The 72,089-nt window shown below is 37.2% G+C and overlaps 2 protein-coding genes and 1 non-coding gene across 3 annotated transcripts; 1 reads left to right on the top strand and 2 right to left on the bottom strand.

The window, feature by feature from the left end:
* The first annotated feature begins 14,530 nt into the window (after positions 1–14,530).
* LOC112738008 (transmembrane 9 superfamily member 10-like) lies at positions 14,531–18,298 on the top strand. Its single transcript, XM_025788224.3, has 7 exons — positions 14,531–14,895; positions 15,459–15,623; positions 15,723–15,832; positions 16,256–16,364; positions 16,450–16,562; positions 16,650–16,800; positions 16,872–18,298. The coding sequence occupies exons 1-7, from the start codon at positions 14,767–14,769 to the stop codon at positions 18,027–18,029; spliced, it is 1,935 nt and encodes a 644-aa protein (XP_025644009.1). The 5' UTR covers positions 14,531–14,766; the 3' UTR covers positions 18,030–18,298.
* Positions 18,299–30,468: 12,170 nt separating this feature from the next.
* On the bottom strand, positions 30,469–41,244 carry LOC112738007 (FIP1[V]-like protein). Its single transcript, XM_025788223.2, has 9 exons — positions 40,255–41,244; positions 38,946–39,193; positions 37,536–37,662; positions 37,394–37,462; positions 37,153–37,293; positions 36,830–36,931; positions 36,385–36,740; positions 32,602–34,219; positions 30,469–31,663 (listed from the first exon to the last, which is right to left on the bottom strand). The coding sequence occupies exons 1-9, from the start codon at positions 41,110–41,112 to the stop codon at positions 31,103–31,105; spliced, it is 4,080 nt and encodes a 1,359-aa protein (XP_025644008.1). The 5' UTR covers positions 41,113–41,244; the 3' UTR covers positions 30,469–31,102.
* Positions 41,245–59,991: 18,747 nt separating this feature from the next.
* On the bottom strand, positions 59,992–60,099 carry LOC112739919 (small nucleolar RNA R71). The gene has a single exon (XR_003170854.1). It is a non-coding gene; the product is annotated as a small nucleolar RNA R71 (small nucleolar RNA).
* Positions 60,100–72,089: the final 11,990 nt, after the last annotated feature.

The raw sequence follows: 72,089 nt of genomic DNA, 5'->3' as shown, positions 1-72,089 counted from the left end.
TGGAAAAATAAACAAAAAGTTCTTTTAAACCAAAGGAAGACATCTCTACTAAAAGACCACTTGAGTTGCTACACATTGATTTATTTGGTCCAACAAGAACTCAAAGCCTAGGTGGTAAACATTATAGTTTAGTGATTGTGGATGACTATACTAGGTTTGGTTGGGTTTTATTTCTTGCACACAAAAATGAAGCCTTTTCGGCCTTTGAACCTTTTTGCAAGAAAATCCAAAATAAAAAGGATTTGAAGATCTCTTCTATAAGAAGTGATCATGGAACTGAATTTGAAAACAATTTATTTGAATTCTTTTTGGAGGAATTTGGAATATCTCACAACTTCTCTTGTCCAAGGACACTACAACAAAATGGTGTGTTGGAAAGAAGAAATAGAAGCATACAAGAAATGACAAGGGCTATGCTTTGTGAGAGTAATGTTCCAAAATTCCTTTGGGCTGAAGCGGTTAACACAGCTTACCACATTTTGAATAGAACAATCATAAGAAAATTTTTGAAGAAAACCCTTTATGAACTTTGGAAAGGCTACCCACCAAACTTAGACTACTTGCATATCTTTGGATGCAAATGTTTTGTTTTAAATAACAAGAATAATTTGGGTAAATTTGATCCAAAGGCGTATGAGTGTTTGTTTGTAGGATATTCCACAACTAATAAAGCATATAGAGTTTATCATCAAGATGCTAGGATTATTGAGGAGTCCATACATGTTACTTTTTGTGATACTAACTTGGTGCAAAGCATTTTGGAAGATTGTGATGTAGGAAATCAATCTCAAAAGGACGTTGAAACTGTGCATAATCAAGAAAATGGAAATTCTGTTCAAACTGAATCAGAAACTGAAGTTGCTGAAAATTCAAGAGACAATTCCATTTTGTCTCATGAATCTGAAGAAAATCCTGAAGCCAGCAGCACCCAGAATCTATTGGTACATGAATCTACCTCCAAGTCCACCAGACCTCGTGAATGGAGATTCTTGAAGAATTAGCCTGAGAAATTTGTTATTGGGGACGTCTCTCATGGGGGTTAGAACTCGGTCTTCAACTAGAAAGGCCAATGAAGAGACAAACATTGTCCTTCTCTCTCAAATGGAGCCTTAAAATGTCAAGGAAGCCCTTGGTGACCCTTCTTGGGTTAAAGCTATGGAGGATGAGCTTCTTGAGTTTGAGAAGAACCAAGTGTGGACTTTGGTTCCAAGGCCAAGTGGAAAGAAAGTGACCGGCACCAAGTGGATATTTCGGAATAAGTTAGGAGAAGATGGCAGCATTGCAAGAAACAAAGCAAGGCTAGTGACACAAGGATATGACCAAGAATAAGGAATAGACTTTGATGAATCCTTTGCCCCTGTTGCCCGAATGGAAGCCATAAGACTTCTCTTAGCTTATGCTGCATTTTGTGGTTTTAAATTATATCAAATGGATGTGAAATATGCATTTTTGAATGGTGTGATAGATAGAGAAGTGTATGTGGAGCAGCCACCCGATTTTGAAAATAAAGAGCATTCTAACGATGTTTTCAAATTATCAAAAGCTCTCTATGGTTTAAGACAAGCTCCTAGAGTTTGGTATGAGAGACTTAGCTCTTTTCTTTTGAAAAATAGTTTTCAAAGAGGCACCACAGACACAACTCTATTTATCAAGAATTCTAATGATTCTTTTATTCTAGTCCAAATATATGTTGATGACATTATTTTTGGATCAGCTAATGAATCCCTTTGTTCTGAATTTGAAAAACTCATGACGAGTGAATTTGACATGAGTATAATGGGTGAACTTAATTTTTTCCTTGGGCTGCAAATTAAACAAACTGAAAATGGTATTTTCATTCATTAAGAAAAGTATGCCAAGGAATTAGTTAAGAAATTAGGTATGGAAAATGCCAAACCCATGGGAACTCCCATGCACCCTAATTCAAAATTAGATAAGGGAGAAACTGAGAAAGATATAGATGAGACTATGTATAGAGGAATGATTGGTTCTCTTATGTACTTAACTTCCTCTAGACCCAATATTGTGCAAAGTGTTGGATTGTGTTCAAGGTTCCAATCCAAACCTAACGAGTCGCATCTTTCAGCAGTTAAGAGGATCATTAGATATGTCCATGGCACATCCAACTTTAGTCTTTGGTATCCCAAATTGATGATTTTTCTGCAGTTGGTTATTGTGATGCAGATTTTGCTGGTGATAGAGTTGATAGAAGGAGCACTTCAGGCCTATGTTGCTTCCTTGGAAAGTCCTTAAATATTTGGTCAAGTAAGAAGCAACCAACAGTGGCCTTATCCACTGCAGAGGCTGAGTATATAGCTGCTTCTTCTTGTTGTTCTCAGCTTTTATGGTTGAAAACACAGCTTGCCGATTACAAATTAAATGCTGAAAATATTCCCTTGATGTGTGATAATATGAGTGCCATTAATATTTCTAAAAATCTAGTTTTGCACTCTAGGACTAAACATATTGAAGTAAAATTTCACTCAATAAGAGAACATGTCCAAAAGGGGGATATTAGCATTCAATTTGTTAAATCAGAAGAGCAATTAGCAGATATTTTCACAAAACCACATGCTGAGGACAGATTCTGCATGCTTAGGACTAGTCTAGGAATTTTGAGTTATGATTCTTTGTTTAAAAATTGCTGATGTATTTGCTTGAGTATTTTGTCTCATAAACAGGTATGAGACAATTCTGGGCATGTGAAGAACATTCCCTTCAATCAGCGTGTTCTGGGCTTGTTGCAAGTGAAAATTGATCTGGGCCAACCTAAAAAATCAGATCTAGAGTAGTCCAATGTGTTTCCCTAATTCAAACCACCTTTGGGCCCAATATGAATGTTATATTTTTTAATGTTTGTTTTTTTGTTAGCTAGTGTGTTTCAGATTTTTGTCCAAAAAGGCTTTTAGGTAAATTAAATTTTTAAAAAAAGGTATTTCAAAATTTAAAATTAATTTCCTGTTTTATTTTAAAATCAAATAAAATCTTTCCTTTTATGAGGTCATGTCTTTTCAAAGTCACATCAAAAGGTGATGCAGTTGCATGGTTTGTGAAAAATTCTTTTGGATACGGTTACCAACACTCCCTCTTTTCCCTCCATTAACTTCTCCTTAAGCCTTTTAGTTTCTTCCCACTACCTTTACCACTTCTCTTCTCGAAATCTGAAACCAAACCAATGAGAATAAAAACTTTGGCTAAAAGGCCTCCTAGGGAGAAAATTCACAAGCTTTCCACCAAACCATCAACTCGCTCCCAAGACCGAACCTTCACACCCTCACCATCTCCTCCTACCTCTCCTCCTCGCACTGATCCCATGGCGCGGAGCAAGACCACACCAAGATATCCTGCCTCTGCCAAACCAAGCTCCTCGAAACATAGCTCATCCAAGGGCAAGCGCCCTGCTGCTGAAGAACCTATTCCTGAGACAACAAAACTTAAGCCAAGGTCTGTTCCATTGCGTTCACAAAGAGGTAACCCTCATCTCCTTCTCAAATCTATTAGAGAACCAGACATTGATCCTTTTGCTCACAAATCTCACTTCATGACATCTCACTCTAACTATAACCCCCATCGATTCAAATCTGCCATGAATCACGATTTTTATGAAGGAGTTATTTAGTATCGTACTATGTGTCCCTTTTTTTCTTGCGGATTTACCTACTTTGAAAAAGAAAGGTTTTCCTTTTGTTGAAAATCTGGAATTTTTAGACTGGAATCACCTTTTTAAAATAAAAAAACCTGTGTATCCTCTGTTGGTCAAAGAATTTTATGCAAATATGACTTACCATGAAGGAAGTGTACATTCGTATGTTAAGAGCTGAGACATTATTTTAAATGATGAAACAATCAGTGATTCTTTGAAGTACACTGATGTTGGGCCGTGTGCTTATACGTCTGTAAAGTGGGATGAATGAGTTGGTATTTCTTACCATGATGCTTTGGCTCACATTTGTGAACATGTTTTCTTAATTGATGGCATCACACCCACTTACAAAGCCCTAGGATATGAACGTGCTCAGTTGCACCGAATTGTCAACCACATCTTACTTCCTCAAAGTGGTTCATATCAAAGGGTTTCTTACACAAACACACTTGTTTTGTATGCCTTAATCATGAAAACAGAAATTTCTTTTGCCTATTTGATGGCTAGATACATGTTTGATTCTGTTAGAAGTGAGAAAGATAAAGCACTACCTTATGGCATGTTTCTAACTTGCATCTTTGAGCATTTTGGTATTGACCTGTCAAATGAGGATTATGAAAACAGACATTCATATCTAAAAGGGGGTGGTTCAGTGAAACAGCAAAAAAGACCAACTCGATCTGAGAGAGTGGTTCTAGATGATGATGATGAAGAGTTCATTCCTGATGACTCTCCTCCTCCTTCCACCGAGGGTACCTCCATCTCTACTGGCCAAAAATCTGCTCTGCTGAATGTTGTCAAAGATGTTGTTCAGGAGTTTGTCTCCCAATCTAATCACATGATTACTATGAGCAAAGAGCAAAGGAAGCTAGTAAGCAAGCCTGAGAATTTCCTCAGGAAGTCAAGAGATGGAGTGGCTGTGTTCATGACTTTCATTGATAACCTTCAAAAGGATGAAGATCCTGCCTCTGATGCTGATAAAGAAGTTGATTTGGAGGGAAATGGTTCGGATGCCTAGGATTGCTACATGAAGATGTTGCTGCCTGCTATTTTTTGTCTCATGAATTCTATTTATTTGGCTACTTTTGGACTAGTTTTTACTGTTTTGGATGACTGTAATACTCTAAATACCGCTGCACTTAAGTTTAGATTACTTCATATTTTGGATTGTGCACTAACTCTTTCTTGCAGGGTTTAAGATGATGTTTTTTGTTGATCTTACTTCTTATCCGCCCTTGATGACAAAAGGAGGAGTAATAGTTAGTTGCTACTGAATGTTTGATTTTTTGTGAACTTTTTGATTGATGCGGCTGATAGTTTTGAACATACATTGCTACTGAACTGCTGCAGAAAATGTAGTGACATGCCTTTTGGAGCATGATTTTATATGTTGCTGATTTGCTCTTGATTAATCCTGATAATTAGCTTTGGTTGAAATGATTTGTTCAGAGTTGGGCTGATTTTGTGGTTATGATAAATGTGTGTAACTCTTTTGTGTTCTCTACAAATACAATGTAAAACAGAAACAAAAGAGGAGAGCATAAATCTAGGGGGAGCTACTCTTGAAAAGGAAAGGGGGAGCAACACTAGAGCAAGAAACATCAATCAAAGGGAAGTTTTCTAACTTTACTGAATTTCAATTCCTTTTGGTTATTGCTTAAATATATTTGTCATCAAGGGAGAGATTGTTGAGTTAAGAAATTAACTAATATGATTAATGATGACAAACATTTGATTATTGGGCTAATTACCCAATTAGTTTTAATTGTTTTGGTTAAGTGATGCAGGCCAAAATTAAATCTAGCAGCCTAAATTGGAATGAAAATAAAATAACAAGGTTGGTGGGCTGGTAAATAAACAAAGCCCAAAAGAAAACAAAGCTGAGAAATCAAAACAGGCCAAGCAAATCATATCCAGATCCAAGCCCGATTTGAATTCAGCAAGCAAACTCCTCTCATTTGCTTTACCAACTCAACGTACACTTTTTTCTCTTGGTCAGAAAACACAGAAGAGAGAGAGAGAGAGAGAGAGAAAGAGAGAGAGAGAGAGAGAGAGAGAGAAAGAGAGCTTCTTCCACACGCCATTCACAGAAAAGGAAAGAAAGAGAGATATTATGCTTGAAAGGCATATGTCAAATCAGTGAGTTTAAACCAAATCAAGCTTAAGAAAAGATTAAAGGTAACCTATTTTCTTTTACATACATCAGATATTCTTCTCTTCTTTCCAACTCTCTGCAAGACCGAGAATGGCACACAAGGGAAAGTTATTTTCTGCCCTAATCTGCTATGTATCTACGGTCACAAGTGATTCTTGGGGACCAAATAGTTTATCAATGGCTCAGATCCGTTTTACCATTGGAAGATTTTGTGGTTACTGTTTTATGGCTTTCGATCAACCTTGGAAAGTCAGAGGCAAAGTTACTACTCTGAGAATTGATAAGAAAAAGTAAGTTTGTGGGTTGGTGAAGCACAGTGCTCAAGAAGTTGACCTAGGAAGATGAACCCAGCAACATGCAAGGAGATAAAAGAAGATTTTCTATTCATTTAGTAGCAAGGAGAGATAACCCAGTATATTGAGGTGTTGTTCTGTGAAGAAATTCTCTAAAGAAGGTCTTCTACTTGGACAGTGCTCTCTTTCAAAGAAGCATTTCGCCAAAAATGAAGAACTGAATCAGAGACATGATTAACTGGTTTATCACATAGTAAAGAGGCTGTTGATGAAGTCAATCTCCTTCATGTTTTACAGATTGTAATTTACTTTTCAATATTTATCTTTCTGTAATTTCTTGAGTGAAAAGGCATATTGAGAGCTCAAGTAAAAGCCAATGAGTTGAAAAAGCTGAGTGATACACTTGAGAGAAAAGCCTAGAGTTAATTTCAGATTTCTTTAGGTATGTCTGTGTCTTGTATCTTGTACCTGTGAGGTATCCCTTTCTTAGTTAGGTTAGCACTAAGAGTGAAGAGTTAGGTATTAGCATAGCCAATGTCAAGTTAGGTCAGAACTTGAGAGAGAAAGGATTGGGTCAATCCTGTGAAATTGGTGTATGTAATACTTTTAACTATCATAGAAATTCCTCCATTGTTGTGGAGGAGACTGGATGTAGGTTGCATAGCACAAGGCAACCGAACCATGATACATACTGGTGTAAGCTTTTTTCTTCTCTGCAAGTTCTATTTTCTTATATTCATGAGACAAAAATAAATTGTCTCATAAATTTCTGCTGCTGAATTCAAACAGAATCAGAATTCAAAGTTTGCTTTAAAGGGTCATTTCGGTAACTAAAAAGAAATGCATAGATTCAACCCCCCTTCTCTAAGCCTACAACAACCTTCAAGTGGGCTACCGCATATTTGAGGGAGCACTTCATAAGAATTACATCACAATGTGAGAGAATTCATTCATTATTGAAGGACTATGTTGAGAGTAAAACCAGTCTCCTTGAATTCATGCATAAATTCAGTGAAGTATTAAGGCATTACCAAAACAATCATCTTACTGCTAACTTTGATACCTTTTATAAGTTTCCTGTTTTGACTACGTGTTTGGAAATTTTTGAAAAATAAGTTACTGAAGTTAATACTAGAAATATTTTCAAATTTGTAAAAGATGAGATAGAAGCAGCAGGTGCCTTAAATGTGACTAAGTGCCCAAATAGTGGAGATATTGTTGAGTACAACACGTGTGGGTATTTTAATCAGTAATGAAAATTTAAAGTATCTTACAATAAAGACAAGGACTTGTTTAGGTGTGAGTGCAGACTATTTGAGATTCGTGGACTACCGTGCTCCCACATCTTTGGGATCTTGAAGCATCGCAATGCATAATGCATCCCTTCATCTCTTATCCTGAAAAGATGGACAAGAGATACAAAGAGTGATTTTATATGCTCAATTGGAGAGCAAGACTCCACTGATGATATAGTGCACACACTTAGATGCGGTGCAACGGCATCAATTTGTTGGAAGTTTTATGATATTTCTTCAAAAAATTCAGTCGACTATAGAAAAATCTCAAGTGAGTTACTTAAGCTAATTTCAAAGGTGCAAAAGAAAAGTGATGCACAAGGGAGGCTTTTCCCCACGTCAACACTAATAGGTGATCCAGCTGTTGTGAAGTGAAAATGTGCTCCAAGAAAGGTTCTGAAAGGCCAAAAGAGGCAAAAATATTCACATTGTAAGCCAAGAAGGCATTTCATCAGGTGTCCATTACTCGTCAACGAGGACTCACCCGCTGAATACTCAAATACAGAAGATGAACTAATGGTATTAATATAATACTTTTTTTTATTAGTTACTTTATGCCCACCTATTATTTTAGTGTCTTTTGTAGAACTAATAAATAATGCTATATTTTGAGCAATTTTTTCTTTTTTTAGCAAGTTGAAGAATGTGACGCCAGTAAACAGACTTGCTCTCAAGACACAAAATCAGTAGAAAATCCACCCATGCACAATAACAATAATTTTAAAGTAAGCACTTATCTATGTTATACCATGTATCAAATTTATCATCATTTCAATTCAAATTTGAAATAGATTATTCTCGTAGTGCTTATACTATTTCTTCTTTTTCTGTAACAAAAATTCAAGGGTAGTGAAAGCAAGAAATTTGTATCTAAATTGACAGCGACAGCAACAAGAAGATTAGAGCAAATGGCAAAAAAGGTCTATAGAAGGTAACATTTCGCATATCTAATAATTTATATTAGGGTGTTCAAGAAGGATAATTAAAGTCTTATTTTGACTTTAGATTGTTTTAATCCAATAGCATAAGTGCAACTGAGAAATTAAGGGAGAGTGAGATTAAGACTTTGAGAAAGTCTTACTTGACTCTAGCTTGTTTTACTAGTTTTTTATTTTGAATTTTGTATCATAATTGTTTGAAAATTCTGATTTATGTTCAGACTGAAGAGATCACTCTAACTTAAGAAACATTAAAAGAAAAGACGAACACAACAGGAATAGAAGTGTCAAAAGTTGCAGGTGCAGCCACAACCAAAAAACTAGGATTGCCATAATATCATATGCATCATTATCCAGTGGTCTATCCTTATAAAACCTTATGGTGGAGTACCGTTGGGTTTACCATTAGACGTTAGCAGCATGTTTTCCGTCAGATTGACCGTCAAATTTTGTAATAAATTCATCACCTGAAATTATTACCGTCGGAACATTGTTTCCGACGGTAACGTCGACGATAATATTTGGCGGGAAGGAAAAAAGTTTCGGCGCGCTTACTACTGTTGGATTTATCGGAGGCTAGATCCGACGGTAACGTTGTTTAGTAAAACGTTACGTTTTGGGCACACGAATAATGTTACTGTCGGATTAATCCGACGGAAAATTTATGGCTAAATTCAAAATGCAAAGCCCTTCCTCCTTACTTTAGAAAGTTGTTCTCTCTCTCTCTCTCTCTCTCTCTCTCTCTCTCTCTCTCTCTCTCTCTCTCTCTCTCTCTCTCTCTCTCTCTCTCTCTCTCTCTCTCTCTTCGGCTGCTCACAGCATCTCTGCAGGCAGTTGTCAACGTTGCCACCGCCGGAGCTTGTCGCCGACGTTGCCATTGAGGAAGAAGCACTCGCTGTCCCCGCACTGCACATGCTTGGCGAATTTGCTGCTGCTGCTGTCCTCGTCTCATCTCCCACCGCGGTTGAGGATCACGTTGCCGTTGACGTTGCCACCGCCTCAGTCACCACGATATCAACGAGAGACTGCAGCCACTATCATCAGATTGGTTTGTTGGTATGATTATTATAGTTTTTTATACTATTTTGTTAGTTTAACGTTTTGCTAGGGTTAGTTATTAAATCATTGGTTAAATTTGCTTAATAAAGTATGTTATTAGGAGTTGTCGTGTTAATTTTAGGTAAGTGAAAATTAAATTTGTCATGCCTCTTGTTAGTTTTGCTGAATTAAAAATTAGGTTTTAATTAATTAGAAGAATGAATTTTACGTATTTTTTAAATTAGTTATCGAATTAGTTTCAGCTTGTGAATTTTATAAGTAATCATTTTTGTTAGAATGGTGCAATTGCCTCTGAGCTCAATAGGAGTTTCGTTCTTTTGTTGTCTGTACAGTAACATTGTATGTTAGTTTTCTGTGTCTAAATATGATTAATTATTTAAATTTTATGTTGGACTTACTTTTTCTAGGATAGAGTTTTAGGACGAAAGTGGGAGAAGGTCACGTAGTGGTGCCTTCTCAAAACTCTTGTTAGTTGAAAAATTATGAAGTTATAAGGGGTTACACACTTAGGATTTGATGTTTTACTGACTGCCTGTATGTTAATGATTTATGCCTGCAGCTGTTTTCTATGTAAAAACTGTTGTTTTTATTTGATGGATGTTGTTGAATTAAGGAGAAGGTCTAAACCAAAGGCGGTGTTCTCTCTAACGAAGGAACAGAGACAAAATATTTGTAAGTGGATTAGAGGGTTAAGGTTTCCTGATGGTTACGCCTCCAACTTGGGCAAGTGTGTAAACGTGTCATAGGGTAGGCTTACTGGATTAAAGAATCACGATTGTCACATCTTCATGGAGTATTTGCTTCCTGTCGCGTTCAGAGAACTTCCAACGAACATCTGGAAACCCCTTGCAGAAATAAGTGAGTTCTTTAGGGAGTTACGTGCTATGAAACTTAGCTTTAATGATCTCACAGTCATGGACAAGGACATTCTTATCTTACTTTGTAAGCTGGAGAGGATATTCCCGCCATCATTTTTCGATGTTATGAAATACTTAGCAGTCCACCTACCGTACAAAGCAATACTGTGTGGGTCGGTCCAATTTAGGTGGATGTACCCACTTGAGATCATGATTGGTTTCTTTAAGCGCACCGTGAAGAATAGAAATCGGATTGTGGACAGCATATGCGAAGCATTCCTAGCTAAGAAAATATCTGTATTTTACTCATTCTATTTTCAGTCTCATGTAGAGTCACGTAAAACAAGGGTTGCAAGGAACAATGAGAGGGGAGCATCCTCGTCAAGTGGAACATACCTAATCTTTTTGTTGGAAGGAGCTGCAATAAGTACGGACAGTGACTACTGGTTAGAACAGAAGGAAATCGATGCTGCACATCTGCATGTATTGCTTAATTGTGACCAACTTTCACCCTACCTCATGTGAGTTTTTTAAGTCTTGGAAAATACTGAAATCAGTAAGATAGTAACTTCTTAATTTTGTTACTAACTTCTTAATCTAATTAAAACTTCTCTATCCTCTGATGAATCATGTAGGTTATTCCAAGAGGTAAATCCTGATACCTCATTGAACAACTTTCCATGTCGGTTCATAGAATACGTCAGGGTGAAGCTAACTGACACGACAGATTCGAAACTAGCTGCACTTAGTTAGGGCCCAATGAATAAGGGCACTAGTTACCTGATGTATACTGTTAATGGATGTCAGTTCCATACATTACAATGGTCGATCGAAAAGAAAACAGATAACACTGGAGTTTGGGTTTGCAGGATTCAGGTGGGGTCATTTTGATTGGTTTGGTGTCTTGCACAATATAATTAAGTTAGAGTATTTCTGTCATACTACGTACAAAGTATGTGTATTTAAATGTAAATGATATGATCCCAGTTCGTGACAAGAAATACGAAAGCACAAGGACTATGATATCACTAAAGTTAATATAACCAGAAAATATAGGTACTACGATCCTTTTATTCTACTTCAAAATGCATGACATGTGTACTATTTACCTTATCAGGGTTCATGCAAGTCTAGTTGGGTGGTTATGATTAAGACTAAGGGAAGAAGCTACATCGAATCTGATGATATGACAGAGGGTCAACAACCTTACCAGATTAACAACCCTACTCCTACGAGAACGGTGGTTGATACCGATGAGCCCATCACCCTTAAGTCTGCTGTTATCGATGATGACATCATTGACTTTGGAGAAGATGTCGATGCACTTCCACCACAAGACGACGATCTTCAAGAAGAAGATAGGGTCGATGGCGACGAAAAAGAGTTTGATGATAATCAGGAAACTACATCAGAAGAGGAGGATGGTGAACCAAAGGAAGAAGACGATGAATCTGATTAAGGTTAACGTAAACATTGTTCTGTAATATATATTTCTTTAAAAACCTAATTGTATTTGTAATATCTATTTCAGTAACCGTAAACATATTTCTGTGATTCTAAAATAGTTAGCATTGTTTCAGATATTTCAGTTACCATATTTTAGTATTTGTAATTTATATTTTTTGTACTTCACGTCAGGTTTAAAACACTATTTCAATTGTTAATTATCAGGGTACACTATAGATTAATCGAAAAGATAATTTAAAAAAAAAAATAAAAAAGCTACCGTTGGTATTACTGTCGGATGAATCCGATGGTAATATAGCGGGAAAAGGAATGATATGGTGCCAAATGTTACCATTAGAAATTTTCGACGGTAACGCTCAACACGATTCGTTTTCGCATTCACTATATTCCATCAGAAAATCCGACGGTAATTACCGTGGAACGAAGAAAATCCAACGATAAACATTTAGCGGCGAGGTTTATACTATCTGATTATTTCTGACGGTAATTTTGACTGTAAATTGATTACCATCGGAATTATTTGATGAATCCGATAGTATATCCGATAGTACTCAACATTTTTTTTTGTAGTGTATCTTGTTGTACTTGGCAAATTTTATGATAATTAAATTTTATATTCTTTGATTACGAATATAAACAATTTTGCTATTATTGTTAGTTTACAACGGTATCATACTTATAATTTTATTATGTTTTTACTGTTTTTGTATGATATTGATGAACACTTTGTGCCAAAGATTAAGATGATTTTCAACATACTTGAAAAAACTGAAAATTTTTACAAAGTTATTCTAAACTTGTAGATTTTTTTACTAAAATAAAGAATACAAATAGAAAGAAAAACCAAATTAAAAAAAAAAAAAGAGGTCATGAAAATGACTTAAATGACATCAAAATCACTCTAATTCTTTTGTATAACCTAATTAATTAGGTCAAATTTATGTCAATGAGAACAAATCAACCTCATTTATCTCCAAATGATACTGAAATTACTTAATGACGTAAAATTTGTTCCTACTTCAGGATTTAAACTACCAAAAAAAGAAATGAACTATTAGATGAATCTATTTAGGTGCTTTATATGTAATAGGGTATTATACTTTTAGATTAATTACTTTAAAATGAATCTATTTTTTATCTTGTTTTTCTAAGTTTATATTACTTTAAAATGTTGATTTCTCATTAATTACTCTTCAAGTAGTTACTTTTGTTTTGTTTGTGTGTTTCATCAATTATGGATATTTTAAATTTCACTATATATTAATATGAATATTTTATTAATGAATTATAAAGGGTTTAGATTTGACATTTCTTATTTGAATTTCTTATAGTTTTTATTTTATATTATTGGATTCACAAATTATCAATATCTTAGATCACACATGGCAATTTTAATTTAAATGAAACACATGTGCAATTTTCATTTATTGAAAATCAAAATAGGTAAAACAATATACATTGGTTTTTCTTCAAAAAATTCTTACAATTTGAATCACATAACTATCAGATCTGGTTTTTCCGAAATATACACTATGCTAGCCTTCACAATTTTTATACTAATTTATTGCAACCAGTAAAATTCCTTCCAATTTCAAAGCCCTGACTTTTTCTTAGGATTCATTTTCAGGTATCACTCTACCTCTTGCTTCTCTTTTTTCATAGAATTCATAAGTCCAAACAAACAACCTATATCACTTCTTGTCAACACTCTATAACACATTTAATAAAGATAGAGAAAGAATCAAATATTACATGATTCAAGAAAAGAATAATCTTGCACTTACATTATAGTTTAGACACCTAAAAAAATCTCTCTGGATTCGCATCTAATTTGTTTCTAACCATCTTAAAACGGGTCGACACACACAACCACACTACTATGGAAATCACTTTTCCTTGCTTCGAATGGCTCTCTTTGAATAACTTCCATTAGAGTACTAGTTGTTAAAACTCCTAACAGATTTATTGTCATTACTCATCACGAACTTTATAAAAATGTCTTCAAACAGGGGAGTAAGAAATGAAGAAAAAAGGACTTCAAATGAAATTGAAAATTAAGAATTTAAACACTTACAAGGGACTAAATTGATGCAAAGAATTTTAATTACCACCTAATATAGCCATTAGGTGTTTAGTGTGGTATTTGACTATCCACGTCATCTCTCCAGTAATATTTTTATGATGGAAACTGTCATACGGATTAATAATGTGAATAATATTTATAAAGTTGAAATACTAAATATTGCAATTAAAATTTTAACAGTTAAATTGAGGTTCCATATAAGTTTAAGAACCAACTTAATCTTGTCTCAGTTTTATGAGGCCAATAGTACGTCCTTCAAGTTTTGACTACTATATAGCCAACAAAGTATGATTTTCTTATGTGTTGGTTCTATATTGACTACTATAAAACAGTTGATCACGTATCAGCAACATAGTAGTATATATCTAGAGTGAGTTATTAGCTTAGCGAGAAAGTGAATTGAGTCTTGAGTTAGATTTACCATAAAGTCACGAATTCAAATCATGAAATGTTTTTTTAGAAAGAGACCTTACTATTTACGATGTCAGGTTCTAAAGACTTACACTTTCGGATCTATTAAAGAAAATAAGAAGTCCAACATAATAATAGGAATGTTATATTCACTATTTCGTATTTACACGTTTTGTATATATTGTCTCTTTTAGTATATAAAGTAAAAGGAAGACAAACAAAAAATGTAAAATATTTCTCTTTTAATATTAAAAACAAAGAAGCTTATACAGTTGGGGTTAAAAGAAAAGGAAAATGATACAAATATAATTTCTCATCATAAAAAGCTTAGAAGAGGATTTCTTACCAAATAGGAAGACATAATTGAAATCCACCGTTGAAGCTGTAGGATCCAATCTCCAGCACAAATCGTCGTCCATCACATTTTTGTATGTGTCCAACAGCTAGAACATCGTCATTTCTGTAATTAACGAACAAAGTAGGAACACTAGTGGGAGGAATTAACGAGAAGAAGAGGAGAGAGAAGCGTTCTTTCCTTCATCATACGTTGTTTATAAAGAAAATCATGGCGACGAAAGGAAATCTTGCACGTCATCTATGGCTATGGATCTCTGTGTATTTCATGCTCCATGTTAATGTCCACCATGGAACTTGTTTTTACCTTCCTGGTGTTGCACCAGAGGATTTCCATAAGGTTCTTATTTTTTCATTGTCTTTTTCTTCTTTTTCACTCACCATGTTTTATTTTATTTTTTCATGTTCTTTCATTATCGTTGAGTTTCAAGTCAGATCACTAATGTGGCTTTTGTTTTCCTCTTTATACGTCTTTCTTGGAAGATCTTTGTTTTGCTTTACAATTTGGAAACGATTGTTGTGGCTTGTTAGGCACATTTTCTTTTACGTAAGAGTTGAGAGATCCGACCATTTTGCAATAATGTAGGCATGAAATCTTCCAGTTATTGTAGTCGATTGATTGCTTCAACACTTTCTTTTCCCTCTGTGGTGATCGATTTTTTCTTTAACGGAGTCTTACAGAAAATTTCAAGTTCATGTGATATAATTTAATTTATTAATGAATAACATGATTTATTCACGAGTATGGCACACTAAGTCTTAGGAACTGTTCAGACAAGTATTTTCCTTTGCATACTGTTTTTGTATTTCATTTTCTGAGATCTTATATTGAAATAAAGTTACCGTAGATTTTTCCCAGTCATGGCATAAACAAACAGCATTTATGTTGTTCATTGGTGACAGGGTGACATTTTGAGGGTTAAAGTGAACAAATTGACTTCTACAAAAACGCAACTTCCATACTCCTATTATTCACTGCCTTATTGTCGTCCAAATCAAATTGTTGATAGTGCTGAGAATCTTGGGGAAGTTCTTCGCGGTGACCGCATCGAAAACTCTCCCTATGAGGTTCGCTGAATTTTGTGCACATATTTTTTGCTTCTTCCTTTTCCTTAATGTGTTCAAAAAGTTCAGAAAATGCTGAAACAATCTGGTTCTTTGTTTCAGTTTAAAATGCGAGAGCCGCAGATGTGCACTATTGTTTGCCGTCTAACTCTTAATGCAAAAACAGCCGCAGAGTTCAAGGAAAAGATAGATGATGAATATCGTGTGAACATGTGAGTTACCAGCGACCTTAAATTTACCTCCATATCTACGTGCTAGTTTTCTTATTTTTCGGGCAAAACTCTGTGCTAGTTATAGTTATCGATGTGACAAAAAAGTTCCTATAAGTTCCAGTATTTCAATATACTCACTTATACACTTAAATGGACTAGTGATGACACAAGAGTAAAATTTAGTTAGAAATAGATGAATTATTTTAGACTTGTTTGCTTAAGCCGTGTTTGGAAGTTTTCTTTGGAATACAAATTCAGCAACAATGATCATAAACCTGTTTGTTAGCTGACAGATACAAATAATTTCTACATTTTCGAGAATAAAGAAAAAAATTCTATATTTTGTGTGTTCCTAAAGGGTGGAGACAATAGAGATAGGCCATTGACAAAAATTTATCTTGGTCTATTTTTGTGTTGTTTCAGGATTTTGGACAATCTACCTTTAGTAGTTCCTCTACGAAGGCCTGATCAGGAGTCTTCCTTAGTTTATCTGCATGGCTTCCTCATCGGTCTCAAAGGACAGTATGCTGGAGTAAGTGGCAGCTAGCTAGATGAGAATTTCATTTTACTCGTTTGGTTTAAAATTCATTTTGACATCTTTTCCACCATGTTGATAGACCAAAGACGAAAAGCACTTTATCCATAACCACTTAACCTTTGTGGTTAAGTATCACAGAGATCCAGTGACAGAGATGTCAAGAATCGTAGGCTTTGAGGTTAAACCTTTCAGGTCATTATTTGTTATGTATTAGTTTTGTGCTAATTTCTTAAATCGACGGTTCCATATGTTAAAATTGAGATACTGGTGTGAATACAGTGTGAGGCATGAATACGAAGGTAATTTTGATGAGAACACCCGCTTAACAACGTGCGATCCGCATGCAAGAAAGTTAGTTTCTGGATCTGAAGATCCTCAAGTGGTTGAAGAAAACAAGGAAATAATCTTTACTTATGATGTTGAGTTCCAGGTTAGTTGGGTAATTGGTAGTTTCATTGAGAATTGATGAGTTGTGATGCTGATTTTGTGAACATGTTGTAGGAAAGCGACGTGAAATGGGCGTCTCGCTGGGATTCGTATCTTCTGATGGCAGACGAACAAATTCACTGGTTTTCGATCATTAATTCTTTAATGATTGTACTTTTCCTTTCGGGAATGGTGGCAATGATAATGTTGAGGACGCTTTACCGCGATATCTCCAAGTACAATCAATTAGAGACACAGGAAGAAGCTCAGGAAGAGACAGGGTGGAAGCTAGTCCACGGAGATGTTTTCAGGCCTCCATCAAACTCAGACTTGCTGTGTGTGTATGTGGGAACAGGTGTTCAGTTTTTCGGAATGATTCTTGTCACAATGATATTTGCCGCACTTGGATTTCTTTCGCCGTCAAACAGAGGTGGTTTGATGACAGCAATGCTATTGCTCTGGGCCCTTATGGGGCTCTGTGGCGGATACTCGTCGGCGCGCCTTTATAAGCTGTTCAAGGGAACGGAATGGAAAAGCATAACTCTCAAGACGGCCTTCATGTTCCCAGGCATTGCCTTCGCAATATTCTTTGTGCTAAATGCTTTAATTTGGGGCCAGAAGTCGTCCGGGGCAGTTCCATTTGGAACAATGTTTGCTCTCGTCTTCTTATGGTTCGGCATCTCGGTACCACTGGTAATAGTCGGTGGTCACATCGGCTACAAGAAGACAGTGATTGAGGACCCCGTAAAGACCAACAAGATAGCGAGGCAGATACCGGAACAAGCCTGGTACATGAACCCTGCCTTCTCTATCCTAATTGGAGGCATACTACCATTTGGTGCTGTCTTCATTGAGCTTTTCTTTATCCTCACTTCTATCTGGCTACATCAATTTTACTATCTTTTTGGCTTCTTGTTCATCGTCTTTGTCATCCTCATCATCACCTGTGCTGAGATCACAATAGTTCTTTGCTACTTCCAGCTATGCAGTGAGGACTACCTCTGGTGGTGGAGGTCATATCTCACTTCTGGTTCCTCTGCACTCTACCTTTTCCTATATGCTGCATTTTATTTCTTCACAAAACTTGAGATCACTAAACCGGTATCTGGAGTCCTTTACTTCGGTTACATGCTGCTTCTTTCGTATGCTTTCTTCGTTGTGACCGGTACAATCGGTTTCTATGCATGCTTCTGGTTCGTAAGGCTAATCTACTCCTCTGTGAAAATTGACTGATCAATAAGCAAATTAGTGGATGGCTTAATCGTTACGAGAAGCTTACTATTTTAAATGGAACTGGGAATTGTGGGCATCCTTCAGTTGTCCTTTGGCTCCACTTTTGAATAGTTATTACATTGGAAATTCATAGCTGTCTTAACATAGGTCGTTTTAGAAGTATAGTCATATTTTGTACTTTCTTAAAAGAATTTTCTACTACACATTCTCATTGTTTTGTATTACACATTCGTGAGGACCATTAATCAATTATGGTGTCCTCAATCTTAGTTCATTTTTGTTAATAAGGAGAAATGCTAGAAATAATTCAAAATTCTTGCCTTAACTCCAATTATTATGATTCTCATTGATATTACTTTTAGTTAGTGATTAATACAAAACAAAAGATATATATGATCACAATAAAATATAAATATGTTTGATATACTGAAAGAAAAAAAAAAAGAAAAAGAATTTATAATAGAAATTAAATACAAAATCTATATTTGTATCTAACAAATAAAAAACAGACACTAGTATTGGTGTCTATGATTTAGTGTTTTGTTCCAACTTACATGTTACCGCAATGCTTCAAATCGGAGCCGTTAAATAGTCACCAAAAAAAAAAAAATCGGAGCCGTTAAATAAAATTAGGCCAGTATATTATTTTTATTTTTTTAAATTATTTAGGTCTAACAACATTGTACTTATAACCAATTAACTATGGTTCTGAAAATCAATCCATCGGTCGAATCGTGAATCGTGAACCGTTGAGAATTACGATTCGATGTTAAATGAAAAACGGCCAAAAAAACGGCCAACAAAAAACTAGATAAAAAAAAAAAAAAAAAACTGACCAGAAATTGGTGGATCGGACCCAACCGAAAATTGGCCAGTTTTTAAACGAACACAGAGAAATAGAAGAAGACTAAAAGGAGAAGTGGAAAACGGAGTAGATCTGTTGAAGCCGTCTATTTCGATTTCTCCTATTTCTCTGTGCATCTATCAAATTCAATGGAATGGAGAGGGGTAACAATGATGAGCAATTATAACAAGAAACTAAGCTAATATATTATATATAAAAGGCTGCTGCCTGTTCCAATTAATTAAGAGGCATATATAGCTTGCTTGCTCCATGTATATATAAGGCTGCGTTGCTTTTCTCACTAGGAGAGGAAACTGCTAGTGCTACCGGCAGATGCTTGAAGTTGTAAGGTAACAGAAAGGTTTAAATATGACTGTACTAAGTTAAAGTGGTTTAGGCTTGTGAATTATGATTAGGCCCAAAAAAAATTGTGCGCTATACTCCTACGATCTCAATCCTGGTCACATACTCACATATGATTTAAGTAAAACAACGTTAGTATAAAGTGTGATCCTACCCATTTAAATTTTTTCGAAATTAAGTTGGTTTAAATCCAATAAAAATCAGTTTTATTATTAACGCGTGTGAACATGCTATTTTTTTTATATCCGCACTTTTTTTTTTTGCGTTCTTTTTGTTTGCATTCTTCTTCTTTTTCTTTGTATTCCTTTTTACATATTTCTTTGTCATTATCGTTCTTTTAATGCTATAATTTTTTTCTTTTCTTCTTTCTCTTCTTGGTATTTTTGCAACATTATGTATGTCTTCTTTTTCTTTATTTGATTTTTTTTTCTTTTTCTTATTTTTATTCTTGTTACGAGGATAAAATAAAAGAATTATGAGAAGTTGAAACAAAAAAAAAAAGATAATGATGATAACGAAGAAAAAGAATGGGAGAAAGAATTTTAAATTATGCAGTATTTATCAGAAAATAACACGGAAATTATTTAACCATGATACAGAAATTTTTTGAGTTACACTTATTGGATTGAATTCTTGCCATAAACAAAAATGCACCGAAATTTTAAGATTTTAACGTCAAAATTTTGTTACAAAATACAGAAATCTCTTCTTTAATGTTTTTTTTTCTTCTTATTCTTCTTTCTTTCTTTCTTTTCTTTTGCTCTTACATCTCTTTTTAAAGAGTATTGCTTCTCATATTATACTTGAATGAATATGTATTGCAATCTTATTTAGTTGAATGAATGCAGATTCATATTTATTGGATTGAATTCTTGTTAGAAACAAAAATAACACCAAAATTTGTTTAAATTAACACTGAAATTTCGATGTCAAAACTAAGATATCTATATGTATTGTTAAGAAATTTCGATGTTATTTTTCTGATAAATTCTATATAAATAAAAACTCTTCTTTCTCCTCCTTATTTTCTGCTGCTTTTTTTTCTTCTTTATCTTTTTCTTTTTATTTTATTTTCTCATAATTTTTTTTGTTTCACTATCTAACGACGATGATGATGATGATGATGGAGGAGGAAAAAGAAGGCGGAAAAGAAATTCAAATGAAAAGGAAGGAGGAGGAAGAGGAGGAGGCGGCGACAATGACGACAACGACGATAACGAAAAAAAAAAAGGAGAAGAAGAAGACAAAGTAGCAACGTATGGAAGAGGAAGAAGAAAAAGTGCATGTAGATATGATAAATAGTTATACAATTTGATTGGACTTAGTTGGATAAATCACTTAGTTGTAGAGCATTTTTGATCGTTTAATAACTTCGATTTTGTGGAAAAAAAAAAAAAAAACAAGCCATCAGAACCCATTTCTCTTTTCTCTCCCTACGTTTTCCTTTTCCCTTTCCTTTGTGAAACCACCACCACCATGGTCCTTTACTGGCTCTATGACCGAAGCAGGATCATCGGAAGAAGCCCCAAATGAACAAGACCCCTTAGAGCAAGAGCGGGATCTTCTACAAAAAAATGTCAAGAAGGTGCGTAAAGGAGATAAAGGTTTTACCAGAACAAAAGCGCTTGTATCAAAGTTTGAAGACTGGATACCGCATGAAGAAAGAGGAGGAAACAACAGGAGCTATGCATATTTGGTGATAGGAAAAAACCAAGAGCTTGAAAATGATCCTTTCAGTTCTGATGAAGATGTTATGCACAGTGATGAGGAAACTGTACCTGAAACAAAGAAATTAGATAAAGATATGGAATTCGCTAACCACATTATCCTATGTATTCAAGCTCTCCTTAGGCTGTGTATCAAACTACTGCTTGGCTCTATTCCGTACAGCAAACGAAAAGAGTAACAACCGATAGACATCAGGATGGACTCTATTGGTCTTTACCGTATCACAGATTTGCAGAAAATTAGAGATAAATAGGTTTGGGTCTTTCTGCGGGAGTCTATGAAACTGACAGTTTTGTTGCGCTAAAGTAATGAGTTGAGACTTCAACTCAAAATTGTTGGCATTCACAGGTGCCACAACAATGCTACTGCTATAGAAGGTGGGATTTGGAGCAGTGTAAGAACCAAGCGTTCTTCTAGGTTACTTAGGAGCATTGGGAGCATTGGGAATGACAATATTGTTGTTGTTGTTTAGCTCCATGGTGAATTCTTCAGCTTCCTTCTTAGAATTGTTTCTGAGACTCTCAGCAGCTCTAAAAGCTCTAGCCTGCTGTTGGCGTCTTCTACCGGTCCTTTCAATCTCAGGATCAAAATCAAGAAGAAGTTCCTTGTTTCTGTTCCTACTCATAAACAAACAGAAAATAAGAAAAATAAAAATCTCTACATCAGAGTGAAGAGAATCCCAGTGAGGTAAACTGAGTAAAAGAAATAAATTAAAATATACTAGAATAAAAAGGGTAAATTTTCAGAATTAGAAGGGAAAAATTGAAGCAAAATGTTCGAAAACAAGAAAAGAAAAATGGAAAAATAAAATGAATAAAACAAAGGGAAAATACTCAGTGAAATTAAAAAATTCAAGGGAAGAAATTAAACAAATTAAAGCAAGAAAGTGTCTAATAAAGGTAATCAAATAACAGATAGTTGTCAATCACAATTAATCTCCAGCAACGGCGCCAAAAATTTGGTGTGGAATTCGAATACCACAAACTTACCGGCAAGTGCACCAGGTCGTATCAAGTAATAACTCAGGTGAGTTAGTGTCGATCCACGATGATTAGTGGATTGAGCAACAATGATTGAATGATTAGACTACTCAGACAAACCAAATTGATTGTTTTGTATTCCAAGTATCATAAAGCAATGAATCAAAGAATTCAAGAAAACAAGTAATGAACGATTGGTGAAAATAGTATGAGAAAATAGTTAAGGCTTTGGAGATGTTAAATTTTCGGATTAATAGTTCTTATCACTCACTTTAAGCATGCAAAGGTTCAATTCATGGCAAACTCTAATTGATTAAACCCCAATTCTTTAGTAATTTAATCTCTTCTAACCAAACCAACCGCCAATTCCTTAGTCACTTAATTTAATTAACGGGTTTAAGTTCTAATCCTAGTTTATAAGCCACACAAAATCATAAAAATCCAAAGACGATATGATTATATGTCACGTATCACATTAAATTCAGATAGTTAGAGAGTCATGAGAATTCAGTTCCAAGCTGTAATTCAAGTGATTTAACTTTCCAAGATTCAACAAGAATTCAATTAGAAAAAGAGTTATCTTCCAATATACTCTAATTCTTAGGATGAGGAGCGGAATCAATCCTTGAAAATAAACAAGTGCATTAATTAAGAGAAAAATGACAATAGTATTAATTCATTAAAATAACAGAGCTCCTAACCTTAACAATTGAGGTTTAGTTGCTCATGCTGCGGAGAAACCCTAGCAGAGCAAAAAGTGTAAAAGTCCAAAAGAAGAGAAGAAGAAACCCTAGGTGAAGATATCTTCTCCTTTTATATCTAATCTTAATTGATATTAAATATAATTTCTAAAAACCTAAAAGTATCTTTTCTTAATTAAAAACTAAATTAAATCCAAAGATTTGATGCTGATTCACATGAGATTTCTCCTTCTTCGCACTACTGGCACTAAACTTCAGATTGGTGGCATTTGGAGCCACGTATACAGCAATTACTCACTCATTCTGAGGTCTCTGGAGCTAAACACCGGGTTGTGGCATTTGTCGCCACCATGACAGAAGTGAATGAGGGCTTTCTGAGTTCCGGTACCAAACGCCGGTGAGGTGGCGTTTGGCGCCATCCAGGCAGCCTTGGATTTCACGTATTTTCTCCTCTCTAAACTCTGCCAAACTTATCTGAATGTTACCTGTAATAAATTAAATTATAAAATAACTCAAAGTAGCATTCATGGTGGCTTAAAACACCTAAATCTTGATCCAATTCAACAAAACCACATGCAAATCACTAAGAAAATATAAGAAAGATGCTCACGCATCACAAAACCAAGTACTTTAAGAGTAAAAGATGAACATAAAAGGCTTTATGAATAAAGACTAAGAGTGAAAGGGTCCTTAGAGAGAAGATATCATTTTAATGATTTAAATAACTAAGAGAAAAACGTCCATTAAATGTACCAAAATGCACCATGATAGATGATAAATCCCCGTGTTGCTCCAAGAAAGACCGCCTGGTAAGTGGAGGAATTACCCCATCTGGCCAGCGTCGAATGAGGTGGGAACGCCAATGGAAGAATCTATCTAGCTTACGTAGGGCTAGTCATGCATCATGCCTACATGCTGCATTTCTCTGTGAGATATTATTGGTGTGAATCAGCAATTATTGTTATTCTTTCTTCTATTGCTTTTATAATACTGCATAGTAAATCCATCGGGGTAACTTGGTAGCATAGTAATGAACTCACTAGCGCTAAATACCCAAAATTCTGACTTCCTTCTTCACACCTTGTTGGGAACCTTAGGTTCTCACCCCTGCCCCTTTTTTTCCCTGTTCTACAGATGTGCTCGGGAGTAGTATTTATTGAGTTCCCTGCATTGTGCCAATATGATGATCGCAAATGGGGCAATACTGTCATATGGAGCGAGTCGCATACGCACATGTACATCCTTCCTGGTTGACCTTTCTTACATCCTCTATTTATCCCAGAGTTCGAGCTTGACTCACATTACGATTTTCTGCTATCTGAGCTACATCCCGGAGGCACCCATCACCCCTTTTCCATCGTAGCCACTATACCAGATGGATCTGAAGCTAAAGTCTCCTACCATCTTCATCCCGAGTAGCACTAGTTTAACCCAGCGTCTGAGCCAGTAATACCAGTGGAGCCTATGCCTCACTACCAATCAATGGACTCGATGGTCAAGCAGTTTGGTCCCCTGAGAGAGGTCTTGGCCGCAGTCGTTCCCAACAGCTTCGTGTCAACTTCGTCCTAGGAGGATTTGTCGGAGGGTACCGAGGCTAAAGAGGACCACATGGTCATTAGCCTAGTCTCAAGTTCGTCATAAGGAGCTGAGATGAGTGATAGAGCGCAGGGTGATGCATGTGCATCATGATGTGTTTTCTATATTTTTTCATATAAGAAATCAATCCATAATGCTTAATTATAGAGTGTTTTGGCGCTTAAATTGGATATTGTTTTGATTGCTTAAGTTAACGAATTTGTAGAAAATGATGGAAAAAGAAACAACAAAAACAATAATAGAGGAAGTGGTGCGGAATTTAAAGTCCACAAACTAACCGGCAAGTGCACCGGGTCGTACCAAGTAATACCTCAGGTGAGTGAGGATCGATTCCACGAGGATTGATGGATCAAGCAACAATAATTGGGTGATTGGTTTAGTCAGGCAAGCAGAAAATAGTGTTGAGAGTTCAAAAGCATTAAATAGTAGATTCAGAAGATCAGAAGACAGGCAAGTAAATAAGTTGAAAATAATATATGGAGGAAGCAGTTAAGGTTTTAGGCCCAGTTTGAGTAACTAACTTAATTAAGCTCCTTTTGATAAAATAACTTAAACAATAAATGACTCTGTTAAAAGTAACTTATAAATAAGTTATTTTGTGTTTGGATTTTTAACTCTAAAAGTGCTTATTTTAAAGAAATATAATGAAAAGTAGAAGTATTATGAGAGAAGTCATTTTTTTTATCTTCTCTATAAGCTCCAAAATAGCTTCTTAGAAAGTTGCAATTTGGTTTTGAAAATTGCACCCGACATTAATACTACTACTTTTCATAAGTCAAAAGTTAAAAAAAGCTACTTCTAGAGTTTCCCAAACGGGCCCTTAGAGTTATCTATTTTCCGGATTGACTTTTCTTATTAATTTATTTTAATCATGCAAGATTTAATTCATGGCAAACTATATGTGACTAGACCCTAATTCCTTAGACCTTTCTAATCTCCTCTAATTCTCATCAACTGTCAATTCCTTGGTCAGTTAATTCCAATTAGAGGGTGAAGTTTAATTCTATTTATTATGCCACAAAAATTCTAATTACCCAAATATAAAGGGATTATATGTCACGTATCCCGTTAAGTCCAGATAATTAGAAGTTTAGGAGAAATTATTTTCAAGCTATTGTTCAAGTAAAGAGCTTTTCCAAGTTATACAAGAACTCAATTAGAAAGAGGGTCATACTTCCGTTCCACCCAAATTCATAAGATAAATAACGAAAACAATTCTTGAAATATAAATCAGCACATGAATTAAAATAGAAAAATAATAGTATCAATCCATACAAATAGACAGAGCTCCTAACCTTGACAGTGGAGGTTTAGTTGCTCATGGTTCAGAGAGAAAAATAAGGATTGTCATAAAATGTATTTTGGCTGAGGTGGAATGAAAAGTTAACTAATTCCCTCTCTCTTGGAATAACGTTGGGATCACCTTTTATATCTAATCCTAATAAATTTAAAAACTATTTTCTAAAACTAAAATAATATCTTTTCCTATTTTAAAATTTAAATTTAAATCAGAATTAATTATAGCAATTAGTAAGTCTTCAATTGATGGATGGGGACCACTTGCTTTGTAGGATCCATGCCTAACTTGGGAAGTAATGAGAAGTGTTCCCCTGAGTCCTCCATTCTGCAGCCTCTAATATGTGTTTTCTGGGCTGAAAACTGGGTCAAAAACAGCCCAGAAATCTCCCTCAACGTTTTCTGCATTTTCTGCACGTGGCGCATGTCACGCGTACGCGTCAGTCACGCGTACGCGTCGATGGTCTTCTTTGCGTGTCACGCATACGCGTCAGATACGCGCACGCGTTGCTGTGCATCTTCGCTTTTCACGCGTATGCGTCAGGTACGCGCACGCGTCGCTCCTTGCTGTCATCTTCTTTAGTTCTTGTGCTGCAGAAACTCCATCAAATCCAGCCGAATGCTACCTAAAATAAATAGAATTGCACAAAACTCAAAGTAGCATCTGTAGTGGCTAAAAGATAATTAATTCTTGATAAAACTTGACAAATTAAATACAAATTCACTAGGAAAAGATAGGAAAGATGCTCACGCATCAGGAAGCGCACTCCCATGATGGCAAAAGAGTTAGAAACAAGCTCAAGAAAAGTAAAGAAGAAGTTTTAGACATACTTAGAAGCCTTTAGACACGCTTTGAAACCTTAGGCCACGTTTTTGGAACCCTTAGCCCCTGGAAGGATCAATGTGGCACCAAATGTGGCGTTAGTAATGCCAAAAGTTCAAAAGCATTACTTCAAGCAACGCCAGCTACAAGGAACGTCGTGCATACGCATGCCTCATGCTTACGCACAACTGGCGCTATAAAGAAATTCATGCATACGCACGACACCAAGCTCACATCTCAACATTCTGAAGCGTTAAACACGCCCAAGAAGCAAAGTGTTAGTTCCACTAACGCCTTCGAAGGCTGGAGCATCAACTTTGCCATTTAACAAAGCGTTAGTAACACTAAGTTAATAAAGCATTATCCTAACTAACCCCTTATCCCTGGGAGCACCAATTTGCTTAAAAGAGAAGTGTTAGTAACGGTGAGCTTGTGAAGCGTTACCTCCAGTAACGCTATGCATCGAATAATTTCTTGAGTCACCAATTTTGGACCAAATGTCCCACTCCAAGTCCACTCCAACTCCATGCAAGTAAGCCCACAATTAACAATCAATCAAAACCACAAGAATCTTCTAAAATTAGTTAGAAAATTTACTTTTGATGTAATTTAAATTTTATTTGAATTTGTAATTTAGAATAGCTTATAAATAGGGATCAAGAGGACAGAGCTGCACACCTTGGAGGGGAGTCTTCGGACACTTTCCTCACTCTTATTCTCTTCTCCTCTTTTATTTTCTTTCATACCCATTTTGTAATTCTTAGTTATGAGTTTCTAATTCTCTTCAGTGGGGGAAAGATCTCTATTGTATTTCAATGGAGTAATATGATTTCTTCTTAATCTTCAATTCATCTTTCAATTGTTTCTTTAGAAAGAATCTTTGTTCTTCACCTCAAGGATTCAAATGTCATGGAAAAGAATTTGAATCCAACTTGAATTCTATGAGAACTTAAAAAAGAGATCATAGAATTGAGCTTAAAGATCTTTCTTCCAATTCTTGTGAATTTGGGTTTGGGATTGGTATGTGACATATAATCAATCCATAACTTGATTCATGAGATTGTGTGGCTCTAAATCAAAGACCAATCTCCATCTCTTTTCATGAGCAATTAAATTAAAGAATTGGCAATTGATTAAGTTAAGAGAGATTGAATTACCAAGGAATTGGAATTCAATCACTTATGATTTGCCAAAAGATCAATTATTGTATGATTGAAGTGGAGATGAGAGCTATTGATCCTGATAATGCAATATCTCTTAATTCTAATATTCTTTCCATCCTTTATATTCTTGCAATTTACTCTTCTTGCAATTTACTTTTCCAGTATTTATATTCTAGCAATTTAAATTCCTAGAAATTTATATTTATGTTCTTTATTTTCAAGTCATTTATTGCTTCCATTTACTTTTTATTCAAGTCATTTAAATTCTCAATTGCTCATCATTAAAAATTGAATCGTCTAACTAGAATAATTAATTAATTATTATTTGCTTAATTCATTAATTCTCATGGGATTAATACTCAGTCACTGTGAATTTATTACTTGATATAATTCCGTACACTTGTCAGTCATTCTACGGAATGTAATTTATGAATTCCACATCACTGGGACAGCCCAACGGCCATGTGTGATGGACCCGATATGCAACAGTCTCATAGATATCTGTAGGAAGTAGTTTAGTAGATAACTGCCCTCTTTGTAGATATTTTTTTGCAAGGGATATGATTTTACTTTGGTAGGCAGGTTCTAGAATAAGGACTCGTATGTTAGCCCGACCCTGGGTGTCAACTACTAAGTATGGATACTATGTATATATGCAGGGTCGAATGTACTAACTAATCTCATGTATAAAACTGTGTCCTAGTAGCTATTCATGTATAGTATATGCTTTTCTACTATATCTTGTTGTGTTTACAATTCTAAACAGCACTAAAGGCTCATAATTATAACATAATATATAAGGTCTAGAGTTCTATAGGTTGATTGAATAATAACACCTGATGATTGGCATTGGTCATAACATATTGAGAGTTAGGTTGTTACACTTTACCAGGTCGTTGCTGACTCTAGCCTTGATGAACATAAAAGAATCCTCCACGGCAACTCCATTTTTTAAATCTTTAGGGCCAAAATTCACTTGAGGTATATCGTCGTGCACTCTAGATTTGGTGTGGCAAATGCAACATGTACCTTAAGGTATTTTGTATGGAGTTTTCGAGATGGTCCTTCCAACAATGACGTTGACTTATCATAGGGTCCGTATCAGCCTCCTCCTAGATATTGATTATAATAAGGTCATGGGGTTACGCCCCTCCTGCTCGTGTGTTCAAGGGCGAAGTTACATACTCAGCAAGGGGGGCGATGGCCCCCTAATTTTAATTTTTTACATGTAAATTATATGTAAATTTCAGTTTAGTCTTCTCAAAATTTTATTTTAATATTATTTTATAAGTGTGTCCTTTCACACTCCAACCTCTTAGGTTCTTGGATGTGCTTCATGAATTCAAAAAGTTTTGTATCCCAGATGGCTTGGTCAAGGACCTCCTTTAACTCAAAAAAATCCTGTGCGATGACTCTAGCCTTTGTGGTAATCACAAAATAGGTTCCTATTTTCTGGTACTATGTTTAAGTTGCCTAGCCTTTGGGATGATTCTCTTGCTTGATATTCGCAGGTCAATCTCAGCTATAGGTGTGGTTAGAGGGGTATAACTTCCGATCTTGCCTACCTAGGGAGATTTAGTAAGAAGTGGTCCTTTAAATGTTGGATCCATGCTTGGCGCGTTATGGTTTTTGCCTCGTTGTTACCGATGTGATGTCTATTAGCCGCAACCACTTGGTTAACTTCCTTCATGATTAATGTATTCTCAAGAGACGCTTTTTTATTTCATACATACTCTAAATAGGTCTTGTGGTTTGGTGTTTTCGAAAACCTTCATTCATCAACTATTGCTCAAACAAAGACTAGCCATGGTGTCTGTTACATTGTCAATTTCCAAGCAAAAACACCACTAAATCAATCAAGGTACTTTCTCGTGGACTCATCAACCCGTTGGGTTACTCCTAGTAGGTAGATGGGATGCTTGGCTTTTAAAATCCATAATGTGAACCATGCCAAAAGATTCTAAGAGATATTGATGATGCATTCTACTGTTTCCTGTCGAAGGTAGTTGAACCATTTGATAGCTGGTCCAGCCAACGTGAGCAAGAAGACCTGACATGGAACATCGTCTACAGCCCCTTCAAGGATCATCATGGCTTCGGAAGCCATCTGATTCTGATATTCATGATCGTCCTTGGTCTTATCATATTTCATATCCTTGGGTTTGTCCAAGTTCTTGGGGAGCCTCTCAACAGAAAGGGTGGCTCCTATGATCACGTTCTCATTACATTGGTGTTTATGGTCACAATGTGATCTTCCCTCCTCAACATTTAAGCAAGTCGAATTCTCGTGCACAAATATGCTCCCGGAGCCTATATCCTTAGTGGCCAAATGATCTTTCTCTCTTGTCCATCCGGGATCCTATTCGAGACGTCGCTTGTTGGTTGGCCTGTGGTTGGTACCGTTGGCTGCTGTCATAGCCTGTGTCAAAAGTCCTAGACCATATGGGCATTACTGTCTCCAAGTCCTCCGAAAGGCCAATTGTTTTTCTAACCTGGGTGATCTCGAACCCATCCCTGAGAGTCCATATTTTATTGGGAATCGTTGTAAACATGTGTCGGCGTTACTCATGTATGATCAACGTTGGGCATCCTTTTGCTAGGATTAACTGGTCATTCATCGGCAGAGGGTCCTTCCACGCTTGTTCTAGCGAGGTTGGTCTTTGCCATTATTCTCGTGTGTTGGGTGGGTTGGAGAGTGCGTCTGAATTTGCAGTGGCCAGAAGTTCCTACCATGTCTGTGGGTCACATGGCCCAAAAATCGAATTCAAGGGTGATGGCTAGAACATAATAACTTTTAGAATTATTATGGGATACACTTAATAGATAAAAATAAAAAAGAAGAAAAACAAAAAGAAAAAGAAAATCGCAAATGACAATACATTTACCTGTTATCTTTTTCATCACATTAGAGTTTCCGCCTAATGACACAAAAAAGGGCTCTGCGCTTTAGTTTCACGGCTCCCGAGTTAAAAAGATATAGGAAGCAAGTTTAATGAAAATGTTTGTTACATTTTACAACATAGATAAATCATCCCTAACGTGTATAACTTCAATGACGGAAACAACACGGTTGGTGATCGAGATGCACTTATTTGGACCGGCCTTCATCAAGAAAATTCCTCATTTTTGGTAATCAATTAATCATCGTCCATGGACCTGTGCCTGCCAGTATCAGGCTCAGGCTCAGGCTCAGTTCAGCCTCTCCAACCATGCGTGTCCTTTTGCGTCCAAACCATGGTCAGGTTTGTCACATAACCCACACCATACGGGTTAGCCACATTTCGACACCAAAAATATGTGCCACCTCTATAGTTTGGCAGTTCATGTTTTACATTTTATCTGTATATACAGTGTACAATTAATGTATAGGTAGTATGGGTACAAAATCAGATACTGAAGTACAAATCATATCAAACCCTACAGGTTCGTTCCATTTTCAACATCAAACACTAAGCATGGTTGGCTTGCCAGGGTCTCTAATTTTTCAAAAAGATCAGGCTGAACGGATAGATATCTTCCCATGGTCAAACTAGATTCAATTCTGCCGGATAATTATGATGGCCAAAAGTTCAGTACATTTTAGCTGCTCATCCATCTCCTTTTTCGGGCAGGTCGCTCTTGTTTGACCTCGGACTCAACTGGGTTTTCACTGTTGGCAGTAGGCAGTGGTTCACTCTCTAGCTTCTTGATAGCCAGGGCCTCTTTTTCGCTTGGCATTGGAAGCTTGAACCTCTCACTTCGCTTCTTCAACCTCTCAACTGTGTCAAGGTGTCGATCCTGTCTGTCCCCCAATTGTTTTGCATCGGCATCCTTACACTCCAAGTCTACAGATTCCCTCCCTTCAGTGGACAAGAGATGGTTGTCAATATCCATTGCTTTAGAAGATTCATCCACAGGTTTTCTAGCTTCAGAGGACCCATCTTTATTATTCTTATCGATCTCTTTGAACTGCAAAGAGGATTTGCTGCTAATGCTGAAATCTCTTTCCTTATGGCTTGTCCACCGCTCCAATTTAGAACGTCCTCTATGAGAATCTTGATGTTCATCATCTGAGGAAATGTCTTCCCGGTGCTTTCTGGGCAGGCGATGCGCTGGAACTTCATGCTCAGCATGTTCTTCATCACCAGAGCCTTTCAAGCCCTTCACAACCAGAAACAAACTACAATATGAAACAGAACAAAATACCCTATGATAATAAAACATTTGCAAGAGCAAGCAGGCAGAGCACCAAACGAAGAGCAGCCCATGAACATTTCTTAATCCAGAGGAATGGGGGCCAGGCTATGGCAAAATGCGGTAAAAATAGAATTCCAAGGCTTGCTAAGAACGATCAAGCACATTTTGTGGAAACAAAAACAATTCATCTTCGCAGTGAACACGGTGCATGCTACCAGTAACAAGACATCCCTATCACAGCAGATGAGTTCAACTACATAATGACACCATTGGACTGGACTATTATAAAATTTAGATCAAATATAAAAGATTATTTGAAAAAATTTGCTTTCATTGCTGACTTGCTAATATATCAGGTTCAATTACCCATGAAAAGTAGGACAGTATGAGAATGGTTACCAGGCTCGGCAAAATAATATCAAGGTTTCTTTCAAATGCCAATCACTTGGACAATATTTCCATGCAATCAAATTGATGTGTTAGTCACATCAATAACGTCTCAATCAAGACACCCCAGATGAACACTAGAATTAGAATACCATATAATCTTAGATGGCTTCCACAAAGCAGTATGTTAGAAACTCTTATCCAAACTTTTTAAGATATAGCAAACCTTGGCGCACACATGTTTAATTTAACATCCAACTACATTCAATTCCAGTCTTCATAGTTGGAAACCCTAAATGGATGGGAAAAAATATGGGTTATATCTTCTACCTTTGCCCAACACAGTTAGGGAAAGCTGAGTCATAAAAATCGTAGTATACTAGTAATTAGTTATTCATGCTTCTGCAGAGTCATTAAAATGAACCAACAATTCATATATCAGGCAATCAAATTTGCATTTTATTTGGGGGATCCAATTAGAGAGAATTTGAAGATTCGTGTGCAGGCTTGCATACCTTCTCGCTGGTTGGGCCACTTTGATTTTCCTGATTTCTCTTGGGCAAGCCTAAACTATTAGGATCGCTAATTTCAGGTTCTTTGCTTTTGCGTGATCCCTCTTTATGCTTTCTATCATGAACTCTCTGGTTATCACTACGACCATTAGATCTTTCCTGCCTAGATCGCCTTTCCTCACTACTATATTGACCACGAGTGTAAGCATCATCGCGCCCCTTATGACGGGCACTTTCATCCTGAACTCGATCCCTCTTCTTCAGTTGGTCACCATGCCGCAATCCTTCTCTAGAATGGAGTTCTTTTTCAGAAGCTCTATGTTCATCCTTAGCTCTAACCTGGCCAGCCCACACTTTAGCTTCAGATCCTCGTCCACTTCTTATAGAAGTTCGTCCTTCTTCTCTTTCACGCTTGGGTAGGTGTTCTTCATGTGGCTGTTTCATCCGATGCCACTCCTCCCTATCTCTCGGCCTATCATCCCTCTCCCTAAGTAGCAAAGTCTCATCTTTCGGCCTGGTAGCATATTGATCTTCAAGGTTATCTCTAGTTCTGTGTAGATCATCTCTCTTTCTAGGATCTAACACCACTTCTCTTTCTCGCCTTCGCCGACTGGAACTTTCTCTGTGGCTATGCAAAATTTCTTCCTTGTCAATATGCTCCCTCCTAAGATATTCTTCATCTTTCCTCCTCTTGCTATGGTGATCCTCCACGCCTTCATACCTAATCTTAAAGCCGTCATCTCTTTCCCTGTGTCTTGAGTCTCTTGACCCAACATCCTTATCATAAGGAACCCTGCAAGCACCATTATCTAACTGTTTTCTAAAATGAGCACTATCATCTTTGTCCCTTCTCTCATTTTCTCGAACCTTAGCCCTATCCCTCTTCCTAGGATCTTCATTTCTAACCCTTCTGCTATAGAGATCATCATCTCTTTGTGTCCAATCCATGTCAAAATTGTCCCTATCTTTTTTCCTGTCAAATTCATCAGTATTTGTCTGCAATAGATGAGAAGAACTAGGATGACGCTCCTTGTAAGGGTGTGATCCCTCTCTACCTTTATGCATGCGATTTCTTTCAGGTTCATGCTTTCCATCCTGCTCTCTCTTGTAGTGTCCCTGCTCATGTTCATCAGGCTGCTGTCGGATGCCATCCAGACGTGATGATCGTGAATCTTGAACTACTTCTTCCTCAAAGCCTTCACGCCGCTTTCGGTTATCCCTGCTGCTTGCTGATCTTGCTTTGCTGTTATCACTGCTTCTGGCAGCTTTTGAGTCCTCCCAATCGTCAACTTCGTCAGGCAAAGGTTGCTCAACCTCAGATGTTAATATTTGTCTCTTAGCCGTCCCATCCGTGGGCATATCCATTTTACCTACTGTATTTAAACCAGTTTCCTCCTTTTCCAGTCCACCACGGCCATCAGCTATCCCAGCATTCTCAAGTTCAATATCTTTATCCTCCACAGTGGCCTCCCGTGTATCCTTAGTGACAGGAGATGATACAAGTGCACTATGTCTCCCATCCATGCTTTCAGCTGACTCTTCTTTTTGATTGTCATCAGTTGCCAATTCTTGAACAGGGGTAATAGGGGGGGACTGGTCATGCACACTTCTTTGTGTCCACCTGTGAATGGTAAACAACGATGGTATTTATCAGTTACGGATGAAAATTACCATGGATATCAGGTTCAGACAAGAGTTTAACTGAATGCAAAATATATATTATGGTAAAATGTAAACAAGTCTGTGGCAACAACCGAGGTTTCAATTACTCCTATTCCACGGGTAATTAGCCAGTGTATTTGTTGTTAGGGATTTATTTCATTTCTTTTTCATTGTAATTTTGCCATTTAACGAACGGCTAGTAAACTTATCTTCAGTTTATTTATAGAGATGTACTAATGTTAATACAGACATAGTCATAGTGAATCCAACACATAATAACATACCTAACATTGATTTTCTTGCAATATCTACAAACTTAAAAGCTTTTTGAATTTGTGCTCAAAAGCAGATATGTTGACATGTATAGGATTGAATCCAACTCCATAATATTAGTATATTACTATTATTTTCAATCACTTAATATTCCAATGGCATCACTCTTTTTTTCAAGTTGAGGTTCAGCAAATCATAAAAGTATAGCATCTCTTCCTTCTCTTCATGTTAAGGTAAGCAAGTTTACTGATCTTATATTGAAAGTAAAATGAATAAATAATTTGTATTCATAGTTCAGATACGCACATTGTTGTATCAATTTATTTTAGTCATAAAATAAAAAGTTTTCTGATATCATTTTTAATTCAGATCTGTTTGTAGACTTATTTTGTAAATTTTAACATTAATTAGGTAAATAGTAAGTCTCACATTGCTTAAAAATATGGCCAAAATGTCATTCATAATATGGTGGTGGTGTAGTGCAGGGCAGTATTCTAAGATGTTATAAGAGCCTATTCTACAACTAATGCAAGGCCAAATGCAAATCTCCAATTTGCAAACCTCACACTCTAGAAGTCCAATTACTCAACCTCGGAGGGGTGTGTTAAATCCAATATTTTTTAGGGATAAATTATTTGCAGTATATGATTTTATAGAGTTAGAATCAATGGCAGCAATGTCATTTTAAGTAAAATTACACCTTATAACTTATAAAAATTATTTTCTATAGATCCAACCATTCAAATACAAGCACCTATCATGAAGATTATTTGTACCAAACTTTGTAAAAATCGAACATCAATAAAGCTATAATCTAACAACTCATTCATGCCCATTTTTAACTTTTATAACTTTATTACCAATTTTGACCTATAAAAGGTATATTGAATGATTTTGGATTGGGGATCTACAATGAATAAGCTTCTAATGATGTAAGATTTATTCATTTGATTCTAACTCAATATATATATATATATATATATATATATATATATATAATGGCTTTGCAGAATTTTTGTTTTTTATATAACAATTACGTTTCAAATTACAAAACTTTAAGATGACTAATGATATACATAGGATATCCACAATAAATAAATACACACAAAACACTACTGCCATAATTAACTCGAAAACAAAACAATTAATAATTTATTAAATAACTCTAAGCAGAGCAATGCAGCAATAGAAATACTAGTGATGTTGATAAACAGGAATTTAGGCAAGTAAACCAAATTATGTATGTAAGCTTGGTTAAGCAAGTATCTGCAAAAAAATGTATGTAAGGCTCTAAGCGCCTAACAGATGATGCACTACTTCGCATCTCTGGGTTGTTGCATTACATAATCATTACCTGAGAATCAGCTATTTTTTTCCTCCAAGAATTGATATCATGAATATTTCTCATTAAAATCTCCACATTTTCAAACTGTGCTTCTCAACAACTCATTTATCCCTTTGATGACATACAAAATTAGTAAAAGCAACATCGCTGTAATCAATTGCCAATCATAATCAGTCGTCCTAGTCATTGTTACCCTTTCAAGTCACAACACCACTTAAATATGAACCAACCAGTTATGGTGATATTTAAATCTCTGCTAGTAAGCAATAACATGTTGCACTCAATTTATACAGAAAAGATCAGCGGCATAAAATTTTAGCAATAGCAACCAAGCCACCATTATGGATTAAAGGTGGAGTTGCATTCAGATAAAATATCAGGAAGTCTAAAATTTAACTAGCATTGGAGATTTTGGAAGTAAATCAAATGAAACGAAAATGATAGTCGGAAAATAAGCTCACAAGTTGACAAACAATTATTCATACAATCTAAACAATATTGCATACCTTTCCTCATGTGAGGAGGCAAAATTGCCACCATAGGGCCTGGGATTTTGGCCCTTAGAACAATAATTGTTTGGCTCTTCACGTGGGCAGAACGAATTTTCATCCCCATTGGGTATTTTAGTGGTACTGGAAGTCATGAATGGCATCCTTCTTCCTCCAAGCTCTTTCTTTTGACCATTATAATCCTGTGGAAAATTATCAAAGTACTCAGGCTCCAACCTTGGAATTTCATGTCTAACTACATGGCCTTCTCTAAAATCCTCTCTTGGGGGTTCTGTGCCATCTCCATCATCTTGTAGATCTTGTGCACCAATTCCAGTAGTGGAATCATCATCTTCTGCACCCTGTAAAACAATCTGTGCAGCAAACATGGTCAGATATTCAAGAAAGGATCATCGAACAACCTCAAGACGTCACATATTTGTATAAGAAAATCATGAAATACCTCAATGATTGCATCTGAATCACGGAGCCGAGGAGGACGGGTATCAATGGAAGGAAGACGTTCACCACAGCCACCTTCCACCTGAATTGCTCTACCAGTTGGCTGGAAGGAAATAAATTAATAATTTAATATTAGTATATTTAAAATAAAGAAAAAAAGAAGAAGACTTAGAGAAGGCCCCAGAATATGGCAGATGTTATTAACCAGAAGCAAGAAGCTAAGAAGAGAATGTAAAGCAGGTATTTGACATTTCTATAAAATCGGTAACGTAAGTGTTCTAAAAATATAGTGTAATGCAAAACAGTACTTATACAAAGACATACTAGTGGCGGTCGACCACGTCCAGAACCTTTAACAACATCAGTTTGTCCAACATCTGACTTAACAGAATTTGCATGTTCAACATGAGCATCATGTATACCAGTAGCTGCAGCCAACTCTGGGGGCAAATCGGGATCATATTCCTGAACAAAATCAACTACATGATTAACTTCCGGAGAAACAAAGTGCACAAAAACCTTTCAGGAGTAAGAAATTAAATTTGATATACAATAGCACCTCTACCTGCTCTGTTCTACCACTTTCATAAACACGAATCTTGCTTTGCATTGTAGACTCTAGGCGTAGTTGTTCCTAAAAAATCACACAAGGATCTTTTCATTCAACACTGAATTCTAGAGAATATAGAAAGAATCAATGAAATTACCAGCTGTTTGCAATAATCTTTCCAGCTATCTTCATTCAACCCAAAGTTGAAAAAATCTGACACATCAACATTCGGATATTTCCATGGTTTCTCCTCAAAGCTCTCAATGTCAACATCAAATATAGTCCTGGAAGTAATTGGCAGCTTTGAATAAGCAATATGGTGTAACAAAAAACAGACATTTAAAAAGCATATAAAAATGAAAGATATAAAAAGCATCTGTATAAGAGATGTGCTTTTTCAAATTTTACTTTTAAGATTTTAACTCAATAATTGAATAGTCTTTTAGCATACGCAACACACAGTAATTTCTTTTGTGGGGGGGATAAAAGAAGAATTTCATTAAGATGACCAGAAGGATAATACGAATTTGGGGATAAGGGATCTCCTAAACTTAAACAAAAGCAAAAAGCAAAAGATTTATCTATAAACTACAGCTTTCCAATCTCTCAACATGATCAAGAGGGAAAGTACCCTATGAAGATCATAAGCTTTACACCAATTAGATGCTAGGCAACTAATTCTATACCATTAAACATCCTTGTCAGAAAATCTGTCATTGAATATGCGCGATCAATTATGCTCCAACCAATTAGTCCAAATAGTGACAAAAACTGCACAAAGACACAAAAAGTTCCCACTTTTCTACTACCAAACCCAACAAATCTAATCAATAGAATTTGGTCTAGCGTTATAACGCACACCCAACATTCATCAAAGATGCTAAACAAATTGTTCCATATGAAAATAGCTATTCAGCAATGCAAAAAACAGATGTGAATTTGACACTGAATTTCCACCACACATAAGACACATCTAGGGAGATAGCCTTATGTCACCTTCGAACCTACAACAAGCTGCCCATATAAAAGATTCGTCTAGATGGAAAGTAGTTGTGTTACAGGAGTAAGAAATTGGAAGAAGGATTTACAGCTAAAACTACCAGGGGAGTCAAGAGACCATATCCTTTTGTTAGGGTTAGAAGACAAAGAAAAATTGTCAAGGAGACATAAGAGAGCCAAAATTTCAAAGGATTCCCTATTATTAAGGTTAGAAAAGAAATGGAAGTCCCAAGAGAATGCAAGACCCAATAATGATGGCAAACTCATTGACTTAATATAATTGCATGTTATATTCCTATTCAAATCACAACTACCTGCAAGTCGGACATGATCACATATATCCAAAATAAAGAAAAACCAGATGTACTGAAGCTATCCTCCTTAAACTCGTTAAATTATGTGTTTAGGTTTCCATTTTCCAAACATCTCTCTCCGGAGTAGCAATCACCCTAAACATCTCAAAAAGTTCCTCCCGAAATCCGAATTACACAATTGATAACAGACACTTCAGATCTATCGTTTTGATATAAACTTAGGACAAAATAAAATTTACTCCATGAAAAATTACTTGTGGGAAGGAAGTGTGAATTCTAGGCCACCACCAAAACCCCGCCCTGCTGCACTGTTGCCCCAACCTGGTAATCCAGAACCTGCAAGAAAACCCTTTTGCATTGCAGCAGCCCCTTTTACACCAGGGGGTCTCCAATCCCCCCTGCCACGACCAGCCATGTTAGCAAGCGGACGAATCGGACCAAGGGGCCCTCCAGGAGCAGAAGTGGTAACTCCGGGCATTGGTGCTGCACCAGGCCTGACATACTGTAGAACAATTTTACAAATAAAATAACATAAAGTAAATATAAAAATAGAAGGGGGAGAAAAAAATCATTATAATTTATAAATACTGCTAAGCTACAATTCATACTTTATTTATATGTAAACTGAATCTAAATCAAAAGTAAGATCAATCTGTCCCAGGAAAATACAGCATGGTTATTTTGTTAGCTTTAAGATCAAACAAGGGAGAATAAAGGTTACCAAGAAGGACCAACCACTAAGGCAAGAACAAGTATTTCGCGATCAACAATGATATTCTTGGATGTTAAAAACTTGTCATAGGAGAGCAAAGTTTTTGTTTTAAAAAAAAGGTAGATGTTAGCCATGGTATTCTAAGAAATAGCATTCATGAGTTGATTAAAAAAATGAAAGGGGCCAACATATATGAGTATCTGAATATTCATATACTTTTGATGTAGAAGAAATTTCAAATAAAGCATTACCAAATGCACAGACATGTTTACACTTTTCTTTTCTTTTTCTTTTAAAAGCATACACCACACATAAAAGCTTGGTCTTTCATCCCAAATCTCAGCTAATATACCTCAAAAAACCTTAAAAGTTAATGCACTATAGAAAGCTGTACAAAGAATAAATACAATTTATTTCCGTAAGTGTAAGGCCGCCAACAAATTTTCATCAGGGAAGGCATTAGATATCGTTTTCCAAGGTAACAGGCGAACATGCAAGCTAACATGAATACTCATAATTCGCAGCAAATCAATATAAATTTCAACACAGCCACCAGATATTCAATTACAGCACCATCATCAATGTTAGGTTGCTTTATATTTGCCAAAGCCATTTACCTTCTTTAGGAGTTATTCACAACAAAATAAGAAGGAAAACATAGTGCCAGCTAATTCCAACCATCAGATTTCATGTCATCAGCAAAAGAACTCCCATATCATACTGTAGAATTACAATGCAAAAACAAAATGTACATTGCAATTCCTCATATTATGAAATGAAGGGAAATAAGCGAACTATGAAACAGAACCTCAACACAAGTAATTGCTTCACAATCAGCACAACACACTGACCTTATACTGTGAATGGAATGGATGATAACCATGACCGCTATACCCAATTTTGAGTGGCGCAGCCACTCCAGTGCTGGATTTGGCCAACTCGGCGTCTTTCCTCTCGCCATCAGAAGGCAATGCGGCATTCTCGCCCCAGTCTTGCTCCTCCCCTCCGTGATTCGGATCACCGTCTGCCACAATAACCAACCCGCCATCTTCATCTTCGTCGTCGTCATCGCCAACCATCCCACCCCTCTCCATTGCCATATGGCTGTTATCATTCAACACTATCTGCAAATCATCATCACTGTCACTATCCCAATCATCATCAGCACCGCCACCCTCGAGGCCTCCTTCCACCCTCCTCAAATCCTCACCACCATCTCCACCGCCGCTGCCACTGGTAGCATCAGCTAACAGACCCGGAATAACCGGCTCCGAACCAATATCCCCGCCATCGTCATCCTCGATATCGAATTTCACATCCTTATCCATCAAATCATCGCCTTTTGTCCCAGCGTCCACACCGGATGCCAATTCCTTGCCGCGGTTCAAATCCAGAGAAACCCTTGGGGTGATTTCAGCATTGCCGCCATGGGGAACCCTAGCGTCTACGACTGGCTCCGGTGGCACGGCAGCGACGTCATCGCGGCCATCAATCATAAGGTCCGAAGAGCGATGAGTTGCAGGGGAATTCGAGTGGGAAGGGGCGTAGGGGATCTCGGGGGCGGTGAGATTGAGATCGATGGAAGGGGGTGCGGGTGCTGGTGCAGGGGAAGAGTGATGTGGTTGTGACGGTTGGGGCGCAGAGGATGAGGAAGTGAAGGGTTGGAGAACGTCAGTGTACAAATCTCCGAACTCATCGTCGTCTTCCATTGGAAAGAGACAAGAAAAGAAGAACGAACGAAAGAAAGTGGTTTGCGAAGAGAGATGTGCTTCGTTAAGGAGGGTTTTGAGGTTTGGCAACTGCAGCAGAAGCGGCTTCGATGGGTTAAGGACTTAAGGTGGTCGTTCTATGTGCTCTTTAAATTTTTATTTTACCAACATGTTAGAGGGCTTGTTTTTAATAAATAAAAAAATTCATATTTACCTTTTTGTTTAGAAAAAATGATAAATAGGTTTTTGAACTTTTCATTTGTGAACATTTTACTCCTTCAGGAATGAAAAATATAAAACGATTTTTGACCATTCAAAAATATCGTATATATGGGTCCTTCACTTCAATCTGCTTGGCCAAATATTACGGATTCAGATTACGTGGCGCTTATGTGGTATGGGAGTGAATACGTATCGTCAAGATACTGTGAACGGGACTACGTAGTCTGTTGTAGAAAATAATGGGACATATTGGTCTTTATATACTAACATAACGACATTTCGTAAAACATTGTTCAACGCTTCATATCAAATATGCCAAAGATGTCGATATCAGTCATAGACAATTACAAGAAACTCTAGCACTTAAGTTTTTCCTCCAAAAATACAACGCTTCGTCTCCACCTTGTCGTCGTTGGTGTTCTGTGAAGCAGATCCAGTGAAGCTTCGTTGTTCTACCTACGTCCGCCATGGAGAGTAGTAAGTACATTGCTATTGAAACTTGTTATACTTATTGTAACACCCTAATTACCCTAAACCTTACCTCATGCTGTAAAGCAAAGGATAACTAAAGGTCACGACAATTCTAAGGCTTATACAATAATATATATATATATATATATAATTCTAGAAGCCCGATGAAGAAATAAGTTAAAAAACAGAGTTACAAAAGCGCGAAACATTCACACGAAGCTAAAAGCAATAAAGCACAAGATATAGATACAAATAATAAGGCATACATAGATATAAGAGTATCATAATCATAAGAGACTAGCCTCAGCCCGCGGAGTTTAGGCCGACTAGTTATATACAGACATACAGAATTTTGAAAGTTAAAACAGAATACAACATATCTCTCTCAAAGTAAGCCTCTAAGGCAAATATAAATACAAAAGTGAGAGCACTAAACAAAATATCCAAAATGACTCCAAAATGGGATAAGAGTCATCCGCTATGTCACCATCACGTAACTCACCGAGGTGGGTTACAACCTGCATCTGAAAAATAACAACAAAATATGGTATGAGAACCGGAGGTTCTCAGTATGGTAACAGTGCCCAATAATGTAAGATATAAGATTTCGGGACGCCAAAGGCAATCCTAGAACTTCATTTCAATCATAAATATTCAAGCTTATAAAACAGATAAACAAATCCTTAAACAGGTCAACTAACTTAGGGGATTTCTAAGTTATAGTTTATCGTTGTCCCACAGCCTTCACCAGCCTAACCTCCATGCGATCCCATCGCCACCGCTTTCCGAACCTCCTCAATCCCAGTAGAAAATACAAGTAATCCAAAACAAGTAAAACACAAGTAATTATCATGTATAGCAAGTAACGCAAGAAGCAATTAGACATGTTATACAATTAGGCAAACAATGCAAGTCGGCAAAGCAAATAAACATATAGAATATGCACATAATAAATGCCTATCCTATTTGGATGTGATATCATATCGTTGGTTCAATTTCCAACCCGACACATCCCTATGGAGATGTCGCCTTTTGGTCACGAATAAAATGGGAATTCCCTAGGATATCGTGCCCGGCACACGGTCCGGGATATAGTGCCTGCACACTCTTGTGATTTTCGAAAGGATGCGAGCGGGATACTCTGCCACAGATCTCACATCTCAGTATAAAATAATATGTCAGTGGATTTTCATAAATCATTTTCAATGCTCAGTAAAGTCATCATTCCACTCCGAGTCCTAGACTCGTCTCAAACACCATCAATTCGTAACTTCACAACTCATTACCTTAAACATCATTACAGTACTCCGCCATCTCACTCAACTAATCCATCCTCAGTAATCCAGAAACCTAAGGCTCCGTTTTCTAAAATTTTTATTAGAAAATATCTAATTAAACTCACTTAGAGCATTCTCTCTGTTTCAAAGCCTAAAAACAAGCTAAGGAAACCTAGATAAGCGTTACAGACGTTTACAAGCTTGTCGGAAAGATAAAACGGTTAAAAACAAGGTTTTCATTGAAAAATAAGGCATTGTGCGTACGCATAGGGTTGTGCATACACACGCCCAGAATAGTTTTCTCAACGTGTGCATACGTACACCAAGTAAAATTTTCCATTTTGTACACACACATGAATACGTGCAAACGCCCTCAATAGAATGCACTTTCCAGCTTGTGTGTACGCATGATGTTGTGTGTATGCACAACTTGCAAAATTCACAAGGTGTGTGTGCGCACCAGAGTGTGCGAACTCTCTCAACAGAATGCATATCCATGTGTGTACGTGCGCATCATAGTGTGTATGCACGTTTTCTAAAAATTACAGGGTGTGCGTGTACACACAAGTGTGCATACGCACAAGTAAAAATATGGCTCCTGCTCAGAGCACACGCACAACAGTGTGCGTGGGCACACAAACCAAAATTCACAATTTCTGCAACATTACAGAATTCATATTTTTTACACCAACTTTCAATGATCATATCTTTTTCTAAAAAAGTTTGATTTCTACGAAATCTATACCATTTTAAAGCTCCTTGAATTATCTTTAATTTGATATAAAATTGAATCAATTTCAAAAACGGTAGCTCAAGATATGATCCGTCAAAATTGGTCCAAAATCTATTTTTACCAAAAACATTAAACTCAATTGCACCAAATCTCTCAATTCAAAACCAATTGCTCTACATCCAAACTAGTCCTAATGTATCTAAATTATATTCATATATCTTCCAATTTATTTCACAACCTAAAATTCATATTTTCACCATTTCCATCTAAAGATTCCTACTTACACATCACCACTATTCAATAATTAATAACTCAACATCAATTCAACAATCCTCAACATTCATCAATATTAACAAGCATCATAATCCATTTATCACTCCTCAAAATTATCGTTATGCAACTTCAATCTCAAAAATCAACAACAACATCAAAATTCAACATCAACATTTATCATAATCATCAATGCCATCATACATAATCAATTCAATCATATCCTATGGTCCACTAACCTAAGTGTCCAGAAATATTACATATTACGATTTTCAATATATACCAAACACCACAATTTGACCCCAACCAAGCTTCCACAAGTTTTCAGGTTCAATCAAGCCATCATACACAATCCAAAGGATGTTTAGGTTCATTCCCACACCAGGAGTCAACAATTCCAAGAAATAATGTAGTTATTTTAGGAAGTCGGTTGTAGCTAATATGAAACTTGACATTAAGCCTTTTTTTTTGTGTGTGTTATACATTCTAGCATCTTTTTGGCAAACTTCTGGTGCTCAAGTGGTGACATGTTGTGAGATTGGTTTGATATTTTGTTAGGAGTGTAATCCTTCAAACTTATCTTATGGTTCAATGTTTAATGAACTAAATTATTTAGTGAATTTCACATACTTAGACCATCAACAAGATATTATATATAGCCATTTAAACACATGATATTACAGTAACAAAATATTATTATTCATCAAAGAATAAACATAACTACATTCTGTCAACTCTAGCCATAGTTCCTCACAACAACAATGCACAACATCTCTACAATATATTTTTCAACACTTAATAACAACAACAGCAGCACAAATTACTATCAAACATACAAGAATAACCAACACATTAGTTTTTTTCTTCCTCTCTAGATAAACAAACTTCCTCTCCAACTTAACTAGTTTCTGTTCTACTTTATTCTTGCACAAGTACTGCTCTAGGTCGTCAACCTTGTTGTCAAAAATTGACTTCTTTATACCCCCAATTTCGCAACATGATCATCAATCCAGACAAAGAACTTGTAGCGGGATAGATTTTTCAACTGCAACATCAAAAATAAAATTAAAATTCAATTAAACACATAAACTTGCTTCAAGCTTCACAAAACCATGTTACCTTAAAGAAGGGGCACCCAAGAAACAACCGGTTGAGGTTAGTTGTCGTCTTGAACTTGTACAATATATCATACACGCTACATTTGCACATCGGAGCAATGCCGTCCTTCTCGTCTCCAGCTTTCACACAACAAATCTGAGATGGCAATCGAACTCGTTGGGTGCTTGAGGAACCTCCTTCACCGGCCATAGAACAGAGCCCTAGACACAACAATCCCTTAACTATACAACTGCGATGGCGTCTGGAACCAATTTGAATAGTTAGGGCACCTCCCCCAAAACGTCATCATTTTGGGAGCACAATGACCTCGTTGTCCTCCAAACTTTTGTTTGCATCTCATCCTAAACCTTAATGGACACATCACTCCGTTATGGCTACATGGGTGCCACATCAGCCTTGTCCATATGACATTAAAGAGCAGATTGAATGGAAGGACCCATATGTAGGGCATTTTGAATGGTCAGGGATCGTTTTGTATTTTTCATTTCTGAGGGAGTAAAATATCCACGAATGAAAAGTTCAGGGACCTATTTGTCCTTTTTTCTTTTGTTTAAGAGTCAATTTTTTTACAATTTTAGATATTCTTTCATAATGTTGTAGTCAGGGACTATAACACAAGCAAATGATGTGCTATCGTGAAAGAGCGCTATAGCACATCCACTACTAATGCTACAGAAGTAAAGCAGTTGGTGTACTATAACACATTTGCTGCCTGCGATATAGCCAGGATCACGATATAACAATGCAGGTGATGCGTGAGTATCTTTTCTATCTTTTTCTAGTGAATTCGCATCTAATTTGTTGAGTTTAATAAAGAATTAATTATCTTTTAGCCAATATGGATGGTACTTTGAGTCTTTTGCAACTTTGTTTATTTTAGGTAGCGTTCGGCTGGATTTGATAGAGTTTCTGTAGCACGAGAATCAAAGGAGATGGCAGCCAGGAGCGACGCATACGCATGACTGACGCGTACGCGTGATTTGGCGCTTTCCAAGGCGATGCGTGTGCGTGACTGACGCGTACGTGTGATTTGAAGATTTGCACAGCGACGCGTACGCGTGACATGCGCCACGTGCAGAAAACGCAAAACGCTGGGGGCGATTTATGGGCTGTTTTGACCCAGTTTTCAGCCCAGAAAATACAGATTAGAAGCTGCAGAATGGACAAAACAAGTGGTCCCCACCCATTAACTGAAGACTTGTTAATTAATTCAAATTTAAATTCAAATATTATTTTTAGAAAAAGATATTATTTTAGTTTTAGATAATAGATTTTAAATTATTAGGATTAAATATAAAAGGGATTTCAAAAGGGTGATTCCAACACAACATTATTCCATTCCAATTTATAATCTTAGTTTTCTACTCTGAACCATGAGCAACTAATCCTCCATTGTTAAGGTTAGGAGCTCTGTCTATTTGTATGGATTGATTTTATTGCTTTTTCTATTTTAATTCATGTATGAATTTATAATTTAAGAATTGTTTTTGCTCTTTATCTTATGAATTTGGGTGGAACGGAAGTATGACCCTCTTTCTAATTGAGTTCTTGTATAACTTGGAAAAGCTCTTTACTTGAACAACAACTTGAAAACATATTCTCCTAAATTTTAATTATCTGGATTTAACGGGATACGTGACATATAATCCTTTTATTTTTGGGTAATTAGAATTTTTGTGGCATATAAACTGGAATTTGATCATTCAGCTTCTAATTGGAATTAATTGACCAAGGGATTGGCAGTTAATGAATTTTAGAGGAGACTAGAAAGGTCTAAAGAATTAGGGTCTAGTCACATATAGTTTGCCATAAATTAAATCCTACATAATTAAAATAGTTAGTAAGAAAAGTTAATCCGGAAAAATAGATAACTCTGAAGCCTTAACTGTTTTCCATATATATTTCACAGCTCATTTACTGCTTGCTTTCTGAAATTCTTAATTACTTTTTAGTGCCTTTGAACTTCCAAACACTATTTTCTGTTTGCCTGACTAAACTTATCACTCAATTATTGTTGCTTAATCCATCAATCCTCGTGGGATCGACCCTCACTCACCTGAGGTATTACTTGGTACGACCCGGTGCACTTGCCGGTTAGTTTGTGGTTATAAATTCCGCACCAAATTTTTGGTGCCGTTGCTGGGAATTGACTGTGATTGACAACTATTAATTGTTTGATTGTTTAGATTAGATAATTTTTCTTTTAATTTATTTTTTTTATTATTACTAATTTTTATTTATTTATTTATTTATTTATTTATTTTTTCTCAAATTTATTGTTCTTTACGTTAGCACATAAACGTTCCCTACCCCCTTTAGCGTTTTTCTTTGTTTCTTTCACGTTAATTTTTATTTTTATTTTTTTTTACTTTCTTTTGTTCCGTCAATTTTTTTATATCTTTTATTCATTTTATTTTATTTTTATTTTTTTTATTCATTTTTTTATTTTTATTTTTCTAGTTCACTAATAAAAAAAATATAAAATAGCACTAATATTTTCCTTTAGTTTCTGAAATTAAGTTTGGTGTCTCCTATTTGTTTTTATTTTAGTTTTTTTCTGTTTATTTTTCTTGTCAATTTCAAATTTTTTCTGTCTTAATTCTACCTATAATTTTTGAAATTTATTTATTTATTCTATTTAGTACTTTTATTTTATTATTTTACACAGGTTACCTCACAAGGACTTCTCTGCACTCTGACGTAGAGAGTCTCATCTTTTCTTGTCTTCTGTTTGTTTATGCGCAGGAAAAGAGACAAAGAACATCTCTTAGACTTTGATCCTGAACCTAAAAGAACTTTCAGGCGGCGTTTACAACAAGCAAGACTTTACAAGGCTGTAGAGTCCACTATGGATAATAATAATGTTGTTAATGCCAATGTGGCAAATCCGAATGGGGATGATCAACAAAGGAGAGTGCTTGGCTCTTATTCTGCCCCTACTGCGAATCTTTATGGAAAAAGTATTGTGGTTCCCCCTATAGCTGCAAACAACTTTGAGTTGAAGCCACAATTGGTCACCCTGGTGCAACAAAATTGCCAGTATCATGGACTTCCTCATGAAGATCCAAATCAATTTATTTCTGATTTTCTGCAGATATGTGATATTGTGAAGACAAATGGAGTGAACCCAGAGGTGTACAGACTCATGCTCTTCCCTTTTGCTCTGAGGGATAAAGCAAAGCTATGGCTAGATTCCCAACTAAAGGAGAGTCTGAATACTTGGGAAAAGGTTGTTACAGAGTTTCTCACTAAATTTTTCCCACCAAAGAAGCTGACTAAGCTTAGGTTGGAGGTTCAGACCTTCAGGCAGAAGGAGGGTGAAACTCTTTATGAAGCTTATGAGAGATACAAGCTACTAACTAGGCAATGCCCGCCGGACATGTTCTCCAAATGGATCCAACTAGATATCTTTTATGAAGGCTTGGGTGAGATGTCCAAGATGAGCTTAGATACTTCTGCAGGCAGTTCATTGCACAAGAAGAAGACACCAGAGGAGACTATTGAGCTTATTGAATTGGTTGCTAGCAACCAATATTTATACTCATCTAACAGGAATCCTGTGAACTCTGAGACCTCTCAAAAGAGAGGCGTGTTAGAAGTGGAAACTGTTAATGCTCTTCTTGCTCAAAACAAGCTTATGTCTCAGCAAATAAATCTACTTACTCAGCAGATGGGTGGCATGCAAGTCTCAGCTATCAACACCCAAAATCTACCTCAAGAGGCCTCCTATGACATGGCAGGTAATTTTGTGCAAAATAATAATTATGATTATACTCAATCTCCTTCTGAACAGGTCAATTACATGAGGAGTGCTTCTAGAAATTCCAATAATGATCCCTATTCTCAAACCTACAATCAAGGGTGGAGAAATTACCCAAATTTTGGGTAGAGAGACCAACCTTAGAGACCTCAAAACTTCAACAATGATTCTCAAGGCGGCTTCCAACAGAACAATTATAATAACCGCCAATTTCAGTCTCACCAGGCAAACTCTAAATCCCAAGAAGATGCTAATTGGGAGATAATGAAGAGTTTTGTGCAGGAAACCAGAGCATCAATCAAGAATTTGGAGATTCAGATGGGTCAAATAGCCACAAGAGTTAATGAAATTTATCAGAGGACCACTAATAGCCTTCCTGGTAACACAATTCCAAATCCAAGAGAGGAATGTAAGGCTATCACCTTGATAAATGGATAGGTGGCAAGTATGAAAGCACAAGTTAGTGAGGAGCCCGTTGAGAAAGAAGCTCCAGAGGAGAAGAAGGAAGAAGTAGAGCACGTCCCTCCAAAGCGTACAGACAACCCATTCCCAGACTCTCTTGACACTTATCCTACATTGACAAAGGCTCCTGAGTACAAGCTTGAAATGCCATATCCTCAGAGACTTCAAAAGGAAACCAAGGACAAGTAGTTTTCAAAGTTCTTGAAAGTCTTCAGAAAGTTGCAAATCAATATTTCTTTTGCTGAGGTTTTGGAGCAAATGCCTATCTATGTCAAGTTCATGAAGGAGTTGTTGTCAAAGAAGAAGCCTTTAAAGGGAGATGAGACAGTGGCATAGTTGTAAGAACCGGACCGGATCGGTCGGTTTGACCGAAAAACCAGTAAATCGGTGGTCTAGCCGGTTCGGTTAGAGCTTTGAATCGAAGAAGGATTCAAACTGCTTAAAACCGCACGGTTCGACACAGACCGGACGAAACTGGTCAAAACTGGCCGGTTCGATACAATTCGTGAACCGGCCGGTCCCATGGTGCTCCCAATATCCAAAAATGCATATAGGGAGTGTCGAACCCAGATCTCCTTGGAAAGTTCCATTAAGGAACGCCACCAAGCTGAGGTATTCACTTGTAATTCTATATGCTAATTAATTTATATATTATATACAAACACAACTAGATTATTTCATATTTAGTTTTATATTCAATTTTTTTTAATTCTTTACAATTTATAAAATTATTAAAATAAGTATCAAATATTTTAATATACATTTACATATTAAAATATTAGTAAAGATATTTATTTTAAATTTTTTAGAGTATTGAATTAGTAGGTTTTCGAATATTTCGACTTAGGACTAATTAGTAGGGACATATAAATATCACCATTAAATTTCACATAATAAATTAATGAAGGGACATAATGTGTTCATCGTTTACTATCTTGAATGGCTAAATTGGTACTTTATTTTTTTTCAATGGCTAATTAATCTGAAGTCAAAAATTTTAAAGATCTAATTGTCACTTTATTCAATTTTTTACTATTTTATATTTTTTATTTATATATGACCGGTTCTATCGGTTCAACCAGTGACCCAACGGTTGAACCAGTGACCCAGTAACCTGACCGGTTCGATCACCAGTTCGGTTCTGACAACTATGGACAGTGGTCCTAACTAAAGAATGCAGTGCCATCATTCAGAATAACTTACTTAAGAAGATGCCAGATCCAGGGAGCTTTCAAATTCCATGCACCATTGGGAGCACAACCTTTGAGAAAGCGTTATGTGATCTGGGAGCAAGCATCAATTTAATGCCCCTGTCTGTGATGAAGAAGCTGCAAATCCAAGAGGCATAACCCACAAAGATAGCATTACAGATGGCAGACAAATCTATGAAGCCTGCATACAGATTAGTAGAGAATATCTTGGTCAAAGTGGGTAAGTTCTTCCTCCCAGCAGATTTTGTGATTCTTGACACAGGAGCGGATGAGAATGACTCTATAATTCTAGGAAGACCATTCCTAGCCACTGGAAGAGCTCTGATTGATGTAGAAGTGGGTGAATTAGTGCTTAGAGTGCATAATGAGCAACTGGTCTTTCATGTCTTCAAAGATATACATTCAACAGGTGAAGAAGAGAAGTGCATGCAGACTGAGCTTATTGATCCAAACCTTCAACAACCCCTTGATGACGGACAGCAGAATCTGCAACTCCAACCTTTTTTTATGACAAACAATAAAATTCCTCCTGACATCAAACCTAAGTTTGGTGTTGGAAATGCATCATCCACCAAGGAGGAGGTCCCCAAAAAGAAGAAAATACCCAGGGGATGGAGAAACAAAAAGATCCCCACTGAAGGTTTCTCCCCAGGAATGAAGGTAGTGTTGACTAAGAATCCAGTATGGACTTATATAGTAAACAGAATCCTCTCTCTAGAGCATATTGAGCTAATTTATGGAGACACAGGAAAGAAGTTTAAAGTAAGGGGTGAAGAGCTGAGCCCCTATGATCCTCCTCCTTAGAGGAGCTGACCGTCAAGCTAGTGACGGTAAAGAAGCGCTTGTCGGGAGGCAACCCGATAATTTTGTATCCTTAGTTATTTTTTGTAGTAGTGATTTTCTTATTTATTTGATTTTTATTGAATTTTTACTTTTTTCCTTCGTTTTACGTGTGTTTTGATCATGCATCTATTTTCAAACAGGAACTGGACACTTAAAAAAAAAAGGGGAGCACATGACGCGTACGCGTTATATGCATATGCGTGAAAAATAAAATTTGACAAAGAGTTGAGCGGGACTAGCACTGGAAGCACAAGCCACATCACGCATACGTGTATCTCACGCGTGCGCGTCGTTTGCACTTTTCGCCTTCCACGCGTGCGCGTTAGTGACGCGTACGCGTGACTTTGAAAATCGGCGTAAATGAGTGATTGGGTAGAGAGTTGTGCTGGTTTGGGGTTGGAAGTGTGCTAGAAGCTCAAAACTTGTTCACGCGTACGCGTCCCTGACGCGTGCGCGTCATCTGCACAAATGGCCATCCACGCGTGCGCGTAAATGACGCGCACGCGTCGTATGAAAATATTGGTTCCCAAGCCACGCGAACAAAGAGTTACGCGTGCGCGCGGCTGGCTTCGCGCGAATCGCACAAAACCCAGGGCACGCGGATGCGTGCCTGACGCTTACGTGTCATTTAGAAAATCTCGCGACCTACACGTACATGTACCGTACGTGTACGCGTCGCGTACGCCGCCCAGTTTTAATTTTATTTTTCCCTCTCCCAATCCTAATTCTCTCTTATTCTTTTATTATTTTCTTTTTCTTTCATCATAATATTTGTCTCTTTCTATTTTCAGTTCTTCTTTGCTTGAGGACAAGCAAACCTCTAAGTTTGGTGTTGACGCTTCGCTTAAGGTTTTCTGTTTATTCCTATGGCACCAAAAGGGAGGCGAATCATCTTCACTGAGGAGCACAACCTGAAGAATAAAACGACCGCTAGGATAACTAAGGTGGTTGAGTTCCTTTTATTCTTCGTAATTCAACTTGATAATTTTAATTGATATCCTGACTAAGAGTTACAAGATAACCATAGATTGCTTCAAGCCAACAATCTCTGTGGGATTCGAGCCTTACTCACGTAAGGTATTACTTGGACGACTCAGTGCACTTGCTGGTTAGTGGTACGAGTTATGAAAAGTGTGATTCACAATTTGTGCACCAGTAGCTGTGTTCAAGAATCAACATACTAAACTAGGAGAATCAATAACACTATCTGAATTCTGAGTTCCTATGGATGCCAATCATTCTGAACTTCAAAGGATAAAGTGAAATGCCAAAACTATTCAGGATTGCAGTTGTAAACCCCACTATAAGAAGAGACATGAGCTTAATCGAACTCTCATTCTCATGCAAATTCACATCCTAAGCTTATATTAGTTTTGGTTACTTGAGGACAAGCAACAGTTCAAGTTTGGTGTTGTGATGCGTGAGCATCTTTCCTATATTTTCCTAGTGAATTTGCATCTAATTTATTGAGTTTAATAAAGAATTAATTATCTTTTAGCCAATATGGATGCTACTTTGAGTCTTTTGCAACTTTGTTTATTTTAGGTAGTGTTCGGCTGGATTTAATGGAGTTTCTATAGCACGAGAATCAAAGGAGATGGCAGCAAGGAGTGACGCGTATGCGTGACTGACGCGTACGCGTGATTTGGCGCTTTCCAAGGTGACGCGTGCGCGTGACTGACGCGTACGCGTGATTTGAAGATTTGCATAGCGACGCGTCCGCGTGACTCGCGAAAAAGACCATCCATGCATACGCGTGACATGCACCACGTGCAGAAAACGCAGAAAAATGCTGGGGGCGATTTCTGGGCTGTTTTGACCCAGTTTTCAGCCCAGAAAATACATATTAGAAGCTGCAGAATGGACAAAATAAGTGGTCCCCACTCATCAACTGAAGACTCGTTAATTAATTCAAATTTAAATTCAAATATTATTTTTAGGAAAAGATATTATTTTAGTTTTAGATAATAGATTTTAAATTATTAGGATTAGATATAAAAGGGATTCCAACAGGGTGATTCCAACACAACATTATTCCATTCCAATTTCCAATTTACAATCCTAGTTTTTATGGTGCAGCAAAGTTGCCAGTATTCTGGTCTTCCACAGGAAGAACCTACAGAGTTTCTGGCACAGTTTTTACAAATTGCTGACACAGTATATGATAAGAAAGTAGATCAGGATGTCTACAAATTATTACTGTTTCCATTTACTGTAAAAGACCAAGCTAAGAGGTGGTTAAATAACCAACCTAAGGCTAGCATAAGGACATGGAAACAGCTGTCAGAAAAATTTCTGAATCAATATTTTCCTCCAAAACGGATGACACAGCTAAGGCTGGACATCCAAGGCTTTAAACAAGGAGATAATGAATCTCTTTATGATGCCTGGGAGAGATACAGAGAGATGTTAAGAAAATGCCCCTCTGAAATGTTTTCAGAATGGGTGCAGTTAGACATCTTCTATTATGGACTTACAGAGAAAGCTCAAATTTCTCTAGATCATTCAGTCAGTGGATTTATACACATGAGAAAGACAATTGAAGAGGCTTAAGAGCTTATTGATACAATTGCCAGAAATCAGCATCTGTACCTAAATAGTGAATCTTCTATGAAAGAAGAGGCTAAAACAGTAACTGCTGAACTTAGTCCTGCAGAACAAATTACTGAATTCAATCAGCAATTAGACTTTCTAACAAAACAGCTAGCCAAATTCAAGGAGATGCTACAAGACACAAGAATGGCTAATATAAATATGGAGGTACAGTTGAAGCAAACAGAACAACAGTTATCAAAACAAATAACAGAAGAGTGCCAAGCAGTTCAATTAAGAAGTGGAAAAACATTAAATACCTCACTTCAAGATAGCAGGAAGCCAAGAAATGAACAAACTGCTATTCAAAATCCCTCTGAGGACAGTAAGAGCCCAGAGAGGAATAACTCTGGCGTTCAAACGCCAGAAACAAGCAAGGAGTTGGCGTCAAACGCCCAATGGAAGCTCAGTTCTGGCGTTCAAACGCCAGGAACAAGTAAGGAGTTGGCGTCCAACGCCAATCCAGCTTCTAACCCTGGAATTCAAATTCCAGTGAGGGATCAGACACACACAAGTGCTGATAACAACCCTTCTAAAAAGGCTTCTCCAACCACCTCTGTAGGAAACAAACCTGCAGTAACTAAGGTTGAGGAATATAAAGCCAAGATACCTTATCCTCAAAAACTCCGCCAAGAGGAGCAGGATAAGCAATTTGCTCGCTTTGCAGATTATCTCAGGACTCTTGAAATAAAGATTCCGTTTGCAGAGGCACTTGAGCAAATACCTTCTTATGCCAAGTTCATGAAAGAGATCTTGAGTCATAAGAAGGATTGGAGAGAAACCGAAAGAGTTCTCCTCACTGAAGAATGCAGTGCAGTCATTCTGAAAAGCTTTCCAGAAAAGCTTAAAGATCCCGGGAGCTTTCTGATACTATGCACATTAGAGGGTAATTGCACCAAGACAGTTTTATGTGATCTTGGGGCAAGCATCAACCTAGTACCTGCATCCACTATCAGAAAGCTTGGTTTAACTGAAGAAGTTAAACCAACCCGGATATGTCTCCAACTTGCTGATGGCTCCATTAAATACCCATAAGGCGTGATTGAGGACATAATTGTCAGGGTTGGGCCATTCGCCTTTCCCACTGACTTTGTAATGCTGGAAATGGAGGAGCACAAGAGTGCTACTCTCATTCTAGGAAGACCTTTCCTAGCAATTGGACAAACTCTCATTGATGTCCAAAAGGGAGAAGTAACCCTGAGAGTCAATGAGGATGAGTTTAAGTTCAATGCTGTCAAAGCCATGCAGCATCCAGACACACCAAAAGACTGCATGAAAGTTGATCTCATTGACTCTTTGGTAGAGGAGGTCAACATGGCTGAGAGTCTCGAATCAGAGCTGGAAGACATCTTTAAAGATGTTCAGCCTGATTTGGAGGGTTCAGAGGAAGTGAAAGAGCCTCTGAGACTTCCTCAGGAAGAGGAGAAACCTCCTAAACCCGAGCTCAAGCCATCACCACCATCCCTGAAATATGCATTTCTGGGAGAAGGTGACACTTTTCCAGTGATCATAAGCTCTGCTTTAAATCCACTAGAAGAGGAAGCACTAATTCAAGTGCTAAGGACACACAAGACAGCTCTTAGGTGGTCCATAAGTGACCTTAAGGGCATAAGCCTAGCTAGATGCATGCACAAAATCCTATTGGAGGATGATGCTAAGCCAGTGGTTCAACCACAGAGGCAGCTAAATCTAGCCATGAAGGAAGTGGTGCAGAAAGAGGTCACCAAATTACTGGAGGCTGGGATTATTTATCCCATTTCTGATAGCCCCTGGGTGAGCCCTGTTCAAGTTATTCCCAAGAAGGGAGGCATGACAGTGGTTCATAATGAAAAAAATGAACTGGTTCCTACAAGAACAGTTACAGGGTGGCGCATGTGTATTGACTACAGAAGGCTCAATACAGCCACCAGAAAGGATCATTTTCCTTTACCATTCATAGACCAGATGCTAGAGAGACTAGCAGGTCATGAATATTACTGCTTTTTGGATGGCTATTCAGGTTACAACCAAATTGCAGTAGATCCTCAGGACCAAGAGAAAATAGCATTCACATGTCCTTCTGGAGTATTTGCTTATAGAAGAATGCCTTTTGGTCTGTGTAATTGATGAGCAGATAATTTATACACTTTTTGGCATTGTTTTTACATAGTTTTTAGTATGATTTAATTAGTTTTTAGTATATTTTTATTAGTTTTTAATTAAAATTCACATTTCTAGACTTTACTATGAGTTTGTGTGTTTTTCTGTGATTTCAGGTAATTTCTGGCTGAAATTGAGGGACCTGAGCAAAAATCTGATTTAGGCTAAAAAAGGACTGCAGATGCTGTTGGATTCTGACCTCTCTGCACTCAAAGTGGATTTTCTGGAGCTACAGAACTTCAAATGGCGCGCTCTCAATTGCGTTGGAAAGTAGACATCCAGGGCTTTCCAGCAATATATAATAGTCCATACTTTGAATAAGGATAGAGGACGTAAACTGGCGTTCAACGCCAGTTCCATGCTGCATTCTGGAGTTAAACGCCAGAAACAGGTTACAAAGTGGAGTTCAACGCCAGAAATAGGCTACAAACTGGCGTTCAACTCCAAGAGAAGCCTCTACACGTGTATAGCTCAATGCTCAGCCCAAGCACACACCAAGTGGGCCCCGGAAGTGGATTTCTGCACTATTTACTTACTTCTGTAAACCCTAGTAGCTAGTCTAGTATAAATAAGACCTTTTACTATTGTATTTACATCTTTAGTTTCATCTTTAGATCACGTTTGGGGGCTGGCCATTCGGCCATGCCTGGACCTTCATCACTTATGTATTTTCAACGGTAGAGTTTCTACATACCATAGATTAAGGTGTGGAGCTCTGCTGTTCCTCAAAGATTAATGCAAAGTACTACTGTTTTTCTATTCAATTCAACTTATTCCGCTTCTAAGATATTCATTCGCACTTCAATATGATGGATGTGATGATCGTGACAGTCATCATCATTCTCACTTATGAACGCGTGCCTGACAACCACTTCCGTTCTACCTTAGATTGAATGGATATCTCTTGGATATCTAATACAGGGGACCGAGTCTGAGTTATTAGTGTCTTCGTGGTATAAGTTAGAACCCATAGATGGCCATTCCTGAGATCCAGAAAGTCTAAACCTTGTTTGTGGTATTCCGAGTAGGATCTGGGAAGGGATGGCTGTGACGAGCTTCAAACTCGCGAGCGCTGGGCATAGTGACAGACGCAAAAGGATCAATGGATCCTATTCCAGTATGATCGAGAACCGACAGATGATTAGCCGTGCCGTGACAGAGCATTTGGACCTTTTTCACAGAAAGGATGGGAAGTAGCCATTGACAACGGTGTGCCCTACATAGAGCTTGCCATGGAAAGGAGTAGGAAGGATTGGATGAAGACAGCAGGAAAGCAGAGGTTCAGAGGGACGAAAGCATCTCTATACGCTTATCTGAAATTCTCACTAATGAATTACATAAGTATCTCTATCCCATTTTAATTATCTTTTAGTATACTATAATCTCTTAATACATTTGAATCCGCCTGACTGAGATTTACAAGGTGACCATAGCTTGCTTCAAGCCGACAATCTCCGTGGGATCGACCCTTACTCACGTAAGGTTTATTACTTGGACGACCCAGTGCACTTGCTGGTTAGTTGTACGAAGTTGTGAAACAGAATTAAGAACATGAACGTGCGTATTGAGTTTTTAGCGCCGTTACCAAGGAAGGAATGATCACGATTTGGTGCACCAAGTTTTGGCGCCGTTGCCGGGGATTTTCGAGTTTGGACAACTGACGGTTCATCTTGTTGCTCAGATTAGGTAACTTTATTTTAATTTTAAGCTTTTTACTTCTTATTTTCGAAAAATACAAAAAAAATTTCTTCTTTTTCGTTTTTCCCAATTAATTTTCGAAAAATACAAAAAAATTTACAAAATCATAAAATCAAAAATATTTTTTGTGTTTCTTGCTTGAGTCTAGAGTCAACTTTTAAGTTTGGTGTCTTGCATATTTTTGTTTTTCTCAAGAATTTTTGAAAATTCATCATATGTTCTTCATGATCTTCAAGTTGTTCTTGGTCAGTCTTCTTGTTTGATCTTCATATTTTCTTGTTTTGTGTCTTTTCTAGTTTTTCATATGCATTTTCAATTTGTTAGTGTCTAAAGTTTGCAAATTTTTAAGTTTGGTGTCTTGCATGTTTTCTTTTCTTGAAAATTTTTCAAAAATAAGTTCTTGGTGTTCATCTTGACATTCAAAGTGTTCTTGGTGTTCATCTTGACATTCATAGTGTTCTTGCATACATCACATGTTTTGATCCAAAATTTTCATGCATTGAGTCTTTGGGTTGTTTTTCTCTTTCTTTATTAAAATTCAAAAAAAAATATATCTTTCCCTTTTTCACTCATCAAATTCGAAAATTTGAGTTGACTTTTTCAAAATTAAAAAAAAAATCTAGTTGTTTTTATGAGTCAAATCAAATTTTCAATTTAAAAATCTTATCTTTTTCAAAATCAAATCTTTTTCAATTTTCTTTTTATATTTTCGAATTCCTTTTTAAAATTTTTCAAAATCTTTTTCATTTTTTCGAAAATATTCAAATTAATTTTCAAAATCTTTTTCTTATTTTATTTCTTAATTTTCGAAAATTTTATTAGCATTTAATGTTTTGATTCAAAATTTTTCAAAGTTGTTACTTGCCTATTAAGAAAGGTTCAATCTTTAAACTCTAGAATCATATCTTTTTAGTTTCTTGTTAGTCAAGTAATCAACTTTAATTTTCAAAATCAAATCTTTTCAAATTTGATTTTCAAATCTTTTTCAAATTAAGTTTCAATCATATCTTTTCAAAATTAATTTCAAAATCTTTTCTAACTTCTTTTCTAACTTCCTATCTTTTCAAAATTTAATCTTTCTTATCTTTTTCAATTTCAATCATATCTTTTTCAAAAACAAATTTCAAATCTTTTTCAATCATATCTTTTTATTTCAATCATATCTTTTTCAAAACTGCCCAACTAACTCTCTACCTTTAATTTTCGAAATTCCTTCCCTCTTTTTTCAAAATTTTATTTTAATTAACTAATTGTTTTAATTTAATTTAATTTTAATTATTAATTTTCGAATTTTAAATTTAATTTTAAAATATTTTTATTTTATTTTGTTTAATTTTTGAATTCCTTTCTTATCTCTCATCTCCTTCTATTTATTTATTCATCTACTAACACTTTTCCTCACCTAAAAATTCGAACCCCTTCTTCCCTTTCTGAGTTCGAATTTTTCCTCTTCTCCTTCTCATATTCTTCTCTTCTTCTACTCACATAAAGGAACTTCTCTCTACTGAGGCAAATAGGATCCCTATTATTTTTTGTTTTCTTCTTTTTCATATGAGCAGGAACAAGGATAAGAACATTCTTGTTGAAGCTGATCCTGAACCTGAAAGGACTCTGAAGAGGAAGCTAAGGGAAGCTAAAGCACAACTCTCTGGAGAAAATCTGACAAAAATTTTCGAAAAAGAAGAAGATATGGCCGAAAATAATAACAATGCAAGGAGGATGCTTGGTGACTTCACTGCACCTAATTCCAATTTACATGGAAGAAGCATCTCAATCCCTGCCATTGGAGCAAACAATTTTGAGCTTAAACCTCAATTAGTTTCTCTGATGCAACAGAACTGCAAGTTTCATGGACTTCCATCTGAAGATCCTTTTCAGTTCTTGACTGAATTCTTGCAGATCTATGATACTGTTAAGACCAATGGGGTTGATCCCGAGGTCTACAGGCTTATGCTTTTCCCGTTTGCTGTAAGAGATAGAGCTAGAGTATGGTTGGACTCTCAACCTAAAGATAGCCTGAACTCTTGGGATAAGCTGGTCACGACTTTCTTAGCTAAGTTCTTTTCTCCTCAAAAGCTTAGTAAGCTTAGAGTGGATGTTCAAACCTTCAGACAGAAAGAAGGTGAATCCCTCTATGAAGCTTGGGAGAGATACAAGGAACTGACCAAAAGGTGTCCTTCTGACATGCTTTTAGAATGGACCATCCTGGATATATTCTATGATGGTCTGTCTGAGCTATCAAAGATATCACTGGACCATTCTGCAGGTGGATCTATTCACCTAAAGAAAATACCTGCAGAAGTTCAAGAACTCATTGACATGGTTGCAAATAACCAGTTCATGTACACTTCTGAAAGGAATCCTGTGAATAATGGGACGCCTATGAAGAAAGGAGTTCTTGAAATCGATACTCTGAATGCTATATTGGCTCAGAATAAAATATTGACTCAGCAAGTCAATATGATTTCTCAGAGTCTGAATGGAATTCAAGCTGCATCCAACAGTACTCAAGAGGCATCTTCTGAGGAAGAAACTTATGATCCTGAGAACCCTGCAATAGCAGAGGTGAATTACATGGGTGAACCCTATGGAAACACCTATAATCCCTCATGGAGAAATCACCCAAATCTCTCATGGAAGGATCAATAAAAGCCTCAACAAGGCTTTAATAATGGTGGAAGAAACAAGTTTAGCAATAGCAAGCCTTTTCCATCATCCACTCAGCAAAAGACAGAGAGTTCTGAGCAGAATCCATCTAGCTTAGCAAACATAGTCTCTGATCTATCTAAGGCCACTCTAAGTTTCATGAATGAAATAAGGTCCTCCATTAGAAATTTGGAGGCACAAGTGGGCCAGCTGAGTAAAAGAGTCACTAAAACTCCTCCTAGTACTCTCCCAAGCAATACAGAAGAGAATCCAAAAGGAGAGTGCAAGGGCATTGAATTGATTACCATGGCCGAACCTACAAGGGAGGGAGAGGACGTGAATCCCAGTGAGGAAGACCTCCTGGGACGTCCAGTGATCAACAAGAAGTTTCTCTCTGAGGAACCAAAGGAATCTGAGGCTCATCTAGAGACCATAGAGATTCCATTGAACCTCCTTATGCCATTCATGAGCTCTGATGAGTATTCTTCTTCTGAAGAGAATGAAGATATCAATGAAGAGCAAGTTGTCAAGTACTTTGGTGCAATCATGAAGCTGAATGCCAAATTATTTGGTAATGAGACTTGGGAAGATGAACCTCCCTTGCTCACCAATGAACTGAGTGATCTGGATCAACTGAGATTGCCTCAGAAGAAACAGGATCCTGAAAAGTTCTTAATACCTTGTACCATAGGTACCATGACCTTTGAGAAGGCTCTATGTGACCTTGGGTCAGGGATAAACCTGATGCCCCTCTCTGTAATGGAGAAACTGAGAATCTTTGAGGTGCAAACTGCCAGAATCTCACTGGAGATGGCAGACAACTCAAGAAAACAGGCTTATGGACAAGTAGAGGACGTGCTAGTAAAGGTTAAAGGCCTTTACATCCCTGCTGATTTCATAATCCTAGACACTGGGAAGGATGAGGATGAATCCATCATCCTTGGAAGACCCTTCCTAGCCACAGCAAAAGCTGTGATTAATGTGGACAGAGGAGAGTTGGTCCTTCAAGTGAATGAGGACAACCTTGTGTTTAAAACTCAAGGATCTCCTTCTGTAACCATGGAGAGGAAGCATGATAAGCTTCTCTCACTGCAGAGTCAACCAAGGCCCCCACAGTCAAACTCTAAGTTTGGTGTTGGGAGGCCACAACCAAACTCTAAGTTTGGTGTTGAACCCCCACATTCAAACTCTAAGTTTGGTGTTGGGAGGTTCCAACAAAGCTCTGAACATCTGTGAAGCTCCATAAGAGCTCACTGTCAAGCTATTGACATTAAAGAAACGCTTGTTGGGAGGCAACCCAACGTTATTTAATCATTTTTATTTTATTTTCTCTTTGTTATTTATTGTTTTATTAGGTTGATGATCATGTGGAGTCACAAAAACTACTGAAAAATTGAAAACAGAATGAAAAATAGCATTGAAAATAGCACACCCTGGAGGAAGGGCTTACTCGCGTTTAAACGCCAGTAAGGAGCATCTGGCTGGCGTTTAACGCCAGAACAGAGCATGAAACTGGCGTTAAACGCCAGAAACAAGCAGCAGTCTGGCGTTAAATGCCAGGATTGCACCCAGAGGAAAGTTGGCGTTAAACGCCAAAAACAAGCATCAGACTAGCGTTTAACGCCAGAAACATGCACCATACTGGCGTTCAAAGCCAGAAACATGCTATAGATTGGCGTTGAATGCCCAAAACAAGCATGGAAGTGGCGTTTAACGCCAGAAACATGCTGCAATCTGGCGTTAAACGCCAGGATTGCCTACAGAGGGCGTTTTACATGCCTAATTGGAGCAGGGATGTTAAGTTCTTGGCCCCACTGGATCTGTGAACCCCACAGGATCCCTACCTCTTCTTCTCTCCTCTTCACACCTTTTCACAACATTCTTCCCCAAATTAACCTCCACCAATCACCTCCAATTCCCCTTCAAAACCATCATACACCCACCTACACCCACCCACTCAAATTCAAACCATAACTCCTTCCTTTTCACATATCATAACCACCTTAAACCCCCAATGGCCGAACCATTCATACACCTCCATCTCCTCCATCTCTTCTTCTTCTCATCTTTTCTTTCTTCTTTTGCTCGAGGATGAGCAAACTTTCTAAGTTTGGTGTGGTAAAAGCATTACTTTTTTTTCCATAACCATTTATGGCACCTAAGGCCAAAGACATCCTCATTGAAGAGGATAAGCCCATCACTAAGAAAAGGATGGAGCAAACAAGAGATCATGGACCTCAACATGAGCATGAGGAGATTCCTCACCATAAAATCCCTGAGATGCCTCAAGGGATGCACTTCCCTCCACAAAACTATTGGGAACAAATCAACACTTCCCTAGGAGAATTAAGTTCTAACATGGAACAACTAAGGGTGGAGCACTAAGAGCACTCCATCATCCTCCATGAAATTAGAGAAGATCAAAGAGCTATGAGGGAGGAGCAAGAAAGACAAGGAAGAGACATAGAGGAGCTCAAGAGCACCATTGGTTCTTCAAGAAGAGGAAGACGCCACCCTCACTAAGGTGGACTCATTCCTTAATCTCCTTGTCTATTTATTTTCTGTTTTCGGTTCCCATTCTTTATGTTTTATTTATGTTTGTGTCTTTACTATATGATCATTAGTGTCTAAGTGTCTATGCCTTAAAGTTATGAATATGAATCCATCACCTCTCTTGAATGAAAAATGTTTTAATTACAAAAAAACAAGAAGTACAGGGTTTCAAATTCATCCTTGAAATTAGTTTAATTATTTTGATGTGGTGGCAATACTTTTTATTTTCTGAATGTATGCTTGAACAGTGCATATGTCTTTTTGAAGTTGATGTTTATGAATGTTAAATATGTTGGCTCTTGAAAGAATGATGAACAGGAGAAATGTTATTAGATAATCTAAAAAATCATAAAAATAATTATTGAAGCAAGAAAAAGCAGACAAAAGCTTGCAGAAAAAATAGAAAAAAAATAGCAAAAAAAAAGAGAGAAAAGAGAAAAAGAAAAAGCAAGCAGAAAAAGCCAAAAGCTCTTAAAACCAAAAGGCAAGAGCAAAAAGCCAGTAACCCTTAAAACCAAAAGACAAGGGTAAATAAAAAGGATCCAAGGCTTTGAGCATCAGTGGATAGGAGGGCCTAAAGGAATAAAATCCTGGCCTAAGTGGCTGAACCAAGCTGTCCCTAACCATGTGCTTGTGGCGTGAAGGTGTCAAGTGAAAACTTGAGATTGAGCGGTTAAAGTCGAGGTCCAAAGCAAAAGAAAGAGTGTGCTTAAGAACCCTGGACACCTCTAATTGGGGACTCTAGCAAAGCTGAGTCACAATCTGAAAAGGTTCACCCAATTATGTGTCTGTGGCATTTATGTATCCGGTGGTAATACTGGAAAACAAAGTGCTTAGGGCCACGACCAAGACTCATAAAGTAGCTGTGTTCAAGAATCAACATACTGAACTAGGAGAATCAATAACACTATCTGAATTCTAAGTTCCTATAGATGCCAATCATTCTGAACTCCAATAGATAAAGTGAGATGCCAAAACTATTCAAGAGGCAAAAAGCTACAAGTCCCGCTCATCTGATTGGAGCTAAGTTTCATTGATATTTTGGAATTTATAGTATATTCTCTTCTTTTTATCCTATTTGATTTTCAGTTGCTTGGGGACAAGCAACAATTTAAGTTTGGTGTTGTGATGAGCGGATAATTTATACGCTTTTTGGCATTATTTTTACATAATTTTTAGTATGATTTAGTTCATTTTTAGTATATTTTTATTAGTTTTTAATTAAAATTCACATTTCTGGACTTTACTATGAGTTTGTGTATTTTTCTGTGATTTCAGGTAATTTCTAGCTGAAATTGAGGGACCTGAGCAAAAATCTGATTTAGGCTGAAAAAGGACTGCAGATGCTGTTGGATTCTGACCTCTCTGCACTCAAAGTGGATTTTATAGAGCTACAGAACTTCAAATGGCGCACTCTCAATTGTGCTGGAAATTAGACATTCAGGGCTTTCCAGCAATATATAATAGTCCATACTTTGAATAAGGATAGAGGACGTAAACTGGCGTTCAACGCCAGTTCCATGCTGCATTCTGGAGTTAAATGCCAGAAACAGGTTACAAAGTGGAGTTCAACGCCAGAAATAGGCTACAAACTGGCGTTCAACTCCAAGAGAAGCCTCTACACGTGTAAAGCTCAATGCTCAGCCCAAGCACACACCAAGTGGGCCCCGGAAGTGGATTTCTGCACTATTTACTTACTTCTGTAAACCCTAGTAGCTAGTATAGTATAAATAGGACTTTTTACTATTGTATTTACATCTTTAGTTTCATCTTTAGATCACGTTTGGGGGCTGGCCATTCGGCCATGCCTGGACCTTAATCACTTATGTATTTTCAACGGTAGAGTTTCTACACACCATAGATTAAGGTGTGGAGCTCTGCTGTTCCTCAAAGATTAATGCAAAGTACTACTGTTTTTCTATTCAATTCAACTTATTCTGCTTCTAAGATATTCATTCGCACTTCAATATGATGGATGTGATGATCATGACAGTCATCATCATTCTCACTTATGAACGCGTGCCTGACAACCACTTCCGTTCTACCTTAGATTGAATGGATATCTCTTGGATATCTAATACAAGGGACCGAGTCCGAGTTATTAGTGTCTTTGTGGTATAAGTTAGAACCCATGGATGGCCATTCCTGAGATTCGGAAAGTCTAAACCTTGTCTGTGGTATTCCGAGTAGGATCTGGGAAGGGATGGCTGTGACGAGCTTTAAACTCGCGAGTGCTGGGCGTAGTGACAGACGCAAAAGGATCAATGGATCCTATTCCAGTATGATCGAGAACCGACAGATGATTAGCCGTGCTGTGACAGAGCATTTAGACCTTTTTCACAGAGAGGATGGGAAGTAGCCATTGACAACGGTGTGCCCTACATAGAGCTTGCCATGGAAAGGAGTAGGAAGGATTGGATGAAGACAGCAGGAAAGCAGAGGTTCAAAGGGACGAAAGCATCTCTATACGCTTATCTGAAATTCTCACCAATGAATTACATAAGTATCTCTATCCCATTTTAATTATCTTTTAGTATACTATAATCTCTTAATACATTTGAATCCGCCTGACTGAGATTTACAAGGTGACCATAGCTTGCTTCAAGCCGACAATCTCCGTGGGATCGACCCTTACTCACGTAAGGTTTATTACTTGGACGACCCAGTGCACTTGCTGGTTAATTGTACGAAGTTGTGAAACAGAATTAAGAACATGAACGTGCGTATTGAGTTTTTAGCGCCGTTACCAAGGAAGGAAAGATCACGATTTCGTGCACCAGTAATGCACATGCAACCTTTCAGAGGTGCATGCTCCCTATCTTCTCTGATATGGTAGAGAAGTTTCTGGAAGTCTTCATGGATGACTTTTCAGTATTTGGAGACTCATTCAGCTCCTGCCTTGACCATTTAGCACTTGTTCTGAAATGATGCCAAGAGACCAACCTAGTTTTAAATTGGAAAAAATGTCACTTTATGGTGACTGAAGGAATTGTCCTTGGGCATAAAATTTCAAACAAGGGAATAGCGGTGGATCAAGCTAAAGTGGAAGTAATTGAAAAATTACCACCACCTGCTAATGTTAAGGCAATCAGAAGCTTTCTGGGGCATGCAGGATTCTACAGGAGGTTTATAAAGGATTTTTCAAAAATTGCAAAACCCCTGAGCAATCTGCTAGCTGTTGACATACCATTCGTATTTGACACAGAGTGTCTGCAGGCGTTTGAGACTCTGAAAGCTAAGCTGGTCACAGCACCGGTTATTTCTGCACCAGACTGGACTTTACCATTTGAACTTATGTGTGATGCCAATGACCACGCCATTGGTGCAGTACTGGGGCAGAGGCATGACAAGCTTCTGCATGTCATTTATTATGCTAGCCGTGTTTTAAATGATGCCCAGAAAAATTACACAACCACAGAAAAAGAATTGCTTGCAGTGGTTTATGCCATTGACAAGTTTAGATTATACTTAGTAGGATCAAAAGTGATTGTGTACACTGACCATGCTGCTCTTAAATATCTACTCACAAAGCAAGATTCAAAACACAGGCTCATAAGATGGATGTTGCTTCTGCAAGAGTTTGATATAGAAATAAGAGACAGAAAAGGGACAGAGAACCAAGTGGCTGATCATTTGTCCCGGATAGAACTAGCAGAAGGGGAGTTTCCCCCCTCTATTGAGATCTCTGAGATCTTTCCGGATGAGCATTTGTTTGCCATTCAGGAAACTCCATGGTTTGCAGACATTGTAAACTATAAAGCTGCAAAGTTCATACCCAAGGAGTACAGCAGGCAACAAAAGAAAAAATTAATTACTGATGCAAAGTACTACTTGTGGGATGAACCCTATCTCTTTAAGAGATGTGCAGACGGAATAATTTGTAGGTGTGTGCCTAGAGAAGAAGCACAGAGGATCTTATGGCATTGTCATGGATCACAATATGGAGGCCATTTCAGAGGTGAGCGAACAGCCACCAAGGTCCTCCAATGTGGCTTCTACTGGCCTACACTCTATAGGGATTCCTGAGAGTTTGTACGTAATTGTGACAGTTGCCAAAGAGCTGGTAATCTGCCTCATGGTTACACCATGCCTCAACAGGGAATCTTGGAGATTGAGTTGTTTGATGTATGGGAAATTGACTTCATGGGACCTTTCCCACCATCATACTCAAACACTTATATTCTGGTGGCAGTCGACTATATATCAAAATGGGTAGAGGCCGTTGCCACACCCACCAATGATACTAAAATAGTGCTGAAATTCCTCCAAAAACATATCTTCAGTAGGTTTAGTGTCCCTAGAGTACTAATCAGTGATGGGGGCACTCACTTCTGCAACAAACAACTTTACTCTGCCATGGTCCGGTATGGGATTCGCCACAAGGTGGCGACTCCATATCATCCACAAACAAATGGGCAAGCTGAAGTTTCTAACAGAGAACTAAAAAGAATCCTGGAACGGACTATAAGTACCCGTAGAAAGGATTGGCCAAGAAGCTTGGATGATGCTCTGTGGGCTTACAGAACAGCATTCAAGACTCCTATAGGGACCTCTCCATACCAGCTTGTGTATGGTAAAGTCTGTCATCTGCCTGTGGAACTAGAATATAAGGCCCACTGGGCAACCAGATTCCTAAACTTTGATGCCAAATTAGCTGGAGAAAAAAGATTGCTCCAGCTGAATGAGCTAGAGGAATTCAGATTCACTGCTTTCGAAAATGCCAAGCTTTATAAAGAGAAATAAAAAAGATGGCATGACAGAAAGCTGTCATCTAGAGTCTTTGAACAGGACAAAAGGTTCTGTTGTTTAACTCTAGGCTCAGGCTATTCCCCGGAAAACTGAAATCCCGGTGGAGGGGACCATATGTGATTACAAGTGTATCACCATATGGTTATGTGGAGCTTCAAGACATTGATTCTGATAAGAAGTTCATTGTTAATGGACAGAGAATCAAGCACTATCTTGAAGGCAATGTTGAGTAAGAGTGCTCAAGGCTGAGGCTAGATTAAAAGCTCAGCAAGGTCCAGCTAAGGACAATAAAGAAGCGCTTGCTGGGAGGCAACCCAGCCATTAGCAAAACTTTTTCTGTTATTTTATTTTATTTTATTCTTCATTTTATTTATTTTTAAAATATATGATCTTAATATTAACAAGGTAAAGAATCAATTGCATAAGTCCACAGGGTTACAGAAGAATTCAGAGTACAAAACAAGAAAAAGGAGCTCACTGGCAAGAAAACGCCAGTAAGAGGCACAATTGGGCGTTAAACGCCCAAAAGGAGAATCTACTGGGCATTTAACGCCAATAAAGATAGCCATCTGGGCGTTAAACGCCAGAAAGAAGCAGCTTCTGGGCGTTTAACGCCAGATTTACAGCATCCTGGGCGTTCAGAAAAACGCCCAGTGACAAAGGGGTTTCTAGCGTTTAACGACAGCTAGAAGCAACAGCCTGGGCGTTAAACGCCCAAAACAAGCACCAACTGGGCGTTAAACGCCCAAAACATGCAGCAGTTGGGCGTTTAATGCCAGGATTGTGGGGAGTAGGCAATTTCGTTTTCAATTCAAAGTTTTTCCATTTTTTATGTTTCAATTCATGATTTCTTTCACAAACATGTTACAAATCCTAATTTTTCAAATCCTTTTTCAAAAGATATCAAATGTATCTTAATTCATAAACCCTTTTTCTTATTCCTCTTCAAATTATTTTCAAATCCTTTTCAAAACAAATCTATCTCTTTTCCTTCTAAAATCTTTTCAACTCATCAATATCTTTTTCAAATCTTCACATCATCTTTTTCAAATATCTTTCATATCTTTTCAATTTTAAATCACATCTTTTCCTATCATACTTATCTTTTCCAAATCACTTTTTCTATCATATCTTTTTCAAATAATTTTCGAAACCCACCCCCTTCCCTTTAAATATTGGTTTGGCCTCTCCCCCTCTCCTCCACAAGTTGCTCTTGGCTCTCCCTCTTTCCCTTTCCTTTACTTTCTTTTGCTTGAGGACAAGCAAACCTCTAAGTTTGGTGTGTTTATCCGTGATCACTAAACCAATACCCACTGAGATCATGGCTCCTAAGGGAAAACAAACCGACTCCAGAGGCAAGAAAGAGAATATTCCAAAACCACTTTGGAATCAAGGGAAGTTCATAACCAAAGAACATTCAGACCATTTTTACAAAATAATGAGTCTAAGGTCAGTGATCCCGGAAGTTAAATTCGATCTGAAAGAAGATGAATATCCGGAGATCCAAGAGCAAATCCGAAACAGGAGCTGGGAAGTCCTAGCTAATCCTGAAACAAAGGTGGGAAGAAACATGATTCAGGAATTCTACGCTAATCTGTGGCAGACGGACAGGCAGAGAATAGCTGGAACCGCATTCTATGACTATAGAACTCTGGTCAGAGGGAAGATTGTTCACACCCACCCTGACAAAATAAGGGAGATCTTCAAGCTGCCTCAACTGCAAGATGACCCAGATTCCTTCAATAGGAGAATGATGAGATCAAACCTGAGCTTGGACAAAATCCTAGAGGACATATGCCTCCCTTGAGCTAAATGGACAACCAACACAAAGGGTGCCCCAAACCAACTCAAAAGAGGAGATCTCAAACTAGTCGCCAGAGGCTGGCTGGACTTCATTGGGCGCTCTATACTGTCCACTAGCAACCGCTCTGAAGTCACCATCAGAAGAGCAGTGATGATTCATTGCATTATGCTGGAAAAAGAAGTAGAAGTTCATTAGCTGATTGCTTGTGAGCTTTACAAAATTGCAAACAAGAACTCCAAATATGCCAAATTGGCCTATCCAAGCTTAGTTTCTCTGTTATGTAAAGATGCTGGGATAAAGATGGGAGTAGATAAGTATATCTCAGTTGAGCAATCAATCACCAAAAAGTCTATGGAAGGACAACAAGTGCAGGACGACCCCATCAAGAGAAAAGTAGAGGAGTTCCTCCCGGAAATTTCTCAAATTGAATACTGGGAGCACCTAGAAGCATCTGTCACCAAGTTGCAAGAAGCTGTGGATCAACTGAAGGAAGAACAGCAAAATCAAAACAGCATGCTCTGCAAATTGCTTAGAGAACAAGAAGAGCAAGGGCGTGAACTGAAGGAATTAAAGCGTCAGAAACTATCTCTTGAAGGGCCAAGCACTCCACAGACTAAAGAGGCATCCACCTCCCAAATTCAATGTTGAGTTCTAATCTTAGCCTTAACTCTGTGATAATTGTTCTTATTTGAGTTTTACCTTAGAAGTTATATATGAGTAGTAGTAATTAGTATCTATATTTTGATTTTATCTCTAATTAAGCTATAATTTATTTTTCTCATCATCATTAAACATGAATAAAATAGCAGATTTTCTTTAGAATAAGGAGGCAATATTTTTCGAGTTTTTAATAAGAAAAATTCTAATTATTTACATGTGGTGGCAATGCTTTTTGTTTTCTGAATGAATGCTTGAACAGTGCATATGTCTTCTGAATTTGATGTTTATGAATGTTAAATATGTTGGCTCTTGAAAGAATGATGAAAAAGGAGAAATGTTATTTCATAATCTAAAAAATCATAAAAAAATTATTCTTGAAGCAAGAAAAAGCAGTGAATACAAAAGCTTGCAAAAAAAAATGGCGAAAATAAAAGAAATAGAAAAAGAAAAAGAGAAAGCAAGCAGAAAAAGCCAATAGCCCTTAAAACCAAAAGGCAAGGGTAATAAAAAGGATCCAAGGCTTTGAGCATCAGTGGATAGGAGGGCCTAAAGGAATCAAATCCTGGCCTAAACGGCTAAACCAAGCTGTCCCTAACCATGTGCTTGTGGCGTGAAGGTGTCAAGTGAAAACTTGAGACTGAGCGGTTAAAGTCAAGGACCAAAGTAAAAAGAAGAGTGTGCTTAAGAACCCTGGACACCTCTAACTGGGGACTTTAGCAAAGCTGAGTCACAATCTGAAAAGGTTCACCCAATTATGTGTCTGTGGCATTTATGTATCCGGTGGTAATACTGGAAAACAAAGTGCTTAGGGCCACGGCCAAGACTCATAAAGTAGCTGTGTTCAAGAATAAACATACTGAACTAGGAGAATCAAAAACACTATCTGAATTCTAAGTTCCTATAGATGCCAATCATTCTGAGCTTCAATGGATAAAGTGAGATGCCAAAACTGTTCGGAAGCAAAAAGCTACTAGTCCCGCTCATCTAATTAGAATATGAGCTTCACTAAAAAAAAAACTCTGAGATATTATTGCTTCTTGACTTATTTTTATTCTATTTTATTTGTTTAGTTGCTTGGGGACAACCAACAGTTTAAGTTTGGTGTTGTGATGAGCGGATATTTTATACGCTTTTGGGGTTAATTTCATGTAGTTTTTAGTATATTTTAGTTAGTTTTTAGTATATTTTCATTAGTTTCTAGGAAAAATTCATATTTTTGGACTTTACTATGAGTTTGTGTGTTTTTCTGTAATTTCAGGTATTTTCTGGCTGAAATTGAGGGAGCTGAGCAAAAATCTGATTCACGCTAAAAAAGGACTGCTGATGCTGTTGGATTCTGACCTCTCTGCACTTGGAATGGATTTTCTGGAGCTACAAAAGTCCAATTGGTGCGCTCCCAATTGCGTTGGAAAGTAGACATCCAGGGCTTTCTAGCAATATATAATAGTTTATACTTTGCTCAAGTATAGACGACGTAAACGGGCGTTCAACTCCAGTTCCATGTTGTAGTCTGGCGTTAAACGCTAGAAACAGGTTACAAGTTGGAGTTAAACGCCCAAAACAGGTTATAACCTGGCATTTAACTCCAGAAACAGCCTAAGAACGTGTAAAGCTTAAGTCTCAGCCCCAGCACACACCAAGTGGGCTCCAGAAGTGAATTTCTGCACTATCTATCATAGTTTACTCATTCTCTGCAAACCTAGATTACTAGCTTACTATTTAAACAACTTTTAGAGGATTATTTTGTATCTCATGACATTTTAGATCT

The sequence above is a fragment of the Arachis hypogaea genome, chromosome 13 (assembly GCF_003086295.3).
Source record: "Arachis hypogaea cultivar Tifrunner chromosome 13, arahy.Tifrunner.gnm2.J5K5, whole genome shotgun sequence".
NCBI classification, from domain to species: domain Eukaryota; kingdom Viridiplantae; phylum Streptophyta; class Magnoliopsida; order Fabales; family Fabaceae; genus Arachis; species Arachis hypogaea.
The sequence above is the reverse complement of the archived record's forward strand: the minus strand, read 5'-3'. Positions and strand labels throughout refer to the sequence as shown.

Excerpts from the sequence above, each read along its gene's own strand:
- LOC112738008 (XM_025788224.3), top strand. The coding sequence starts at position 14,767 with ATGGCGACGAAAGGAAATCTTGCACGTCATCTATGGCTATGGATCTCT. Across the intron at positions 14,896-15,458 it reads CACCAGAGGATTTCCATAAG|GGTGACATTTTGAGGGTTAA; the intron begins GTTCTTATTTTT and ends CATTGGTGACAG. Across the intron at positions 15,833-16,255 it reads GATGAATATCGTGTGAACAT|GATTTTGGACAATCTACCTT; the intron begins GTGAGTTACCAG and ends GTGTTGTTTCAG.
- LOC112738007 (XM_025788223.2), bottom strand. The coding sequence starts at position 41,112 with ATGGAAGACGACGATGAGTTCGGAGATTTGTACACTGACGTTCTCCAA. Across the intron at positions 39,194-40,254 it reads CATTCCATTCACAGTATAAG|TATGTCAGGCCTGGTGCAGC; the intron begins GTCAGTGTGTTG and ends ATTGTTCTACAG. Across the intron at positions 36,932-37,152 it reads GACGTGGTCGACCGCCACTA|CCAACTGGTAGAGCAATTCA; the intron begins GTATGTCTTTGT and ends ATTTCCTTCCAG.